The following is a 72089-nucleotide window of genomic DNA, read 5'->3' on the forward strand; positions in this document are numbered from 1 at the left end:
ACCAAGTATGTTCCCTGTCCCCTGACTGACCTCTCATAGGTTTGGAGTTGGACCATAAGAGATTCATTCCTTCATATTAATAGCTGACATTTATAGAGCTCTTTACAATGTACAAATTACTTTAAATCCATTATCTCATTTGATCTTCACAACAACCCTGAGAAGTAGGAGGATAGTGGTGTTAAAAGGTGGGAAGGCTTACAGAGTGATTAACAGGACTGAGGGGCAAAGGTGCTATTATCTAAACTGAAATCTAAACCCCAATCTGAGATTAGCACTAGAACACCAGGACTGGAGATTTGGGCAGAAGAAGATAGGTTATTAGAGTCTTAAAGACAAAAGATTCAAAGCATAGGGGGAAGGAAAAAGAAATATATTCCAACAGCAAGATCAGGGAAATATCAGGAAGGGAGGGAATTGTTAGGCATCTGCTTCTGACTGCTTGTCTCACACATTATTAGCTGGAGACAGCATCCTGTTAGGAGTCTGCCTTCTTAAATATCCTTGGCAATCTCATAATTATTGATTGATACCATATTACCTTCCTAGCTTTTTGCAGTCAAAGACAGGAAAATAACATGTCCCTTTTCTACTTTGTTTCTGCCAGAAAAATAGATGTCTCTAGAGTCTCTAACCCCTTCCAAAAAAAAAAAAAAGTATATCAGTACATCTGATTGATTATGGAAATTATCTTGGTGCCTCCAATTGCCTAAAGTTCAAAATCTTTAATTTAGCATTTAAGGCTACCCATAATCTAAACCTATCATAATTTTCCTACCTCTTTCCCATATACTTCCTCTTTCTCATATAAATTCTCTATCCAGCCAAACTAGGCTCCCAAACAAGACTTATGCTGGACCATCTCTGTATTTTTGCTTAGGCTAACTCCCAACCCAGAATTTTCTTCCAATTCCTTTCTATTTATTTGTCCCACTTACTATTCAAACTCAATTCAAATATCATTTCTTTCATGAAGCTTTCCCTAATCATTGCAGTCTAAGATGCCCACCTTCTTCTGAATTGCTAAAAAATAAAAACAAAAAACAACAAAAAACCTACAGAAGAATGAGTAAATTGGAGAATCAAACATAGAACCATATTATGTTCTCAATATTATTTTCATACTGTGGCTGGATTTTTTTTTTCTGAGCTTGGCCTGGGGACAAATCAGAGGAAGTGCTCTTGCAAAGTAATCACAGAAGAGAGGCTTGATCTTGTGGGTAGGTGCAAAGATTAAGAAAAGGAAGCCCATTAACAAAGGACACTGCAGAAGGCAAAAGGAAATATGAAGATATATGGATAAACCCCAATATCTAAAGAGTTAATTCTAAATATCTTAATATGACATTAAAGACACTCCATAATTTTATTTATCATTGATTTTCTACATAACCTCTCTTCTAGCCAGAATAGCCTATACAATGTATATTCAAAACATGTTTTCATATCTTTGTACTTTTGCTCTTCTGTTCAAATTAAACTAGTCTCTCAAAACCTATCATATTTTTTCTCCCTCAAGGAGCCTTCTCCCATTTCTGGATTCCAGTAATACTTCTCAGCAAATCATAATAGTCATATGGCACTCACAACAGCTATAGAAGGCAACTCTAAAAGAGCAGATTCTAGGTTTGCAGGGAATTGGCAGGTAAGAGTTGTAATGATCCTTCCCTCCTTGTCATTTTGAGTGCTGCAGACTGATTTATTCAGAATGGCCTGGATGGATTCTGATTTGGACCGTAAATATTATTACATTATCTCTGCCTCTTCTCTCTTCAAAACTGCCCTATTTTTAGGCTACCACCATCTTTCTAGGTATCTACACTCTCATAGGCCCAATGTCAACTCTGACCCCTCTCTTTCCCTCAGTCATTCTACATATCTCCTTGACAGGTCTCCTCAATTGTAACTCTTTCTCAAATTTGCTTCCTTTTCTCTCTACTTACACAGTAACAAGCCTAATTTATTTTATTTTCTTACTTTTTTTCTTTCTTTCTTTTTCAGCAGAAGTAAAGAGGTCAGGAGATAGACTGGATTAAGGAAAAGGATGTAGGTGGATGAGGGAATGATGATTGTATTGATGATGAGTCTCATGAAGGGCAATTGCAGAAAAGGGATGTGACTCATCCTCCCACCCAACTGCTCACTTACATATACGCATTGCCATGAGGCTAGGGCTCCTGTTAGGAGATCCCAGGTGACCCACTTGAAGACCACCATTCAAAATTATTTGAAACAGATAAAAGAAGAAAAGTTGGTAAAGAGTTCATAGGAAATAGCTTACATAATATCTCAGGTAATAAAAGGGTTTAACAGTTTCTGTTTGCAATGTCTCTAAAAGCTCAATAAAGAACAAGAATGCAACTTGAAAATAAAACAGGACAAGAGCAGTAGGAAAAAAAGGCTTGAGGTTAAATTCCAAACCCTTCAGACAATTATTTATTTTTTATTTAGATTATTTATTTATTTGTTTGTTTGTTTTGTTTCCATTTATTTATTTATTTATTTTGGCTGATAAAGAGCAATAGGAAATAAAAGGCTGGAGCTAAGTTCCAAATCCTTCAGATAATTATTTATTTTTTATTTAGATTATTTATTTATTTTATTTTTATTTATTGGTATATTTTTTTTTTTTTAGCTGAGGCATTTAGGGTTAAGTGACTTTGCCCAGAGTCACTCAGCTAGGAAGTGTTATCTGACACCCAATTTGAACTAAGGTCCTCCTGACTTCAGGGCTGGTGCTCTACCCACTGTGCCATCTAGCTACCTCCAGATAAGCCGTTAAAAAAGTCTCTTCTCTACACTTTTTCTCCTCTATTTTTGTCAGTTGCAAAGCAATTCAGACTTCAACTAAAAAGTTTCTATCTACTATTGTAGGTTCCCTTGATAGCTATTCAGTAGTTACTTCAGTGAGATTTATGTTAATGAATTTATATCTATTGTGAATATACTAAACAATACAAAGAACAAAAGAGGTATCCTCTGAGAATGTATATTTAAGCTCAACAAAAATAAAGCCTTATTTCACCCAAGGGAAAATTTCCCAATGTCTCTAGTGTGAGAAAATAAATATGATTAAGAAACTGGCTTCTCAAGTCTTCTCAAAGTCTTTACTTCTCCCTGAAATGAACCTAGAATCATGTATCATTTCTCAAATCGGGAAGACAGAAGACCTAAGCTCTCCCTTCTTCCAATCCTTAACAACTCTACCTCTCATATAAATAGGGAGTAAATACTCATCACTCTCTACCAAAGAAGAGATTTTTCTGCAAATGGACTTGAGTACAATTAACATTTAAAATGAGGAAGTTTTACGAGGTGATTTCTAAAGCTCCTTGAAACTATCATAGAATATTATGATTTAATGAATGATGAATATGGTCTCTACTCTTGAGTTCATAATTATCAATGACAAATTCAGTAGACAAATTCTATACATACAAAATCAGACTAATGAATGAATACAATACATAAGTAGTAGCCACCATCCTGATTTTCATATGAGCTTGGACTCTGGAGCAACCATTGCTGAGCAAGATTAATCAAAAAACACTTCACAAGAAGCAAAATTGTTTTTGAAAACAATAAAAGAGTTAGCCACCTATTATTTAATCCTCTGACCATTCACAACCACTTTTTATGAGAATAAATACTCCTGGACACAATTGGCAACTCTATTTTTTTCTTCTGGCAAATGTACTAAAAGTTTATTTATAACCACAACAATATTTCATATCCAAAGAGATTATATTCTTCATTTTAAATTATTTTAATATATTCTCCTAGCTGCTTTCAGAAGCACTATCACTTATTCAAAAATGTTCTTTAAAATGAATAACTGAATAATAATAGAAAAATCCACATATTACTATTTATCATCTTTCTAACATGATTTCTGTGATATTTTCAGGCTTACCATGATTATATCTTTTCCATAAAAAAAAGATAAGTAGAAAGAACTCCTCTATTAACTGATTTATATGCTCTTTATCTCTTCTTTGATCTGTTTCTAATTATTTGAAACTCTAAAAGTTGACATTCTTTCTATTCCCAATATATAGAAATGGTAATCAGAGCAGTAAACTAATTTTGAAAATATAATGCCTGAACAGAAAAATGATATCTTCTCATTACAAAAGTAATATTTACTCAAGATTAAAGAGTGAAAAGTCCTTCCCAGAACTCAAGCATGTTAGAAAGAGAAATGAAGAAATTGAGTAAATATAAAGGGGAGATTCTAGGGAAAAAGGGGAGAAATTTCAGGGCTAATCTCTTCAGAGCAATCAATTCTATATAACTGCCATTACCTTCATAAAAATGTCAACAACAACAACAACAACAAAAAAGTAGGATTCATTACACTAGGTACCAATAGGAAATCACCCCTTGGCATTCTGTTGCTGGTCAGTATGAGAGTAGGTATGGTCATTAGCTTGTCTGGGAGTTACTAATGAACATATGAATATATTATTGCACTATTTTGAATCAATAACATCTAGTCCATCATATTTTTTAATCAAATAGGAGTAATAAGGAAGGTTTTGTTGGCACACATGGTAGTAATTCATTTGTTCAAACAAAATATCTTGACCAGCTTCCATATACCTAGCACTATACTAAGTGCTTTGGATAATTCAAAGAAATATGAGAAATTGGTTCTGATATTTTAGAGGTTACAATTTAGCTGAAGAGATGACAGTAAACACAAAACTTGCCTGTGAATTGAATTTAAAAATATATACAACATTAAAAAAACAATATCACATATTTTAAGAGGCAGTATATGATATGCCAGACATGGGATATAGAGAGAAATGCTACTGAAGTTCAAAAAAGAGAGGGACTGGGGAGGGTGAGAAAGATCGATTTGGACCTATAAATGCCTAAGATTTGATTTGTGATCAAATCCTATAAGACAGAAATAAGAAAGATATGTTCAAGGTTTAATAAACTTTGATTGGAACAAATGATTAGATTAAAGTTAATAATGAGAGAAAAGCCTGCGTAAATAAGTTGGGATGACATTCAAAAAACAATAAAGATAATCCAAAGGAATATGAACACTATCCTTTAAGTATTAGAAAACAAAATCATAAGTAAGAATTCTGGCATCTGTGGCAAAATTAATTAAAAAATAGGTTGAGATCATAGTCTAGGTAAACATTTTTCAGGATATCCATCATCCTGAGGTTTTACTATTTTTTTTAAATGATCAAACTATGGAAAAGTTTAGCTCCTCCACCCTGGAGCAGCGTGGTCTCTGTCTTTCAAGTCATCTCCAATAGTAAATAATGGTCAGGGGACAACTTTGATCCTTACACTCATCTCCAAGTTTCTCAATAGTACTGACCTTCCTAAAAAGAATATGATCTAGAAAAATGTGTTTCTGACCAAAAAAGCAAAAACATTTCTTGGGGCAGATTGGAATATGCTTCTAGTTGCCATTAAAACTCAGACTGCCCAGGAACTGTGCTATATCTGCTCCTGGTTGCATATCGATTCTGTAGAAGTCATATCTCTTCTATTAACTCCTTTTCCTGAGATTAAAATCATCTTTGTATTTTGAAGTCTCTTATGCAGAGTACCAATATAAAAAGATAATTTTTGTAAATCACTTTACAAGCCTTAAAACACTATACAAATGTTTTTATAATTATGAGGCAAATCATGGGAAAACATCATGAAATGAGCGGCCCTTTTAAACATTATTTCCAGAGATTGGCAAAGAATTTAGTAAACTCAAAAGGAGGGGCTCTTCAACTCTTACCACATATATAAAAACCAAAAGAGATTGGAAGGAGAAGATTCAAGAATTAAGAGAGACTAATTATACAGCTATTTAATTGTCCATGTTTAAAGTCAGTTGAATCTAAAGTAAGAGTAGTTAATGATAGTTGGATTATGGAGGAAGAGTTAGATTAAAAAAAAAAACATAATAAGGGAAGAACTGGCAGAATTTGGTGACTATATAGTTATGGGAGGTTAGGGAAAAATTATACAGCTCCAAAATGTCAAGTCTAGAAGGATAAGAAGTGCCATTAGAAGAAATGGGGATGTTGGGAGGAGTCAGTTACATTTCCAAGGGATGTCAATACTAATATGCATGGACACAGAATCCAGTTTAGAGGCCATGTGGCTTCAAAGGTCAGCCTTCTGATGATTTTCCTTTTGCAGGTGACAGCTGTGTTTGATGCATCTGACAGCAACCTTCACCCATGAATTCCTAAACAGGCCAGCAGAGACCTAGTGCCAAATACAATCCATCATCTCTACACCATGACGGGCTTAATCCTGAGAGTCACCACCTCTGTGCAACAAACATCTTTGACCTCGGGAGATAGGAACAATGGACTGGCAGCCTTGATGGCTTTTCTATGCAGGTCCCCACTCCATCACAGTGCCACAACCTGTGAGAGTCAGAGCTCTTTCCCCCTGAGGGACACAGTATATTGGAATATATCTCCTTTGGATAATACAAAGAAAAACAGGAAAATATACAGTACAGGTAGATTCAGGATCTTTGGAGGAAATCACACCTAGAAACTAAGGCAGAACTATGGACCCCCTACTCTCTATCCCCACTTAATTAATCAACTTGATCTTATAATCATAAAAATATTGATTACAAAATCTGATAAGCCTGAATTATTAAATATATTCTTTTGATGAATACAGGCAAACCAAATCAAAGAAAGCATTATGTGACCCTCCAGGGCAGTAGCCTACTAGAGAAAAATTAAACTACAGACAGGCTAGAATAGAAAAAGATTAGATTCTATTGCTCATTTTGTATATAGGGTGTCATAAGAGCAAATAAATATTCCTATGTTTTCCCCTCATTCTATAATGAGTTGTTTGCCTCTATCCAGACTTATGCCTTCTTGGTAGGGAGACTTGCTCAGCAGTTTAAGGTAGATAAGAATAATCAAGTAGGTGAGGAAAGTTTTAATCAAGTCAGAATACTGAATAGTTTCCATGTATGGATGAAATACATATAGGCTAAGCAGCTACCTTTGAGTTATGATTTGAAGGGCTTCTCAAAACACCAACTATCAAAAATATCTTCTATATCCTGAGATTCCCATCAAATGTAATTACTTTTGGCTGAATGACTAAATGTATGAATAATAAGTCATTCATTAAGCACCTAATCTTATCTATGCCAGATCCTATGGTAGATTCTGTAAATTCAGATACAAGGGAGAGACAGCCTTTGCCCTTCTGGAGATTACCTTGTGATGAGAGACAACATATATAGAAAAGTGGTGATCAGGAAAGAGAATTTTGGTCTGAGAAATCATAGAAATGGTGAGTTTGACCATTAGTGGTAGTCATTATATCCTTTCCAGAAGTAGTAATAGAACTGATCTGATTCCTTTTCCTATTAAAATGAAGCTAAAGTCCCTACTAAAATTCCCTATTAATAATAAAATTTATCAACCATTAGTGTTGTAATTTAGACTAGAGCTGTAATTTAATTGGTACAGAGCCCTAAAAGATAAGAGGATCCCCCTATTAAGGCAGATCAACATTATTTCTACAATTTAAAGAGTTGAATATAGGATTCAGATGTTTCATGACTCGCCTAAGGGCACACGCCCAACATGAATCAGAGGTGGATTGGAACCAAGGTTTTCCTAGATTTAAGGCCAGCACTCTAGTGCCTTCATAGGAATGAATTTGTTAAATTAGTCTGTCAGACAGCCAGATACTGAAGGAATGAGATAGGACAGCTACATTCTCCCTAGAACATGTATCCTAGAGGAGAGTAGGAAATGGATAAAAACTAACTGGAATGAAAAGGAAGGAGTAGGAATCAGAAACTATTCCTCCTAGTCTTTATATCTGGTGTTGAGGGCTGTAATTAATGCAAATTAAGGATCTCTCAATGGCCTTCCTAGTCATGATTGCCCCTCCTGACTTCTCTTATACAGATGAAAGAATCCCAATTACTCAGTTCATTGGCCTTTCCTTGAAAGTAATTTTCCAATCCTATATACATATTTGTTGATCTCCCCTGATATGATTCTATTTTTCTTCTGTCTCACAAATTAGGAAGTTTAGGTAAAATTATTTTTTACTTTGTCTCATTTGGGGTGAAATCTCAGAGAATTTTTTTCTTCCTTCTTTTTTTTTAAATTGAAAGTTCCACCATCCCCAAGTTAGTCCTTTAAAAAGCTTGACCTTTAAAAGTATTTTTCTGATGCTTGCTTTCAGATGGAATGAGCAACTCAAAACAAAGTTAACTCAAGATGACTTTGATGCATATCCTTGTTAAGAATCCTTTTTTTCTTCCTCTAACCCCATAGCTAAGTAAATATTTTATTAACTCTTTAATACGTTCTCAGTATTTCATCTCATCTCAATATCCAATTTACACATGTCTTATTGCATTCCAGATCTAGTTTAAACTATCAGGAGACTGACTTGCATCAGGCCCAACCTCTATGGGATAGGAGGTGGCAGAAAGAGAATTTTGAAACTTTCCCCCTAGTTCATATAAACAAATACTTATTCAGTGGCTATTATATGTAAAGAAAGCAAATATAATCATGAAAATCTCTGATCTCAAAGAGGAGACCATAAACTTGAAGGAAAAAAAAAAAACTGGAGAAGTAAATAAAAATAAATAAAAAATAATGGAGAGGGAATTTGGCTATAATGAAATTCAAAAACAGTAACAATTGGGGATGTTTGGTTCACATGGAAGAAGATTTCAGGGACATTTTTTTCTCCCCTTCCTCTATAAGACAAAAGCCTTAGTTCATCAGCCCAGAATACTTTTAAGTCTTAAGAACAAGGCAGGGAATAAGACAATATTTGTCTGTGTCCTATTGTGTGTGAGGTGCTAGCAGGCATTCATAGTGAGGTACTGCCCTTTTGCTGTCAGAAAAAGTTTACTCGAGGCCAGCATAGGTTCTAATGTCCTGTTGTTTGGTCATTCTCTCTCACAGTGACTAATAATAGAAGAGTTCATTCTATTTGTGGGACTGAGGGGCTGACAAGTGGACATGAGGGAATGGAGCTGCTGGAGGCAAGTATGGCCAAAGTCAAAACCATGCTTGATTATGTGCCAAAGCTCTAAGTAATTTATGATGTTCCAAGGAAATGATTCTGGAAGATGGATAGGAAAGGCAGTCCCATTTTGTTGGGACTCTTATTCTTCCTTGACTGGCTGTTATATCAGGTAATAACACAAGGTTGAAAATAATTACTCAAAAACTTATAAAGCCCCAAGTGACTGTCTAGTATCAGAAACACATTGGAATGTCAGCTCCATGACCTATTGTATTCTGACCTTATGGGATGTTACCAACCAATTAGTAAGCATTTTTGAAGTACCTACTATGTATTAAGCACTATTCTAAAAAAAAATTTAAAAACAGACTCTGATTTTAAGAATCACTCATTCTGTTTGAGGAAACAACATATACACAAATAAAGAAATGTAAACTATATACATAGTGAATAAATCATAAATTCCATAGTGGAAGAAAAACTAGTGACTGAAGTTAAAGTAAGAAGACAGAAAAGTGTCATGTAGGATATGGACTTGGGCTGAGCTTTGAAAGGGATTCAAGATTTTAAAAGAAGATTTAGAGAAGGAGTACATTCTGGGCACTGGTTCTGAAGTCAGAGGACCTGCAATTCTCTGAAATTAAAGTCCTCTGAAAGGTAAACCTGTATAATGAGTGCATTTACCTAGGCCTTAGTTCTTTCATTTATATAAGGAGACTATTCGATATCAGAGAAACCTTCAAGGCATAGATCTATTATCCTGAGCCCAGAAAGGTAGCCAGGAGTCAAACTGTGAAGGGCTTTAAATAGCAACCATAAGAATAAGTATTTTTTCCAGGGAAAATAGAGAACCACTGATGTTTTTGAGAGACATTGTTAGACATGCATTTTAGTAATATTACTTTGGAAGCTAAGTTAAAATGAATTGGAGATGGGAGAGACCAGAGTTAGAGACAAATCAATTAGGGAAGAAATGGTGAAGGCTTGAACTAGAGTAATGACACTGGAGGAAGAAAGATAATGGATATAAGAGATGCTGTGAGAGTCAAATCAATATGAGTTGGGAACTGATTAGATATAGATGAAGCAGAAAAAAGAGTTAGGAAGGACTCTAAAGTTGTGGAAATAGCTGACTAGGAGAATGGTGGTCTCCTTGTCAGAAACAAGGGTATGAGAAAAAGGTATGTTTAGGAGAAAAGATAATATTTTCTGTTTATGATGTATTACATTTGGTATGTTTATAGAATATCCAGTAGAAATTTTTCAACAGCCAATTGGTGATGTGAGGTTCAGAGAAAGACTGGATTAGTATACAGTGAACTTGGAATTATCTGTATAAAAATAATTATTGAATTCCTGAAACCTGATTGGGCCAATGAGTGAGACAGTGTAGAGAAAAGTACAGCCCAAGACAGAGTCCTAGAGTACACCGATAGGTAATGGGTAGGATAGTTAAAAATCCCAGATCAAATCCTATGACCTTTTCTCAATTTTCATTCTTTTTGACCTCTGAAATATTTGACACAGTTGGTCACCCTTTCTTTCTTGATATTCTCTTTTTTTCTAGGTCTTCAGGACATCACTGTCTCCTGGGCCTTCTCCTATGTTTCTGACAATTCATCAATCTCCTTTGTTGGAACCTTAGTCACACAGGGTTCTATTTATGGGCCCTTTTTCCCTCTATACTATTTCACTTGGTGAACTCATCAACCCCCTTGGATTTTTTTTCCTTCTCAATGTTGACTATTCATAAATCTGCCCCCAATCTGCCCCAATCTCTCCACTAACTTCCAATCTTGCATCTCCAACTGTTTTTCAGAAATCTTGAGCTGGATGTCCAGTAGATATAATAAACTCATTATCTTCAAGATGGAAAATGGGATCTTTCCCTCCAAACTTTCTCTCCCTACCTTCACTATTACCAAAGAGGACAATCAATATCTTCCTAGCTCCTCAGACTAGCAACCTAGGAATCATCTTTAATTCCTCACCATGTCTGACCAACACCATCACCACCCATATCTGTTGTTAAGGACTGAATTATTTCACTTTTGCAGCATCTCTCAAATATGTCTCTTTTTATTCTCTTATACTAATACCACTCTGGTACAGATCTTATCATACTTGGAATGTATTAGTTGGTTGGTTGGTCTACCTCAAGTCTCTTCCAACTCTAATCTATGGTCATCCATTCAGATCATAAAGTATCATACTTTATATCCTTCCCTGCCAGTAAATAAACTCTAGTGGCTTTCTATAACCTCTAGGATCAAATAAAATATCCTCTACTAGGCCTTCAAAAGCCCTTCATAACCTAGCTTCTTCATATCATTCCAGTCTTATATTTATTCCCTGACACCTACTTTTTGATCCAATGGCACTGGCCTCTTTGCTGTTTCATGAACATAAAACTCCATCTTTTGGCTCTGATCATGTTCTCTGTCTATCCCTCATGCCTGGAATGCTCTTCATCCTCATCTCCACCTGCTGGCATCCCTGATTTCCTTTAAGTTGCAACTAAAATCTTATCTTCTCAAGAAGCCTTTCTCTCTTCTTTATATGGTCTTTGTTAATTTTTCCCTATTTAATTCTATATATAACGTGTTTGTATATATATATATGTAGGTTAGTATATACATATATGCATATGTTGTATATATGTTTATAAGCTCCCTGAGGGTAAGAACTGTCTTCTTGGTTCTTTTTATATCCTTAGTGCTTAGTATAGTACCAATAGATACTTAATAAATATTTATTGATGGGCTCATTAATGGATTGATGGCTAAATGGATAATGAGCCAACAAAAGAAAATGAGAAAAAAATACCTTATTAGAAGCAACATCATGATAAGCAATATGAAACATACATATTTATCATAGGCAATACTGCTATGAAATAATAATATTCAACCAACAAACATATATTGAAAGTTCACTCATGAACCAGGGACTAGGACTAGATGAAAAACAAAATTAAAAAAAGAACAGTCCTTGCTTCAAGTGGCTTTTCTTGTACTAGAAGGAAACATATATATAATACATACATATATATATCATTATGTATGTATATATGTATATACACATATGTGTGTATGTGTGTGTGTATATATATAGAGAGAGGGATCTAAAAGACATATCCAAAATACATATAAAGCAATTTCATGATTTAAAAAGAAAGCTATTAGGGAGAACATGGAAGGGATATGAGTAAATGCTTCTTGTAAAAAGTAGGTAAGCTATGTTTTGAAGAAACCTAGAGATTCTAAAAGGTGTAAGTGAGGAAGGAGACTATCCCAGACCTGAATAATAAATAAGCTGTACAAAAACTTGGAGATGAAAGATTTTTGGAGAATAGCAAATGGATTAATTACTATGATGAATATGGATTGTAGAACAGTAGGTTGGAGCTAGATATTCTGGATAAAATAGTACTATAAAACATAAATTAATAAGCATTTTCATTTTGTCTAAGCAGAAGCAATAAAGACACTCTTCTTTTTGAGGAAGCAATGAGATTCTACTACTCTTCTAAATAGTCTTAAAAACTCTTACTTCATATAAAAATCTTTCCTAGCCCTCCCTCAATCTTAGGATCTTCCCTTGGAGATGATCTCTAATTTATCTTGTATACAGTATATAGTTTTTACACATTGTCTCTCTCAATAGATTGTAAACACCTTGTGTGTGCACAGAACATATAAGTTGCTTTTTTTTTAAGTTATTGATCTCCCAAAAGAGGTGGGAAAGCTTTGCCCTGCCTTCACTTCCTTCCAAACTCCTCTAAAAATAATGCCTGTGCCTGATGTTTAGAATCAAAGAATAAAATGAAATTTTATTGAGGGAATGACATAGTGAATTTAGACTCCAAAGACCTGAGTTTGAATGCAGGCTCTTACTATCTGTATTACTCTAAGCAATAACTTCTCTCTTCTCTGGATCTCAGTTTTTGCAGCTATAAAGAGAGGAAGTTGGACTCTGTGGCTTTTAATCACTGTGATTCCACTTCTGGCAGCTGTGAGAAATGAAACTTTGGCATTTTGCAAAGCTCAGCTCCTACTAAAAATCAAACATTTTGGAGACATTATTCAAACCTGGCAAAGTAACTAAAGTATAATCAAATAGTGTGAGAAACAAAAAAGTGTAGATTAATTAATAACACAAACTGGTTTGGATATTACTGAACTTAGCCCAAGAACCAGAAATCTATCAGGAGAGCTAGGGCATTCTGCCACAGTGCTCAACTGTGAGAGGATTTCTTTTCTTTTTTTCCCAAATTGACTTTTTCTCTGAAAGAATAACAGTTGGGGTGACCCAAAAGTTCTATTCCCAATGTTATATCTATGATTTCCTCTAAGTCCATCCATAATCTTCACTTAGGGGAAATAACAAGGGAAGAAATAAACCCATGTCTAAGTTTAGCAAATTAAAGGGGTCTCTTTCAAAACTCAAAGCTTCATTTTAAATAGAGATTCTCTAAGTCTCTCTCCCTGGCATTATCAAAAAGAAAACTATCTTTAATATTTGTAAATTAAAATATTTTCCTTTTGGCTCCATGAAAAACAAGCTTTCACTTATAAAGGAGTTTTCTCAAAAATTCTTGATAGTGCTTGGCATGGTAGCATATTCTTGTAATCCCAGCTACTCAGGAGGCTGAAGCTGTTTTGAGCTTGGCAGTTCTGAATTGATCAAAGTCAAACATGATCAAGTTTCCCCATTAAGTCTGGCACCAAATGGTGAACTTTTGGGAACAGTAGGCCAACAGGTCCCCTAAAGAAAGGTGAAATGAACCCAAAACAGAAACTGAGCATATTAAACCTTCTATGCCAACAAATACTGAGATCAGCATATAAGTGACTAACCCCTCTACTTCTAGTCTGGGTAAGATGGGGAGATCCAAATCATTATTTTTCTTAAAGAAAGGTTCTATATAGCCCAAGGAAAATAAGTGTTTACAATGAAAACCCACACAAGCAAAGCTATTTAATTCATAATTCATCCATGATAACTCCTTTCAGGTAATGGATAGTAAGCACTGTTCTCCTGGCTCCTGTATAAGTAATATCAAGATACTAATATGTTCTTTTCTATTTGGGCAGAGAGAGATGATATTAGTATCATGAGATCTCACTTAAGACTCCCTCACAACTAGAGGGAGAGATAAATCAAATGTGCAATAAAAGTTTAATAGCCAACAGTGATTGTTCTTTGGAAACCCTGATAGGAATTAGCATAATGGAATAATAAATATTGTTTTGTGGGAAATGTTTATTTGGAGCATTAAGCTTCAACAATTCTTGTAAATCTAATCAGTTTTCTAGCAATTAATAATGTTAAATTGCTTTGTATTTCTGTAGATAAATACCACCACCTTTCTTATCATCATTGAAGGAATATATAATTCACTATAGCCTAATATAAGATTTTTCTCCAATTTTTTCAAGTAATTTTCAATAGTGAGAAAATTAACATAATATTTGGGAATGATATCAATTAATCAGACTATATTTATCTAGTGTATTTATTGTTGTGCTACCCTAAAGAAACTAATCAAATATAAGGATAAGAAATATATCAATTAGTCAATCAACAAACAAGCATTTAATAACCATCCCCTATGTGTCAGGAACTATGTGAGGAATTGTAAAACAAAAGTTTAAAACCAATGCAAAAATTTATGGCATCAACTGGCTATTCACACCTGTAGAAAGTATAGGCAAAAATTAAAATTGATTTAAACTCCTACTGTAATGCAAGAAGCAAATTTGACTTCATAGATATGACTGATATTGAGATTAGATCTATACTAGAATATGGTTCTGGAAGGAATGAGATAAAGACAGGTGCTATGATTTTATTAGCAGGGAATCTATTTATAGTCTTATAGAATTGGAGAGTATGTAAATTGTCCACAGTCACACTGCTGACTATATCAGAGCTAGAATTTGAACTCAGGGATTCTTGATTTTGAGGTCAGTACTCTATTCAATATACTAGCCTGCCTTTCATAGTTCTTGAAAGGTAAAATGTATTCCAAAAGAAATAGGATAATTAAAATAGCATTTGGTGAGAATAGTACTATTATCTTCTAGCTATTTATCATCTATTTATAGCTATCTATAGCTACATACACACATATATACATATACATACATATGTTTTATTATTTGTTATATGTAATATATGTAGAAGCAACATATTTTACATTATGTATGTATATTATATTAAGTAATATATGCATTTATTATATATTAATAATAAATTAAAGATACGTATATGAGGGGAAATGGAGAGTAGGGTAGGAATTATATAGGTGCAGATTAATAAAAGTAGACTGAAAACTGATATTATCATGGGAATATGTTCCCAGTCATTTGTGCAGAAGGAGAATAGATGAGAAGTCTGGGAAATATATCACAAGCCTGGCGCAGAGACATGACATAGTAATGGTGAGGGACTTCAATTATTTGGAACTCTCACTCTCTCTGCCAAAAGAAGAGAGCTAATAAATTCTGAATGGCTTTAATGGTAGCATACTTCTTCCAAAAAGTAGAAGAACCAGAAAGTAGAAATTCAATTTTGGTCTGATCCTCACCAATAGGGAAGAATTTGTTACTATAGTAGAAATGATGGAAAGTTTGTAGGGAAGCAACCACTCCTTCTTTGGTTTCTTGATAGAGAAAGAAAGGAAAGGCAAAAATAATCCAACATTCCCTCAATTTTAAAGAATGCATATTTCAAGGGTTTCTAAGAAAGGACAGGTTTAAAAAAACTATGTAATAAAGTTTTATGGGGGAATTAAGTTTAGGAGGAATATCAGGTACTCGAAACTAAAATCTGAAGATTTAAAGATAAAACCATTCTCATTACAATAATAGTTAGTATTTATATAATACTTTAAGATTTGCAAAGCTATTTTCAATCATAAATCAATTGGTCCTACCAACTATCCTTCAAGATACATGCTTTTATTATCTCCATTTTACAGATGAAAAAACTGAAACAAATAGCAGTTTAGTGATTTGCCCTGTCATACAACTGGCAAGTGTCTGAAATAAATTCAAATTCCAAATCCTGCCAGTTAATTCCAAGTCTAACATTTTCACCATGGCCTGTCACAACAAAGGGAAAATTGTTTGAAGGTGTGGATGAGGTTTCATCAACCAATTTGGATTTTTATATATTACATATAGGAGAGAGAAGAATGAATCAATTCTAGAGGAAAAATGTAAAAAAGGATAGACTTGTATAGTTAAGAATACAAACAGGAATGCTAAAGCTTAAGATGAGCTAAAGATTATAAGGAAACCTAAGAACATTAAAAGATTTTGTTTAGATTTTTTCTAAAGCTATATTGGGGAACAAGAGGAAGATCAAAGAGGGGATTAGACTACAGATCAAAGTGGATGAAATGAGGATGACTGAAAACAGAAAGAATACAAAGCTGTTAAATGCTGTTTTCTCTGCCAAGGAGTCTAATCTTTGGATTCCAAGGACAGAGCAGAAATGGCTGAGGGAATTATTATCCAGTGTAATACATTGTGATTGGAATTCAAATCTAACAACTGATATTTGCCTGTCTGATCTTGGGAAAGTTATTTAACCTACTTGGCCCTCAGGTCTAGTTGGCTAGATCAATCAATTGTTGATAGATTGATGCATAGACCAACCAAGTATTAAGTCAGTAAGAAAACAAAAATTTATAAATACCTGTTATGACCCAAGCACTGTGTTAAGCAACCAGGGAATAAATGCAAGCAAACAAATCATTCAGCTTTCAAATAACTTATATTCTTAGGGTAGACCACAACAAATTAAGAAGAGCTAGAAAGTAAAAAAGGCATTTGAATGGGACAAGGAAATTAGCAAAGAAGTAGAAGTCCAGAGTGTGAGCTGTTAGGAATGAAGTGATCCCTGTTGAAACCTCTTCTAAAGTTGGGATCTGGGCAAGGATGTCACCCATTTCCAGCAGGACCTTAAAGAAGTTTAGAAATTTACTCATGTTGGGAGAAAGTCCAGAAAGTTAATTAGACTGGTATCCTTCTGGAAATGGCAGTCCAAGGGACCAATTAGGAGAGTAGAGATCTATAGATTATTTAGATTTACTAAAGAATTTGACAGAGTCCTTCATATTTTTCTTGTAGAAAAAAAAGAAGAACAAAGAAGCAGCAAAATTATCAGAGGATAGAAGATAGTTTGCTTCAATAACCCTAGAAATTCAACTTTAAAAAATCAAGTAAAATAATCAAAAGCTTTATTAAGAAACAGAATTTAAATAACCCCTAGATATCAGTATTGCATCTGTATATCACTTTGAAAAAACAACAGGAAAAGATTGAAAGAGAGGAAAACTGGCCAAAGTAGGTCAACACTATTTCTGTGATGTAAATTTTAATCAATTGCCTACAACAGCTAGGACCACTAAATCATATTTAACAATCTGCATATTAAATTTAAAAATTATCTGTTTTATTGAATTTTTATTTACTTTGTTAAATATGTCCCATTTTAATCTGGTTTGGACCACACTAAAGAATGTTGTGAGCCATATGAGGACTACAGTGGTGGACACATCTGGTCTAGAGGCCTGGCTTAGAAGTTGACTAACTTGCCCAGGGCGTGAGAAGTGATATTTGAATTCAGATCTTCCTAACTTATAAAAACAGCTTTTTAATCTTTTTTTCCATGATTACTTTCTTCTAGTGAATATATTACAATGAAGTACAATGGGGTTAAATATAAAGTAGTTTTAATAGGATTAAAGACCTAGTCTGTTTTGAGGATACCTCTAGTTAATTATGGAGAGTTTTATCACCAGTGGACTGAGAACCCAATGATGATTTTATTTTATATCTGAGGAGGAAGGCTATTGCATTCAAGAAACAAAGAAATGTAAAAGAAACTGTGCCCCAGACCTGTGTAGCATTCAATTCTGCAATGATTTAGCAGAAAAAGGGATAGATTGTACTAAGAGTCACATAGTTTTTAGACCATCGACAAACTTCTATTTGATTAATGGTATTCTAAAACCTGAGTGAACATATTGCTGGAGGAGCTAAATTACATCAATCTTGTTATAGATGAAAAGAAAAGAAAGTTGCAGCTGAATGGAAGGATAGCTTACAGATACTGTATGGAGAATCAAATAAAAGGGTGATAGAGTGACTTTTGCTGTATAACCAGAGGCTACAGAAAACATATTTCATGGGATTTGGTCATCAGACATTGTAATACTAAAGCTAAGAATTTGCAATAGACCACCATGAAAATAACTATAGATTACATAGAGAAATCTGTTAATAAGGACAAAGCATTAGAGAAATTCTCCGAAGAACATAAGATCCTCCAAATTAAATCAGTATATATTTTCACACTTAATAATTTCAAGGCAAAGGTGTGACAGTAAAGATGGAAAGGTCTATATTGAAAATGTGATTCAAGAGAAAGAAATGAGAGAAGCCAAAGTCTTGTTTTATGTATAAAAACTTAATGGCTTTATTCATAAAAACTATCTAAAAATTCATAAAAAAAATTAAAACTGACTACATCTTAACAAATAAGAAAAGACAGTATTGGTGAAGGAAATATATCTGAGTAGATTATATGTGCACATTGACTAGTCAGAGTTAAGATCAGAATTTATAAAAAAGATTGAAAAAATATGGCATATAATTAAAATGATATAATGCTGAATTAAAATGGACTACTGAAAATTTTTAAAATGGGAAATCAACAGCAGAAATGATGTCCATCTCAATTATAAATAATTAAATCTGGAAAACTAACTAGTAGATGTTAATGGCAATAACAGACCAAAAGAGCCCAGAAAGCATCTTGGTCAGCCAACATCTGATTTAAATTGCCAAATGGAGAAAGATGGCTGCCAGAGGCAACATTGAGTTAGAATAGAAAGCATCTTGTGAAAGATCATGATACACAATTATGATCAATAGTTTATGATAAGCACAGAGAAGCAGTAAAATTGTTTTTGGTATTCTTTATAAAGATGTACTTTCCTTCATTATCTCTTTTAATTAGATCTATTTTTACTTTTGCTTTATCTGAGATCAAAATTGTTATTCCTGCCTTTTTTTTTTTACTTCCGCTGAAGCATAATAAATTCTGTTCCAGCCTTTTACATTTACTCTATATGTGTCTCTCTGTGTCAAATGTGTTTCTTGTAAACAACATATTGTAGAGTTCTATTTTTTAATCCACTTTGCTATTTGCTCCCGTTTTATAGGAGAATTCATTCTATTCACATTAAGTTATGTTTACTAGCTCTCTATTTCCCTCTATCCTATTTTCTCCCCTGTATATCCTTTTGTTCTCTCTTTCCATCCCTGCCCTTAGTGTTTTGTTGGGGGTTTTTGACCCATCCAATCCACCATCTTATTTCCTATCACCTCTCCCCCTTCTCTTAGAAATATTTTTTTAACCGACTCCACTCACTACCTTCTATTCTATCATCCTCTTTCCTTGTCACCTTTTTTTTCCCTAGTGTTTTTGCCCTCCTTTCTATCCAGCCCTTCCCTTTTCTTTCCTCTTTCTCCTCTTACTTCTTTATAGGTTTAGATAAATTTCTATACTCAACTGAATTAATAAGTTATTCCCTCTTAGATTTAAAAGTGGTGAAATCAAGGAAAAGCAGTAAAATCCAAGAAAACTGGGGAAAAGATCCAACTAAGCAAAGTTGTAATGAATATGCTGAATGATGAAAAAAGAAAAGACTACAAAAGAAGAAGGATGGTAAAAAATTTGCCAAAATAACTCCAACCTATTGTATTATCCTTCAAGGATAGTGGAACATAAGCAGGGTTCCAAGAAGTTAGAAATGGAACTAAAAAGAACTAAGAAGTGAGGAGTAACTGGATTAAACTAAGTATTTAGGCTACTCTAAGAGTCTTAGTGCAGTTTTGAGCTACTAGAGCTCAAAACTGCACTAAGATTTTTAGAATATCCTGTGTATAAAGGAGATCCATGCTAAGGGAAATATAGCTGTAAAAATTTCAAGGCATCAACAAACACAGTATTTAAAGAAGTATCTAATACCAAAGGTTTGAACAAATATTTTATAACATAAATAACAAAAGGAAAATACCAATAACTCATACCTAAATTTTACATCTAGTCCTCAATATAATCATTATGAAATTCAACTGTGCATTAATTTAGGAGTTTTCTTTATGAGACAGGGTATAACAGGGTATAAACAGGCTTTCACAAAGTGATATTTAAAGATGTTTCACCTTTTTACAAGCTCATTCAATTGAAAGATAACCCTCTGATAATAAGCATCAGCACTTCCTAGTTATGTGATCCTGGGCAAGTCACTTAATCTCAGCTGCCTCAGGGAAAAAAAAGATAAAAAGCATCAGGTATGGCATAAAACAAGAAGATGTATGCTTTCAAAAGGTATTCTCCTCTATTATGGAAGACATGCAGAGCAGAACCAGGTCAAAGAGGAATTCTTGAGGATGGTGAGGTTCTTCCACATGCTTCCATTTGTACATGAGGTTCTAAGAGCACACGCTTTAAGATACTGCAAGAATCAGAGATTCTTGAAAAAATTATCACAAACAAATTTTCATCCAGATTTCAAACTAGATTTGAAAGAAAGCCCATTCAATATATCTATGTGATATAGATGGTATAGATGAAACTGTAGAAGAAAATTGCAAACTCCTCCACAGGATCCCAGATTCCCAAGAAAGCAAAGAGCTATCTTTTTCATATGAATTTCCATATGGAAGATTACTAAATTCGTAGAAATATTTTCCATTTTGGTCCTTTATATGAATGGGTAATGTGGGTAGTTTTTTTTTTCAAAGTTAAATAATAAATCTTTACTAAACATTTAAATAATTAACATTTATAAATTGCTTTAATAATGTGTATAACCTATCATGATCAAGATGTACTCGTGATCAAGATAACTGAGTAACAAAAGTAACTCAGATGAACTCTTTCAACATTTACTGCTGGACGTTAAAAAAAAAAAAAAAAAAAAAACTCAAACCAGAGCAGCAGAGCTAAAACAAGGTCAGAATGAGAAATTCTTTCAGGTAGGAAAGTGAGGAGGGAAGAAAGATCTGTTACAGCTGTGTTAGAATTGACCCAGAGAGCACATGGTACAGAACCTGCAGTAGGCATTGGAGAAGGCTGCCATAGTGGCAGAAACTTCAAGAATTCTTAGCCCAGAGGGGATAAGAGGGTTGGACAAATGGTCTGAAAGAGATTACAGGAGACTCTTTGTTGGCACTGGATGCAGCTGACACTGATAGACAACTTTTTTGAAATATATACAGTTCTGGGTCACAGTTCAAGGGCTTACAGATTCCCATGTAGTTGGTCACAAGTAAGCTAGGGCTCTGATGACAATTCCAAGGCCAAGAGGAAAACTAACGCTTACAGTTGCATGGGGAATAAGGAACATTCTTGAATGAAGACCAAAGCACAGACTAAGAGAGCAGTGACCATACCTCTCCCAGGATCATACCTTAGAAGTACTCAAAATTTGTAGACCAACAGAACTAGCTGGGAAAAGAAGAGCATGAAAATTCCTAAAGTTTGGGACAATACCTCCCCACCCTTAAATGAACGGATTCCAACTTTAACATAAATTTCAAAGTCAAAAAATAAGCTGGAAAAAATGAGTAAAAACAAACAAATAAACCTGGAAAATACACCCAGAAGAGACAGTGTCAAAATTACTGGACTATCAGAAAGTCATAATCAAAAGAAAGATATGGGCAGCATCTTTCAAGAAATTATCAAGGAAAATTGTCTTGTTATGCTAGAACTAGAGAAAAAAATAGATATTGAAATAATTAAACAATGACACAGAAGAGATGCCAAAATAAAACCTCCAAGGAACATTACAGCCAAACTTCAGATCAAAGGAAAAGTACTATAAAGGGCCAGAAAGAAACAATTCAATATCAGGGAACCAAAATCGGGATTACACAGGATTCATCAACTGCATCATTAAGGATCAGAGGTTATGGAATATTTCAGAAGGCAAAGTAGTTTGGATTACAACCAAGAATCACTGACCTGCTAAAATTAAGCATAATACTTCAAAGGAAAAAAAAGATCATTTAATGAAATAGAAGGATTTCAAGTTTTCATAAGGAGTAGACCAGAATTGAACAAAAATTGGATATCCAATATCAAGACCCAGGAGAAATCTAAAAAGGGAGAAATTGAAAATAAATCATAAGGAATTCAATAGAACTGAACTGTTTATATACCTACATGGGAAGATGACACTTGTAATTCTTAAAAATTTTACCACTAATAATAATACAACTAGAAGAAATATATAGAAAGACAGACGATATGGGTATAAGGTGAATTTGAGGAAATGGCATAAAAAAAAATAATTAGAAAGAATAGACCAGTGGATACAGAAGGAAGGAAGAGATAGAACAAAGTAAATTATTTCACATGAAGAGGTGTAAAAAATCTATTACCACCTCTGTGGAAAGATGGTAAGGGTGATGGGCATTGCTTAAACCTTACTTTCATCAGTATTGGCTCAAAGAGGGAATGATATGCATAATCAGTTGAATACAGAAATATATATACTACTTGACAGGAAACTAAAAAGTGAGAAGATTAAGTAAAAGTGGGGAGATTGACAAAAGAGATGGCAGATGGAGGAAGGCTAACCTTCCAAACTCCTTTTTTTGACACAAATATTGTGCTGATGTCTAAGCCAAGAAGTGGTAAAACAAAGAAAAACAATTATAAAACAGTAGGAGATAGGAAGAAAAATTCCATTTTAAATAATTACATTATTTAAACATTATGAAATACTCGGGAGTCTACCTGCTGAATCAAACCCAAGAACTATGTGAACACAATTATAAAATACTTTTCACATAAATGAAGTCATATATAAAGAATTGGAAACATACCAACTACTCATGGGTAGGTTGAAACAACATAATAAAAATGAAAATTCTACCTAAGTTAGTTTATTTATTCAGAATCGTACCAATCAAATAACCAAAAATTATTTGATAGCATTAGAAAAAATAACAATATTCATTTAGCAAACAAAAGCTTAAGAATATTAAGGGAATTAATGAAAAAATACAAAGGAAGGTGACCTTGAAATACCAGATCTATATTATAAAATACTAATCATCAAAACTATCTGATACTTGCTAAGAAATAAAAGTGATGGATCAATAAAATAGGTTAGGCACACAAGACATAGTAATTAATGACCATATTAACCTAGTGTTTAATAAACACAAAGACACTGGCCTTTAGGATGAGGATTTACTATTTGGGCTATGATGGTGGAGTAAAGACAGGGACTCTCCCAAGCACTCCCCCAAATCCCCTCCAAATTCCTTTAAATAATGACTCTAAACAAATCTTAGAGCATCAAAACTCATAAATGGTCAGAAGGTAATTACAAGAATCTCTTTGCTAACATGTCTGAGTCCTCTGCAGGACTCATCTCTAAGCTCATGGTCAAAGGGTAAGGAGGAGCACTACTACTAGTACACAGTATAGTAGGAATCCTCCTAACAGTCCCAGGGCAAAAAAAAAAAAAAAAAAGTGCTTGTGGTCACTCATAGACCAGAGCACAAGCCAACAGAAATAGTAAATACACTTCTCTTTGGATTACATAACCTTAGAAGAACTGAAAATGTCTAAGTCCCTAGAAGGATCTGAAAACAGCTGCCCAAAACCCCTGAAATCTGAAACATTGCACCTTCCACTCTGGAAGCAAGCCCTACTTTAACAAAGAATTAAAAGCTAAGTAATAGACTGGGGAAATGAACAAATAAAAGAAAAATATTCTGACCATAGAAAGTTACTATGCTTATAAGAAATATCAAAACACAAACTTAGAAGAGGATAACAAAGTCAAATCTCCAAAATCAAAATCCAAAACCTTCAAAAAATAAGAATTGATCTCAAGTCAAGGGATTTTGAAAATCAAGTCAGAGAAGTAGAGCAAAAAGAGGGAAGAGAAATGAGAGTGATACAAAAGGCTATACAAAAAAAATGATGAGGAGGAAAATGCCTTAAAAAGCAAAAATGATCAAATAGGAAAGGAGGTACAAAAGCTCACTGAGGACAATTATTGCTTAAAAATTAAAACTGAGCAAATAGAAACTGATTTTACAAGAATTCAAGATACAATAAAACATAACCAAAAGAATAAAAATAGAAAACAATGTGAAATATTGAGGGAAAAAAAACTGACCTGGAAAACAGACACAGGAGAGATCATTTTAAAATTGTTTGAGTACCTGAAAGTCATCATCAAAAAAAAAAGAAAGAAAAAAGAAAAAAGAAAAGAAAAAAAGAAATTTTCAAGGAAAATTGTCCTGATATTCTAGAACTAGAAAGTAAAATAGAAATTGAAAAAATCCACTGATCACATCCTGAAAGAGATCTCAAGATGAAAATTCCCAAGAATAGTAGAGTCAATTTCCAGAACTCCCAAGGCAAGGATAAAATGCTGCAGTCATCCAGAAAGAAAAAAATCAAGTATAGTGGAATCACAGTCAGGATAACACAAGATTTAGCAGCTTCTACATGAAAGGGTTAGAAGGCTTGGAATTTGATATTCAGAGAGCAAAGTAGCTAAGAATACAACAGATGGATATTCAATGAAATAGAGGATGTTGAAGCATTTGTGATGAAAAAAAAACAGAACTGAATAGAAAATTTAACTTTCAAATACAGGACTCGGGAGAAGTATAAGAGAGTAATCAGGAAAGGGAAAACATAAGGTACTAAATTATGTTTACATGCCTACATTGGAGGATGATGCTTGTAACTTACTGAAACTTTATCATTTTTGGACAATTGGAAAGAGTAGAAATAAACATGGGGCAAAGGTGTAAATTGAATATGAAGGGATAATATCTAAAAATAAAATTAAGTGGTTAGAGGAATGTACTAGGAGAATGGGAAAAAGAGAGGTAGAATGGCATGAATTATCTTCTATAAAACAGACAAGAAAAACCTTTTATAGTGGAGGGGAAGAAAGGGAAAAGAAAGGGGAATAAGTGAGCCTTACTCTCTTCAGAATTGGCTCAAAGAGAAAATAATGTACACACTCAATTTGGTATAAAAATTTATCTTACCCTGCAGGGAAGTAGGAAGGAAAACAGGTATAACAATGGTAGAGGATTATAGAAAAGAGGGCATATTAGGGGAGAAGATAGTCAGAAGTAAAATACTTTTTAGGAGGACCATGATAAAAGGAGAGAGAGAATAAAATAAATAGGGGATACAATTAGCAATAATAATTGTGAAAAGAATTTTGAAGCCAGTTTCTCTGATGAAGGCCTCATTTCTCAAATGTATAGGAAACTGAATCAAATTTATTTCTATGATCAAAATATTTTTAAAAAGTAAGAGCCATTGCCCAATTGATAAGTGATCAAAAGATACTTTCAGATGAAGTAATCAAGCTATTTATAGCCATATGAAAAAAAAATTCTAATTCATTATTGATTAGAGAAATGCAAAATAAAGCAATTCTGAGATACTACATCATACCTATTAGATTGATTGATAGGCCAGAAAAGAAAAAAATGACATATGTTGTAGGGAATGTGGGGAAAATGAGACATTAATGCATCGTTGATGGAATTGTGAATTGATTCAATCATTCTGTGAAACAATTTGGAACTATGCCCAAAGGGCTATAAAATCATGCTCCCTACTCTGATCAATACAAGATCTAAAACAATATCAGGGGACTGATAAGGAAAAGATACTATCTACTTCCAGAGAAGTGATGAATTCTGTGAGCAAAATGACATGTAGTTTTCTAATTGAGTTTATTTTTTATGATATGACTATTATGGAAATATGTTTTGCATAACTTCATATATATATATGAATATATATATATAATATATATATAATGGGTATCATTTTTCTTTCCTTTTCAGTGACTGATAAGAGAGGGAGGTTGTAGGGTATTTTCAGGGAAGACTAGTACCTCTTGAGTGAGGACTGCCAAGCCCTTTATAGGGCTGCTTTCTACCTTTGGTGTCCACCTGATCCACTTAACTCTTACCCGTGGTTCCAAGAAGTTGTAGCATGCACAGTGGCCACATCCTAGTAAACCATTTTGACAGATGGGCTAAGTCACATTCTACCCTATGGTCGAGACACTTAAAAAATATACAAAAACTTCTGAAAAGTTGATTCTGTTCACCATCATCCATGGAATATGCCCCAACTTATAGACAACACAAAATACAATAGAACTAAAAAAAAAAAAAAAAACAGTTCTTGTTGTGAGAGAACTTAACAGATATCACATCCAAATATTAAATCTGACTGAAACAAGGCTAGCAAATGAAGGCCAGCTTACTAAAGTAGGAACTAGATACACAATTTTTTTTTTTCCTGGAGGGGCTGCAGTAAAATGAAGTGCTGTGAAGCTGGTCTAGGTTTTGCATCAAAACTAGTGTGTAGTAAACAAGCTCACATACCTTCCAAAAGGAGTGAATGACAGACTCATGACAATATAATTGTCACTTGCAGGAAGATACCACGCCACCCTCCTCAGTGCCTATGTTCCAACCATGACAAATCCTGATGAGTTCAAAGAAAAATTTATGAATTAATTATTATAATTATGTTATAATTATATTATATTTTATCATATATTTGTGTTATATTAATTATATCATATAACTAAGTGTATTATATAATAATTATAATATATGATATAATATTATACTATATATTAAAAATTACATATAATGTTAATATTATATAATAAAATATATTATAATATATAATGATTATATTATGTATAATGTATGTTATAATTATATAACATATAATATAAATTTATTATAACTATTATAATCAATGTGCCAAAAGAGGACAAACATAATTCTGGATGACTTTAATGCTTAAGCAGGCTCAGACTAGCAGACATGCCAGGGATTCCTTGGGAGGAATGGAATTGGAAACAGCAACTGCAATGACCATTTACTATTGAAAATTTGTGTATCTCATGACCTTCTCATCACCAACATTATATTCCATTTACCTAAACAAAATAAAACTTCATGGATGCAACATTGCAGCAAAATTTGGCATTTAACAGACTATATGTTTGTAAGGAGAAGAGACAGACAGGATGTGAGAGTGACCAAGGCAATGTATAGTGCAGAGTGCTGGACTAATCATAGACTTATCCTCTCCAAGCTGAGTATTCACTTTTAACAAAAGTGATGGCTCAAGGCAAAAAAAAAAAAAAACTACTAGAAGAATTAATGTCTGCAAATTAGAGTGTTTTTCTAAGAGAGAGCAGTTTGTTGCCAACTTAGAGAAAATGTTGACTCAACACACAATTGGCAACAATGGAGCAGAGAAGGAGTGGGCAGCTTTCACATATTTGATGTATAGCACTGCATTTGTTCATCTGGCTCATACCATGAACAAAACCTAGGATTGTTTTGAAGAAAGAAATAGATAAATTCAGAAGCTATAAATGAAAACAAGAACTACATAGTGTGTATCAGCAGAATAATTCACCAGTCTCTAAGATGGTAGTATTCAATTTCATCAAAAATAAAATACAATCAAAACTTAGATGCAGGATTCTTGGGTCAGTAAGAAGGCAAATAAAATTCAGTTTTATGCTGATATTAACAATCCAAAGTGTTTTTATGATAAACCAAAGTCTATTTTGGGACCAAAGATATATGGTACATTTCAACTACTCTCAATGCCACACTTATTAGTGATAAAAAAAAGTAATGCTAGAAAGATGGTCTGAATACTCCCATACTGTTCTCAACAGACCATCATCAATCAGTGCTGAAGGTATTGATTGTTTACCTCAAGGTGAAATCAATCATTCCCTAGCTGACATTCCAACAAAAGAGGTTTTGAAAGACATTAAGCTATTTTCATTTGTTGATTCTATTTCAAATGAGATTTACAAGGCTGGGGGTCTATGGCTCATATAAAAGCCGGCAGAAGTTTTCCAGATTATATAGCAAGAGGATGTTATGCCCCAGGAGTTCAAGGATACTTCCACTGTCCATCTTTATAAAGGTAAAGGGAATAGACTGTCCTGTAACAAACAGAGTGGGGTGGGGTAATCTTTCTTGATCATTACTGGCAAGATCCTTGCCAAAGGCTTCCTTAATAAACTGACCCTATTTTCCAGCAGTGAAGATCTTCCCATGCCAACTTACCTCTCATGAAAGACTTTTTGCACCCCTCTCCTGGGGAAGAAAAGCAGAAACACAAGAAGTTCCTGGTGCAGAGTCCCAGTTCATATCATGAATGTAAAGTACCTGGGTACTATAAATTTTTTACTGTCTTCAGCCACACACAAACAGTGGTTCTCTGCGTTGGATGCTCCATTATACTCTGTCAGCCCCCTGGAGGAAAGTTAAGACTTACAGACAGATACTCCTTCAGACAGAAGCAGCACTAATGACTGATTCAGGAGGAATGAGGAACTGTAAAGAATAAAACAAATTTGATACAAAAAAATAGATGTGACTCTATACCTGGACAAAGATCATCTATCTGAGAACCAGTGTGGCTTCCAAAAGGGCCAAGGAATAGTTAATGTGATGTTTTCTGTCCAACAAGTCCAGGAAAAATGCCAGGAGCAGAACAGAGGTCTGTACCTAACATCTGTAGATCTGACCAAGACCTTTGTTATTGTTAATTGTGAGGGCTTATGGAAAATTATGTCAAAATTTGGTTGCCCAGAGAAGTCTATCAGTGTAGTATAGCAATTTCATGATAGCATGTTTGCCTAAATTGTGCATAATGGACAATGCTTTGGGGCTTCCCCAGTCCCAGTGGAGTGAAACAAGGCTGTGTGTTTGCTCCCATACTTTTTAGCACGATGTTTCCAGCCATGTTGTCAAACACATTCAATGAGAACAAACATGGAATCAGTCAGCTACCATACTGATGGTAAATTTTTCAACCTAAAAAGGCTATAAGCCAAAGCAAAAGTAGAGGGAGTTTTTTTGTTTGCAGATGATTGTGTACTCAATAAAGTCCCTGAAGCTGAGCTGCAACAAAGTATGAATGGATTTTCTGTTGCTTGTGCTAATTTTGGCCTAATAATTAACACCAAGAAAAAATAAGTCCTGCATTAGTCAGCCCCATACCATCCATATGTGGAACCATCAATTAGAGCATGTGGTGAAGTTTAGAATGCAATAGACAAATTCTCTTATCTTGGCAATATACTTTCCAGGGATGTCCATATTGAAAATGAGATTAACACATTCCCAAAGCTAGCTCAGTGTTTGGGAGGCTCTGAAGGAAAATATGGGAGAGGAGAGGTATTAGACAGACTACCAAACTGAAGGTCTACAGAGCTGTTGTGTTGACCTCATTGTTTTATGCTGTAAAACCTGAACTGTACCAGCACTATGTCAGGAAACTAAATCACTTCCTTTTGAATTGTCTTAGGAAGATTTTGAAAATTGCCTAGCAGAATAAGATATCAGATACCTTTTCCAAACTAAATTGCCAAGCATTGCAACTCAACAGCAGAGAACACAAACTCTGTTGGGCTGGCCACATTGCCAAACGTACACTTGCCAAAAAAAAATAAATAAATGTTTTGGAGCACTCACACAGGGCAAGTGCTCACAAGGTGGTCAGAAAAAGTGATACAAGGACACTCTCAAGATCTCTCTTAAGAACTTTATAACTGATTGTATGACATGGAGAGGACCACCTAGCATGGCATGCCCTTATTAGAAAAGATACTGTGCTCTATGAACAAAGCAGAATTGAAATAGCTCAGAAGTTGTGCAAAGTTAGAGGATCCCCCCAAAATGTTCATAGAGACTTTTTAGGTCTGACCTGCGGCAGAGCATTCCAAGCTTGTATTGGTCTGATCAGTCATAGTCAGACACACTATAACTAGAATCTAACATAGTGATGTCATTTTGGTCCTCTTCTAGAATAAAGGATAACAAAATAAATAAATGATATATTTTTTTAAAAAAACAAAGTTCAAAAGAGAAAAACTTTTTTCAAGGATGTGTCTTGGAAGGAGTCATTACTTGAGAACCCATCCTACAAAGAATATCAATGTGATCTTAACATTCTAGTAACATAGGAACCTTACAACATGCTAGCTTATTCCTATTCAAACATGATGCAACTATTTCAGTGTTCTAAGACTATTTTCATCAGAGGGCAAATGAATTTTTCTTAAATGCAACTCTGATGATTTTGCATGAGGGGAAAAGGAGTAATCTTGCCAGCCATGAAGAACAACATGCACAAGGTACAGATTTGTAGTAGGAAAGCTAATTCATATGAACTCACTGTCTTCCTCATATAAAAAAATAATTAAAAATCCAGAAATTGGAAATTGAAAATGTGATATGCATTTCTATGTCAATCAAGAACTCATCATGGTCTCAGCATCATATTCTACATCAAAAAGATGTAGAAAATATAGTCTCTAATCTCTTTTTTGTTTTTTAATAGCTTTTTTTATTTTACTAAATACATGCAAATATTGTTTTCAACGTATAGTCTCTATTCTTAAGCAACCTAACAATCTCTACTATATTACATATTTTTGAAGGAATTTAAGGATTTCTTTACTGTCTAATGAGATGATGGATTGATATTAAGACTTTTGAAAAGCAGGATTAGCAGATCAGAGATCCTATTAAACCAAATAAGTGACAAAACTCTCTAGATCCTTTGCTTAGAAGTACAGAAACTCAAATTTGACATAGACTATAATCCCATCTCATTTTTCCTATCCCCTGTAAGCTCAACCCCAAAAGCAGGAAGCTCTGAAATCCCTGATGCTTTCCCATGTCATGATGCCTTTGTTGAAATTGTGTCAGTAAGTAGACAGTGGGTACAGCTTTGCAGAAATTTCAATGTTTATTTTTATGTCCAATTGAAATTGTGGCAGAAATGTGAATCTGCTGTGATTTCCTTCATCAAAACCGTCTCTCATTTCACAAGCATATTTTCCTCCTGAATGAGGGTCATTGTATTCATACTAAATATATATGTGATTGAATAATGATAGTAAATGAAAGAGTCAGCTCAATTTTTTCATTATTCACATCCCTTACAAATTCCACCAGCCAAATATTGCTACAATAATGGATCCCAGTCAAACCAAGTAAGGGGAGGGAGGAAAAGGGGAGGACAAATGGAAAGTTAATGCATTTTCAACTAAATTTAGATCTAGACAATCTATACTTAAGCCCCAAATTCAAGATCTGGCATTGTTCCTTCTGTGGCATAAACATGTATCATAGAGAAGTCTGCCTCAAAAATTTCCATCCATCTTTCTGTTAATTTGGGTCTTAGTTAGAAATAAGAGAGCTTTCTATACATTTTCAGATATTTTTGTAAGTTGCAGATTAACTAGTCTGATTCTGAGTTTCTGATCTCATTGATATAAATGTTCCCTGTAGTGATACAAATTAAAACCAATCAACATATGCCTATCCTGTACAACTCTCTCGTTCTCACAAGAGTTTGCTAAAGGGGTCTATCCCATGTTCTAGTAGCCATCCTTAGTTTGTCCTTACATTTCAAAAGTATCAATGAAGTACAAAGGCTCTTCTTTAATTATTCTGCCTCTTTTAATGTAACTGGTCTGTCTTTTCAATCATATGTTCTTTTAGTGACATTGGCTTTTAAATTGGCTCTTATTTACCATTCCTTATTACAACCTATTACTACCCTCCACCACCTCCAAGAGATGTTTATTGTAAGTTCTTTGGTTTCTGGAAGAAATGTGGAGTATTTTTTTTTTAATTTCACTGCTTCTTCATTTTAATACAATACCCTTTCCTCCATCTCTTTAACTCTGGGTCTAATTAATTTGCCCTGTCTAAGACACAAATATAACTATAAATATGTATATACTTGTATTTTATGTGCACAATTATAAATATATGGATATAGCTGTCTCGATTAATATAAATAATGAATTACATTAAGTGATTGCATATTCAAATTTGCATTGCATATTTTCAATGGACTGGAACCAATGAACTTATTTCACATAATTAGAACACTAAATTGTATGAATTTTAATACATGCAGCCACTTCATGGGAATCAATATTTGTACTAATTGGAACCTAGCTCTATGTGTATATTGTTGTTTAGTGGTTCGGTCATGTCTGACTCTTCATGACCCCATGGATCATAGCATATCAGGCCTGATTATATTCTACTATCTTTTGAAATCTGTCCCGATAAATATTCATGGTATCCATCAAACAATCTATCCATGTCAATCTCTTTTCCTTTTACCTTCAATTTTTCTCAACATTAGGTCTTTTGCAATGAATCTCCATCTTCTCATTATGTGGCCAAAGTATTTAAGTTTTAGCTTCAGTATTTACATTTCAGTGAATTAATTTCTTTAAGTATTAACTGATTTGATTTCCTTGATATCCAAGGGACTCTTGAAAGACTTCTCTAATGCTATGATTTGAAAGAGTCAATTCCATTTCCTTACAATCCAGCTCCAAAAGACATATGTTACTACTAGAAAAAACAAACCTTTGTAGGCAAGAGGATATCTTTGCTTTTTAGTATGATGTCCATATTTTCTACAGCTTCCCTTCCAAAGAGCAAGCATCTTTTAATTTCATAGTGCATTTGCCATCTGCAGTAATCTTGGATGCCAAGAATATAAAATCTGACACTGTTTCCATTTCTTCTCCCTCTATTTGCCAGTGAATGATGGAACCAGTTGCTATGATCCTAGTTTGCTTTTTTGTTCATTTTTATGTTGTTTCAAGTGAATTTTCATACTCCATTCTTTCACCCTAATCAACAGGCTTCTTAATTCCTCTTTACTTTTTTGCCATCAGAGCAGGATCATTAATATCTCTAAGACTGTTGATATTTCTCCCAGAAAATTTAATTCCAGTTTCTGATACATCCAGCCTGGCATTTTTCATGATATATACTCCACAGATAAATTAAATAAATAAGATGACAATATTGATCTTTTTCATTCTCCTTTTCCAATCTTAATCAACTGTTCCATGTTTGGTTCTAGGTTGCTTCTTGTCCACAAACAAGTTCTTCAAAAGACAATAAGATGATTTGGTATTCCCATCTCTGAGAACTTGTCACATTTTGTTATGATCCATGAACTTTACAGCTTTAATGTTGTCATTGAAGCAGAAATAGATTTTTTTCTGGAACTCTCTTGATTTCTCCATAATCCAGCAAATGCTGGCAATTTAATTTCTCATTCCTCTCGCTCTTCAAAAACCAGCTCATTCTTGTAATTTTTGGTTCACATATTGCTGAAGCTTGGCTTGCAAAATCTCATGCCTAATCTTGCTGGGGTACCAAATGAACACAATTGCTCAGTAATTTGAATAATTCTTAGCATTGTCCTTCTTGAAGATTGGAACATAAACTGACCTTTTTCCAATGTAGTGGCCAATGCTGTCTTCCAAATTTGCTGTCACTTTTTGGCACTTTTTGGCATTTTTAACATCATGATCTTTTAGGATCTTAAATAGCTCAGCCCAGTGTTTCTATATATGAATAATGGATTTCTATAGACAATCTAATTAAAGTCTTAGTCCGGTTGATAAGCATTTTTCATCCACCTGTTTGTTTTAATATGGATGATCAAGTCATACTCTCAAGTTGTTATAAATGTCTCCCAATATTCTCAGAAGTTTCTCAATATTCTGACTCTTGATATAGCCAGTGCAACATTACGTTCAAACAAAAGAATGTGAAGGAACTCACTACCTAGAGGGAATTCTTCCTAAATTTGGAGTTTGGACTGATTCCCCTTCATGACTGGTAAAAACTTTTTTATGTATCACTTGATGTTAACAAACAATGGATCACTGAACAAAATTATCTCATATATAAAGGAATTTTTTTTTCATGTTCTATCTTGTGTGAGGAGAAAACTAAATGATGCACTGCTTTATCAAATCAACAAATAGTAAGCACAGTGGCATTTTATATTCTCTGAATCTTTGGTCAATTGTTTGATGCCAAAGGTGAAGTTTACTATTAAATATTATTTCCAAAAGCTTTTCTGTTTCATATTAATACCCTCACTGAGCATGGCCTAAGTGCATATGTAGATAATTCTTATAAAAATTTTATATAAATGGGATATTTGGCATGCAGACTGGTAGCAGCTGATGTTTTCTCAGTTGCCTTTTTTATATTGATAAGGGTCAAGATAGTTCCCAATACGTTTACTATCTTTCTACCCTTCAAGTACTTTGTAATAGATCCCCACTAATGCATGAATAATCATGTCACTTCTACCATGTACCTTTGATGTACATTTGCTCCAATCCAGCTGCTTTTATCATCTTTGTTTTTATGAAGCTATTTATACTTTCTCTATTAGCACATCTCAGATGATGAAATTATAGAAACCAAGGGGGATGACTCTGCTTTCCTTGAAGATGGAAAAAATATTTTTGGAAGAAAATCTCTACAGATCTTTTCATTTTCCTTCTTTTTGTTATTCTTCAATCTTTATTTGTAAATGTCCTTCAGGATGATTTTACCTGCCTTAACTCTGCTCTGCTTATCAGCTTTATATTTTTATAGGGGGGTTGGGAGAGTGGATGACACTGCTTATAATTTTCCATCATTTTTATCTGATGCATTTTATAAACCAGCTTGTATTTTGAACTAGTATTGCCTTTGGTGGACTTATCTTTCCACTAGGCAATTCAATTATTTGCTGACTAAGATGACTTTCAGAGTTTTTTAGTCACTTTGTTATGGCATTTGGATTCTATCAGTTAAACTTATGTGGAAAAGGATTATATCCTTCTATATCCTTTTTTTCCTATCTGTATCTCCATTTTTCTAATCAATAAATTTTTTAAAATATATCCAAATTTGTTTATCTTAATTCATGGTATATATTTTTCCTCAATTTTTTTCTTCTAATTTTTCATCAGTTTTAATAACCAGTCAGTGCTTTACCTGTGCACAAACAACTGATTCAAGAATGACTCTCACATATGAAACAAGTTTTTACTATTCTTTGATATAAAAGCAATTTTTATTTTTTATATTGCTTAGTGTATATTATATAAATTATTCTCTGATTCTTTCAATCATAATATAGAGAAATAAGGCTTCTGTTTAAACTACAAATCTTTAGGCTAATCTATTCCAAATTTCCAAGACATGTTTTACCATCTACCTTTGTATTGAATTTCCCCATATCACAATACATGTTCTTTAAATTTGAAAGACATTGTCAAGTTCCTCATAGAATTTCTCTACTTTCTTTAATTTCAACATCAAATTGCATAAATTGCAATTATTTTCACGGTGGTCTTTTTGAAAATGAAATGTTTTTAGCTCTTTTGGTCTCCTTGTTATGTTAAATTATTTACACTTAAATGACCTCATCAAGGCAAAATGAATACAGTTCTCAAAGGACATTTATCATGACCTTTGGATTCATGGTAAAATCAACTCTCCTGACTCCTTCCTTTGATTTCTCTAAAAAACAGTATTCAGGTTTTGTTTATGATAAGATAATCAAGATTATTTTAATTTAGGTCCTTCAGTAGTATGTTCATGGCCAGTCACTGGACAAAGATCTCATTCATAGAGTACCAGCAACCAAGATGGTCTAAAAACTGTAATTCTTAGCATCCTCTTTCCTTCCCCCTGTATATGTTTTACATTTACACATACACACATGCATATGTATACATAATATAATATGTATGTTTATGTGCATATATATGCATATGTATGCAGGGTATAACTGCGCACATACAAACATATTCACAAATATATATGTTTGTTTGTATGTGTGTGTGTGTGTGTATATATATATATATATACACACACACACACACATACATTTACCCTTATATACATGATTTTATATTGTTAGTTTGGGAATTTGTTTAGTAGCACTATCTTTATATACACATATATACACATATAGTTATTTAGTAGCAATATATGTATATGTGTTACCTATACATACATATTGATATATACATATAGATAATATGTTCAGTAATGTCCCTATATGCATCCTGGAGCAAAACCTCAGACATCCTTTCTACTTCTGACTTGGAGGGATAAAATTACAAATCATCAAATAAATAGAATGAAGGGCCTTCTACTTCAAGTGCCCTTGATAATTTCATGGTATTTGAAAGTCTGGTTTCTTTTAAGTTCCAAAGATTTCCAATGAATTCTAGCCATCTCTGATAATGAGGATCCTTATTCAAATTATTTGCCATGGTGTAATAATTTGAATAATAATTCTGCCATTCATTAATTTTGTTGTGGTCTTAGGAAGCTTCTCAAGACTGTTTTATCATTTAAAAAATAAATAGGTTAAACTAGATTATCTTTTCACTGAACTATAAGATTCCATGATTGTAGTATTTTAATATCATTAATAGAGGCAGCTAAAAGATTTAGCAGAAAGAGCACTTGACTATAAATTACACAGACACCTAGATTCTAGGCCTGGCTCATTATCAACTTATTTCACTGGACTTTGATTTCCTTATATGGAAAATGAAGAGATTGTGCCACTGTTTCTAACATCCTTTCTAGCACAAAAATGTATGGATTCATAGGAACAAAATAGTGATGCACTTTTGTGTCACTGAATTTTAAAAGATCAGATGAATTTGAGCAATTCAATTAATCTAAATCAATGTCTAGCTATGCTCCAAAGACAAGATTTCACATTGGATAAATAATTTTAAGTTTATGTCATTTAATTTGAGTGAAAAGGGAGATATAATAATATGTAATAATAAATTATTTTAGAAAACAGGGATACTATTCACAGATACTATGCTGATTAAAAGATTATAGATCTAGAGCTGAAAAGGACCCCAGAACCTATCTAACCCACCCCTTTCCATCTACAAATTAGAAAATGGAGGTCCAAAGATACTAATTTGCCAAAGTCAAATATAAAGTATCAGATTTTGAGGAAGGAACCCAGAATCTCTGATTTGAGAATTAATGAGCTTTCCAACATTCTGCGCTATCTTGTGGATCCTGACAAGGATGTCAACTTACTTGAAGAAGAACTGTAGGCCTAAGAAATTTGAAAGCAAAAGAGATTTTGAAAGTAGGAAGGATAAATACTGAAGAGATTTAACTTATAAATGAAATGTTCCTCTAAAAATATTCATCTCAGTTTATACAGCAAGTAAAAAGTTCCACTCAAAGATTTTTTAAAATAGGCAGAATATGAGACTCCTAATATAAAATGCCTTGAAGGAAGCCATATGAAGAATTTTGTTTCATTTTGACATTTTTGATGTTTTCGTAACTTCCTTAAAGAGGAGTACTTGCTGCTACCAGTAAATGGCATTTCATGTGCCTTTGATAGGATGTTCCCATGGAATGCTCTCTCTCCTCACTCTTGAAATCCCTAAATCCCTTTGAGATTAAGTTTAGGGGTCATCTTCTATTTTAGTTTTCATAATACTTGTGCTGATTATTCCTCTTCCATGAAAATACTTTTAATTTACTTTGTAAATTATTTATCTAGACACATATTATAGTTTTTCCTCTCCTCCTTCCCATAATAACACTTAAATTTCTTGCAAGTTGGATATTTTCTTTTATTATTTTATATTCTCAATGCCCTATGCAGTGCCTGGAATAGATTAGGTACTGAAGAAATATTTGTTGAATTTAATTGAATAGGCTTTAACTGGTCAGCTAGGTGGGGTCTAAGTTCATCCCTAACTTCAGACATTTGATAGCTGTGTAATCCTGTGAAAACCACTTACCCCTGTTTGGCTCAGTTTCCTATCTGTAAAATGAGCTAGAGAAAGAGCTAGCAAACCAGGGTAAACCACTCCAGTATCTTTGCCAAAAAAAAAAAAAAAAAAAAAAAAAAAAAAAAAAAAAAAAAAAGCTCAATTAGGTTTTCAAAGAGTAGAATACAACTGAACACCAACAATAAAGGTTTTACTGACATAACTCTAACTATCCAGATCAAATGTTATAGACCAAGTCTCTGTGTCTTGATAATATAAGCTTTTTCCCATCCCAAATTTCATTTCTTTAGAGTCATCACTATTAATAGGAGCCTGCCATGTATGGTATAAAGATAATTAGTGCTCATAACTTGTTATATTAATAGTATATTAATAGTCAAATTATGCATCAGTCTAATTTAGTTTGCCATTTTTATATTCATATTTAATTGAATAGCCAAAAGAAAGAATGAATCTTTTGTAATAGTCCACACATCCGTATATTTTTAAAAGGACACTTATTTTCTATAATTTTGTAGAGAAAATTCAACAGAGGTTATTGCAAGCTTTCTCAGTGGTAGGATATCAGAGGAGTTTGGCATAAAATGCTTCATCCTGATGAACATTTGTGCATTCAATCATCATTTGTTGAGCACCTTCTAATTTCCATGCAAAGTAGAAGATAGAAAAATTGACAAAAAACAGGATTGCTGTCTTCAACTACTTAGTTGCAACCAAGTTAACACAATATTTATAGCTCTCTAATCATAGATAAATGCTTGATTAAAACAGTTGTTAAAGCTCTAACCTAGGGCTTTAAGATTTAAAAACTATTTTCTTCTCAGCAAGTCAAGGAAGATAAGAAGTGAGGGTGAGATGGGAAAGTGTTTGAATCTCCGAAGAAAGTGAATTCAAAGACACTGGGTTAGAATATGAAGTATTATGTATGAGGAGCAGCAAAGAGACTAGGTAAGGCAACATGCATTGATTCAATACTTGCTATCTGCCAGGCACTCTACATGCAAATCCCAGCAAAAAGAAAGTTCCCAAACTCAAGGAGCTTCATTCAAATGGGGGAAGACAACACATTAAAAGGAGTTAAAAGATGGATTTGGGGAAAGAATTTGGTTATGAAGTCCTTAGAACGAAGGATGACTGATCAGGGGGCTTGCAAAAATGGACATTCCAAGAACTCAGCAGTGGCAGAAGAGGGTCCCAGTGGTAAAGAGAAAAGACATTTGAAGGAAGATGACAAAGTCTAGAGATCAAACATTGCTTGTCTGACCCCTTCCTCAAAATAGTTTCCAGGAGAAATTCACCAACAAGTAAAAGAGGGACCCTAAGATGGACTTTATATTTGATCCTGGAGGTAATATAGAGTCAATGAATTTTACTGAATGAGAGGATGGGGGAGAAGGGGGAATAGTGAAAACAACATAAAACCTGTGCTTTAGACAAATCACTCTGGCAAATAAATAGAGGATGGATTGGATTAGCAAAAGACTAGAGGCAAGGAAACAATTTGGAAGGTGTTGTAATAATTCAAGAGAGATGACAAGGATCTGTAAGGTGGTAGATAAGTGAGTGGTTAAAAAGGAGATTTTTATACATCTGTTCTGTGACAAGTATTATGCTAGGTGCTTGAGAGGCAAATCCAATAAATGAAATATTCTTTACTCTCAAATTCACATGGAACAATAACTGTTGTAGTGGCTGAGGACTCAGAAGAAAATTATAGGTCACTCAAAGCAAAAGGATCAACTTTCTCCATATAATAAGAAAGCAGGAGCCAGAATCAGAAAGGATCAAGATGTAGAAGTATAAATCGACAAACAGTCAGGGAGTATCAGCATTCAAAAGGGGAAAATAATTAAACAAAGTGATAAATTGAAGCAAGAAGTTCAAGAAACTTGATGTTCAGAAATACATTTTATAGATAGATAGATAGATAGATAGATAGATAGATAGATATAGATATAGATAGATATGTTGATGAAAGATATATCTAATTTGAATCCCTTAAAATAATACCTATATCAATATTTGGATCCTAGCACTTGAGTCAATTAGTTAGTGAATAAGCAATTATTAAGTACTTGTATTTGCCCAGTACTGTGCTAAGCATTTGAGATAAAAAGAAGGGCAAAAGATATTTCTCAAGAAACTCATAATCTAGTAGGGAAGCAACAAGTAAACTCTATACAAACAAACAATATTCAGATTAAATAAGAAATTATCAACAGAGGGAAGGTACTATCTCAGAAAAGGGATGGAGTTAGAATGCCTAAAAGCAACTGGCACTTAAAGTAGGAAAATATGGATCCATAAGTAACAAGATGGAGGAAAGATAATTTTTATGATTACCATGACCTCTCAAATCTCTCCTAAACAGAAATTATGTACTAAGATTAAAGTAATTTCAGTTGTTTCCATGTCTAAGAAACCCAAAATCCCAAGAAAAAAAAAGATTAAAAAAGCAAATATAAATTGATGCTCACTGACACTGAGCTTCACTCAACATCCCTTCCCCACTATCCCTGTTGCCAGAAATAAAGCTGCACTAGCAAATCTAAGTACCTGACACGTGGATCAAGACATGCAACAAAATCAAATCCCAAATGTCAATCTCCCCTTCATTTTCCAGAACCATAAAGACTGTAACTTCAGGTGTAGAAGTTGGCTCAGGCAGTGATGGACTGCTCTATAGGCAGCAGCCCATCGTGACCAAAAGCATGCTCGGGGCCAAAATCCTGTAACAGGGATACAACAAAGTGATGGTGACACAAGACAATACTATAACTGCAGCATGACAGTTCTCGGAAAAACTAATGCCTAGAAATGAGATACAGAGGAAGCAGGACAGCATGCTTTATTTCAAGGAGAGCTTATATAGGAGTCCACTAAGTCCAAGCGAAAGAATACAGCATCTAGTTAGGGCCAGTCCTGATGACCCAAAAGTAAATGGCAGAGATCTAGACTGGTGAACCACAAATTGTCTAAGGTAGAAGTAAATGTCTCTTTGAGATCCACCTTCCAAGGAAACCATCATCAGAATAGATAGCCAAAAAAAGACTGAAATTACCAAAGATCCCAGGGAGAAGAAAGCTCAAAATAATTTATGTAGATAAATCAATAAGAAAATCATTAAAAACAAAAGGAAACATGCTATCTAGATCTTTTATATAAGTTCTGGCATTTATAAATAAAAACTGCAAAACAAAATAAAATGGCCTAATGCCTGATAACTCAGAAGGCTCTATGGAATGTGAGGAGAACATAGAACATTTTCTGAGTGGTTTGAGAATTATGAGAATAGAATTTATGGCTTGCACAACAAAAATAATAGGCAAAAAAAAAAGGAATCTGCAATGATATTTCACCAAAGAAAAAAATAGACAACAATAAATTGTGCGTGTAATTACACAGACATGAGGAGCCAATTTGAAGAAAAACAAAAAATAATATTAAAGGGAAATATATTCACTATGAAAGTAAAATACACCAATATTGAACCTAAATTTTTTTCCTAGTTTTCTCAGACAAAAAACATAATGAATATTATCATGATGAAATATATAATAGAAATTCCTAGAACTTCTGAACATTAAAAATGAGATACCAATTGGAAAAAAAAATACATTATCTCCAGGATGGAAGGAAGGAGAACAAACAAGACTACAAACTCCAAGATACATTGTTGTTAAATTTAAAAATTCGATTAAGATAAATTCTGCAAGTGATCAGAAGAAAAACATTCATATATAAAGGAAAGGAAATTCAAATAATGCAAGACGATTCTGTTACAAAAGAGGGAATGAAGTAACAACCTGAGAGCAATGGAGCTCAAGATACATCCCAGGGTGATGCACCTTATAAATTTAAGCTTAACCACACATGAAAAATAATGGATGCTAAATTGTAAAGTGTCAGTATTGAATAAGGCCATGTACAGAAAGAGTCTGGTCCAGATATAATTTGGGCCCTAACAATGAATGAAGTACTGGAGACAAATTTAGGATAATCTTGATGTAGAATGCATGTGACAATACAATGTGATTGTAAAAAATATATATATATATTATATTCTGCAAAAAGAGAAGAGCCTAGAGGACAGTGGCTAGGGAAGAGAGGAGAAAGAAAAGGCTGGGAGGAAAAGAGACCTTGTTTGGGTGATAGGAATGTTCATATGTTCCTATGAATGAAAATGTTCCTATGAATGAAGAGAGAGAATCTGTTAAAAATTTGGGGACTTTGCAATCAATGTGTGTGGACTAGGGCATTAATTTCTGAAAGTCTATTCATTTTACCATAGAAGGGGAAAAGGGGGAGCTAGAATTTCTAAAATCAACTGGCATTTAAAGTGGGACCAGAATTCAAGGATTCAATTTTGAGGCAAATGGGAGGAAAATACCTAAAGAGAATACAGATTAATAATGGGCTGAGTAATCAGAGACATGGTTGAGTAGGAGCATGCAGAGTCCATTGTGGTACCTGAGATAATTGGCATTGGTCTGGGAAGGAGGCAAAAAGAAACAAGGTCAAATTCTGTAAGGCAGGAGCAGAAAGTGCAAGAAAGCCTAAAAAGGATGCCTTGGATAATTTTATTGCACTAAAAATACAGAGAAAAGAAAAAGAGAAAAATAAAGGAGTAATGAATCAGAGAATGGATGTTTGGAGTAGACTGGAAGAGAGGTGAGACAATGAAGAGAATGACAGAAATCCTTTATATAAAGTTGTACAAAAATGAAATTTTTAAAACTAAGGACCAGGACTGGTTGAAGAGAAAGAGAGGAAAGGGGAAATTATCTACTTAACCAAGATGACAAAAGTAGGAGGGAGGAAGAAATTATATAACCAGATAAAACCCTAAAAACAAAACTCCATAGGGAAAGAAGTAACAAATAAGAAGAGAAGGCTAAGAGTAAAAGGAAGAAAACCAATAAGAACAAACTACCTTGCAAAAGTCTAATATAATTTATCTGAAGGAACAGAGCGCTGATGGAGTATATCTTCTAGGGGAAAGAGCAGTAAAGTAGTCCCTCCAACCTTAGACTGCTTCTGTTCTAACAATCGGTCAATTATTCTAAAGTTCTCTTGTTTTAGAATCAGTGATCCCAAGGGCTCCCCGACCTTAGAGTGTTATTGTTCTAACAATCTGTCCATCAATGATTGTAAAGATCCTCTGGCCTAGGAATATAATAATATTTCTTCCCTTAAACTTTGGGGAAGATATATTAGCGATCCTGAGACCCTTTTACCTTAGAATGCTATTGTTCTGACAATCTGTCTGTCAATGATTCTAAAGTCTTCTGGCCTTAGAATAATAGCCCTACAAACATTACTAACTGTCAGGGAGAAAAACTGTTGGTCAGTGATAACCAAGTTCCAGAAGCAATAGTGAATAGATCACTGCTCAAACTTACTTGTAAGCCATAAAATTAACATGTCAGTGACATGAACTGGATAAATTTGTCTTCTTTCTCTTGGTTCTTTGGTAAATTATTTTGGAACTTAGCCTGCTTTAATTGGCATTACAATTACAATAAACTTTGCCCCCTGACTTGGAGATGGGTTCAAGCCTGAAAATTCTTTTGAGACAGTTCGTGACACCAGTCAGCAACCCCCAACCTTTTGGAATCCCTTCTGAACCTCAACAGTACTGTGTTTACAACAGAAACAAAAAAATTATATCCTTAAAAAATATTGGCAATATTCTCCAATTGATAAATGGTTAAAGGATATGAACAGATAATTCTCAGATGAAAAAATTGAAACTATTTCTAACCATATGAAAAGATGCTCCAAGTCATTATTAATCAGAGAAATACAAATTAAGACAACTCTGAGATACCACTACACACCTGTCAGATTGGCTAGAGTGACAGGGAAAGATAATGCAGAATGCTGGAGGGGATGTGGGAAAACCGGGACACTGATACATTGTTGGTGGAATTGTGAACACATCCAGCCATTTTAGAGAGCATTTTGGAACTATGCTCAAAAAGTTATCAAACTGTGCATACCTTTTGACCTATCAGTATTTCTACTGGGCTTACATCCCAAAGAGATCTTAAAGAGCGAAAGAGACCTGTATGTGCAAGAATGTTTGTGGCAGCCCTGTTTGTGGTGGCTAGAAGCTGGAAAATGAATGGATGCCCATCAATTGGAGAATGGCTGAATAAATTGTGGTATATAAATATCATGGAATATTATTGTTCTGTAAGAAATGAACAGCAGGAGGATTTCAGAAAGGTCTGGAGAGACTTACATGAACTAATACTGAGTGAAATGAGCAGGACCAGGAGATCATTATATATTTCAACAACAATACCATATGATGATCAATTCTGATGGACGTGGCCCTCTTCAACAATGAGATAAACAAAATCAGTTCCAATAGAGCATTAATGAACTGAATCAGCTACACCAAGGGAAAGAACTCTGGGAGATGACTATGAACCACTAAATAGAATTCCCAATCCCTCTATTTTTGTCCACCTGCATTTTTTATTTCCTTCACAGGTTAATAGTACATGATTTCAAAGTCCGATTCTTTTTATACAGCAAAATAACTGTTTGGACATGTATACATATATTGTATTTAACTTATACTTTAGCATGTATTGGCCAACTTGCCATCTAGGGGAAGGGGTAGGGGGAAGGAGGAACAAAAGGATTTGCAACTGTCAATGCTGAAAAATTACCTATGTATATATCTTGTAAATAAAAAGCTATAATTTAAAAAAAGAAAACAAAAAAAATATTGGCAACACATGAAAAAAACATAAAACTAAATTTCATAATTTTAAATGTAAAATAATGATTAAACAATACAACAACAACAACAACAATAAAAGATAGTGATAGATTGGAAAAGAAAACAAAATCCCACAATCTGTTGCTTGCAAGAAACATATAAAGTAGGCAAAAAATACAAAAAAAAAAAAAAACAAAAGAAATGATAGAAAAAATATTTATTATTCATCAAATGAATAAAAAATAGCAGAAGTTGCAACCATGCTAGCTGACAAAGCAGTCAAATATTCAAAAAGTAAAAAGTAACAAAGAAAGAAATTATACTGAAAGGAACTATAGGCAAAAAAAAAACCATTATAAATAAAAAAGCCAATTTAGGGGCTCTAAATACACTAGTGATGAGGTTTTCAATGTTGAGTGTAGTTAGCAAAGGAATTGATAAAACTTAATCACTAAAGTAGGCAGGGAGAAGGCACTGACAGAAGTCAGTGTGGCTCTGTAATTCCACCCTCTGAAAGAGTTTCTGACCTTGCAGTAATAAGAGAAGAGAAAGAAATTAAAGGCATAAAGATAGGAATTAAACTATCCCAATTGGCTCATGATATGGTTGTTTACTTGCAAAATCCTATGGAATTAGCAGAGATGATAAAAAAATTTTAAAAATTAATAGCTTAATGTATAAAATTAAAAATTAATAATGAAATTAATATATGTATAATATATATTTATTTATTTATTTATTGGCTGAGACAATTGGCATTAAGTGACTTGCCCAGGGTCACATAGCCTAGGAATATTAAGTATCTGAGATCACATTTGAACTCAGGTCCTCTTGACTTCAGGGCTGGTGCTCTATCTACTGAGCCACCTAGCTGCCCCTACAAAGTAAATTTTCAAAAAACAACCATTTCTATATCAAAATATCAAAATTCAAAAAGCAATAATAGAAAGATAAATGCTATTCCAAATAAGTAAAAAATTCATAAATATTTAGAGTTAAAACTACCAAAGTATATATAAGAACTTATAGATTCAGTTATATACTGCTCCTTATAAAAAATAAACAATTCAAATAGCTGGAGGAATATTTATTGCTCATGACTAGGATATGCTAAGGTAATGAAAATGACAATTTTACCAAAATTATTTACACTTATAATGCCATGTTGACCAAATTATCAATAGATACTTTATAGAACTTGATAAAATATAGCAAAATTCACTTGGAAAAATAAAAGATCTAGAACATTGAAGTAAATGATTAAAAGAAGTAAGGAAGAACACTATCACATCTCAAACAATATTATAAAGCAACAGTCATCAAAACTCTCTGGCATTGGTGGGGAAAAAAGAGAGAAAGAGACAGAGACAGAAAGAGACAGAAAGGCAGACAAATTGCTAGAGCAGACTAGACAAGGGAGAATCAGAGGCATAACACAATAACCCAGTCTTGGGTAAAATAGAAATTATGATTTATCTAGAGGAAAAAAATCTTCTCTGATAAATCCTTCTGGGAAAACAGAAAAGCAATTTCTGGTTGAAGTAAGATGTAGATCAACATGTCATAATATATTCTATAAAACATTCTAAATGGGTATGTGACCTTAATCACATAAAAAATTTAGAAGAAAAACGGATCATATGCTTGTCACAACTATAGGCAGGAGGGGAATTCTTGACAAAACAAGAGACAGAGGTAATTCTGAAAGATAAAAGAGATTATTTTGATTACTTGAAGCTCAAATACTTATATACAGATAAAATTAATGCACCTAAGAAGGAAAGTAGTCAAATGGAAAAAAAAAAAACCTTTGTATCAAATTTCTCTCATTAGGGTTTCATGTCTGAGATATATAATTGATGGCTATTCCCTAATAGAAAATGGTCAAAAGATATGAATAGTGGGAACAAACTGTTTTCCAAAGAATTACATAATATTCACAACTACATGAAAGAATGCTTCAAATCACTAATAATAAGAAAAATGCAAATCAAAATAACCCTGAGATTTAATTTTATGCCCTCAAAACTCACAAAAATGAAAAAAAAAATAATCCTGTAACTGTCAATGTTGGAAGTATTGTAGCATGATAAGCATATTGATATACTCTTAGAGGAACTATGAACTAATACAACTATTTCGGAAGGCAATGTGGAATTATGTAATAAAATGACAGAAATGTTAATATCCTTTGAATCAGACTATCCATTACTGAGCTTATACCCCAAGGAAGCCATCAACAAATAAAGTTCCCATATACAATAAAATATCTTTAGTATCACTTTTTGTGATAACAAATAAATAGGAACAAAGTAATTACCCATCAACTGGAAAATAGGTAGAACATTTTGATACATGAAGGTCATGGAGTATTACTATGCTATAAGAAATGATTCTGATTAATATAGAAAAGAATAGAATGATCTATATGAACTCATGCAGAATTAAGTTAGCAAATACAAAAAAAAAAAACAATATATACAGTAATTACAATAATGTTAATGGAAAGAACTATACATAAAAAGTTCAAAAGCAAATATACAAGTTTATAAAGCTTAAGTAGAATTTGATTGAAGATCTATATGTATACCTTAAAGCCACTCATTCCTTGAGATAAGAGGTCCATGTGGAAGGATTACACATTGCATTGGTTTTCAGACTTTTCAATGTATTGATTAGTCCTGATGACTTTTTCCCTCTTCTCTCTCTCTCTCCCCCCTCCCCCATATAAAATCCCATTATTTGTTATTTGAGATGGCTCTCTGAGAGGGGAGAGTGAGATACTTGGAATAACCCCGATGATAAAGGAAACCAAAGATATAAATAATTTTTTTAAATGAGAAAAACTTCCTTTAGAAGGTAAGTTTTTAACTGGGACTTTAAGGTTGCCAGTAGAAGATAAGGAGAAAAAGCATTCTGGTCAGGTGGGACAGTGAAAATGTCCAGAGTCTAGAAATGAAATGTTTTGTTTGAGGAGCATTGAGGAAGCCAGCTTCACTGGATTGAAGAATATATGCAGGGGGCAGTAGGATGTTATAGATAGACTGAAAAGAGGGCTATATTTATTTAGGTGGGCTTTGATTTCAATACACTATCTCTCTCACTTTCTGAACAATGGAAAATTTCCCAGTGCTGCTAGCATTACCTGAGTGGGAAAAAGCTAAGTCTTTCTAGCACTGGGCATAGTTCAGTTCAAGCTTTATTACTTCCTCTCAAAACTCCATTATTTGGACTTTCCCAATCAAAGCATTTTTTCTGTTCTTTTCTTTCCTATTTTTTTTAAATAGAAAACACCTCTGACAGTGAGGATAAATTCAAAAAGTTTGAAAAAGATATCAGTTACTGAAGCTGAATTCAGCTCTCTATATCAACAGCTAGCCTGTAAGTTAATAATGGACTCTATCATCAAAATAATAACTGTTACCTTCTTGCTAATGTCCCTGAAGCTTTATTAACTGTGGCACTTATAGCACCTTATATGCAATTTGCTTCTTGTTAAAGGTCAGCTACAAGTACAGTACTTAAAACCAAGCGACAAGGAGCTTGGAAGATTATGTGCTGAGCCATTCCTATTCTGAAGAAATCATTTTCAACTTCTTTTCCCTTTCCTTCCCTCTTAACAATCAGCAACTAATTTCTCCAGGGTGGAATTTCCCCAGGTGCTCAGTACTCCGTGACTGTTGCAGCTGTAAATGTTGTGATCAGGGCCAGCTCTTAACAGTAAATTCACCTGTTTTCAGTATGTTCCATTTCCTCTTTCAGTTTTCCTGCAAGGGTCCCCAAGGGCTCTCATGCTGTCTCCTCAGTGCCTAGAGACTCCTATCACAGCACTCCACTGAGGTCTTCTTTCTCAACATGCTTTAGTTTATAACCAAATTCTGCTTGCCATCAAAACTTGTGTCCTATTTCCCTCCTGACAGGATAGAACAGTCTCTGTTCTCTGCTAATTTAGAGATGATGCTAAGGATGCAACCATGTGGAATGGAGATGAGGTAAAGGGGAGAGAGGAATTTAATTAGCTTCTCTGAATTGTCACCAATGAAATCCATAGAAGTTAGTGGAGAACTCTGGTAAGTCACCTCTATTTCTCTCCTATTCAGAAAGATTAAGTTATAAATGTGTCCAATTGTTACCTTGGATTTTACAAAGAGCCTAGCTCTAAAGAGCTGGGATAGAAGACAGGGAAATTCTTTGAAGTAGAAGTAGAGGTGGAAAACAAAGAGTGGAATATGACAGGGGCTAGCCTTGAACACCTGGTGGGGAAGCATAGTGTATCAAAGGAGAAGGGCAGCATTGGGAATGCCATTATAGATATACTAAACATAACTATTTACTGACCACAATTTTTTCCCTGTGAGAAACAAAAGATCTTCTAGATCTCCTTCGAAGACTCCAATATCACCAAATTATTTTACCCAGGCTAGGATATGATTTATCCATAAAAGAAACTTGGAAACTTCTACATTTTTCAGTGATGTCTATGGGCTACTGACTAACTGCTCTTGATGAATTCAAGTCACCTACACTAGATAAACTACATGTTTGGACACTGAAAAAATTTAAAAATATGTGATTGCTGAAGTCCTGAGATTGAAACCTGAACTATGTTGGAGGATTAAAAGAATTTGCCAAAGGGGATATATAAAGAGAATAGCAGATGTTATCCTGATTTTCAAAAGACCGAGTGGCCAGGAAAATAGAAACTGCAAGCTATAGGTCAGAAAATTGAATTTTAATTCCCATCAAGGTTTTAGAATTATTTTTAAAGAGCTGGTTAGAAAACCTATTTTTAAAAAGTTGTGATGACAAAGATCTAAACAAGTCATATCACACTAATTATATTTCCCTTGAAAGGATTACTAAACTGATAAGTCAGAAAGATCCAATGAATGTTGTTTTCCTAGACTTTTTTAAGCTTTTGAGATATTGTCTCAAGATATTCCTATAAAAAAAAGATTTATAAATGAAAGCATATTTATATAGATTTAAAAATAGCTGAGGAACCAGAATCAAAGAGGAGTAATTAGTGGTTCAAGGTAAATTTGGAAGAGGGTTTCCAATGATGATTTTATGTATGAATTAGATAAAATAAGAAGGCATCCTTTCGAAATCTACAGATGACATAAAACTGGGAATGATAACTAGCAAGCCCAGCTATCAGAATCCAAAAAGATCTTGACAGGTTGAAGCATTTTTCAAAGTGAATGAGATAAAATTTAATAAGGATAAACACCGAAATCTTACATTTGAGTTGAATAAAATAAACTTACAAGTATAAGGTGGTGAAGACATGATTTGACTGCAATTTTTCTGAAAAAAGATACTTGGATTTGAATGGATTATAAGCTCTGTATAAATCAACTATTTAAAATAGTAGCTATATGATGTTGGACTGCACTGAGAGGCATAGTTTCCAGGAATAAGAATGTGATAGCTCCATTATACTCTGCACATTACCTATGAAGCACTGGCATCAGTTCTGGACAGATCAATTTAGGCCACTGGGAAGCTGAAGAACATTCAAAAGGGGACAGCCAAAATGGTGAAATGGTTCAATTCCATGCCATATGAGGAACTGTTTATGAAACAATATTTAACCTAGGGATGATAAAGATCATATAGGAGATGAGAGCTATCTTCCAGTACCGAAAAGCTATCACTTATGAAAGGCTGATTAGTTCTATTCTTTTTGGTTCTGGAGGGCAGAATCAGAAGTAATAGGTAGAAGCAGAAAAGAGATGAATTTAGGATTTGACAGGAAAAAAAATTTTTTCTAACAAAGTAAAATTCTCCAAGCTGACTGCCTTGAGAAATAATGGACTCCCATTGTTGTAACTCTTCAACTAAAGAGTATATAATCACTTAAATGATATGGGAATTCATAAGATAGTATTGATTTGACTACATGACCATATAAGTCTGTTTTATTCTAAAATTTTGTGATTCAATACTTTTTGAGACTTTGCCCCACTCTTTTATGGAGCCTACACTCAACATTCAGGATTCTCCCCTAAAAATCCTTTGTGAGACAATTAGTAGACCCAAGTACTATTTCTTAAATCATTATGTACATTCACACGTCCATCAACTCATATCACTTCTACTGTCTTGATAGTGCTTGTTTTTGCCATTTATTTAGATTTTACTATTGTACCATGTCTAAACTTAATTCCACCTCATCATATTAGCATTGTTCTATGCAAAGAGGATTTTTGCCACCTTCCATTTTCTGATCTCTTAAAGCATGTTGTTTACACTTACTTGGGAATTATTATAGGCTCTCTCATGTTGTTATTATATATGTGCATGTGTTTTGACTCCTTAATTAAGTATAAACTCCCTGAAATGAGGGAAGAGATCTTGAACTCTTTGGTATACATAGTTGATACAATTGTCTTTTATGTAGCAGGTACTCAATAAATCATATGTGCATAGAACTACAGATTGGGAAAGAATTTCAAGTCACTTAAGTCTACCCCATAGCAGAATAGGAATTACCTCTGCATCATTTCTGACAAACTGTTATGCAGTCTTCCATGAAAAACTCTACCAAAGGGGAACTAACTACCTCCCAAGGCAGACCATTTCACTTTGAGATAGTTATTTTTTTGAAGTTTTACCTTGTGTTGACCTACTTGTAACCACTGTTTATAAGTTCTTCCTTCTGAGACAAAGAAAAGTCACATTCATTCATCTTTCTTTTCTTTTTTTATATTTTTTCCAGTTATACATAAAACTTTCTTTACATTTAGTTTTACAACTTTGGATTTCAAATTCTCTCTCATCCTCTCTCCCCAACACCTCTTCTCCCATTAAGAAGACACATGTGAAGTTATATAAAAGATTTCTATAAAAGTTATGTTGTGAAAAACAACACAAATTCCCTGCCCTCCAAAAAATCCCCTGAAGAAAAAATAAATCAAGTTAAAATAGTGTGCTCCAATCTGCATTCAGATGCAATCAGTTCTTTCTCTGGATAGAGAGAGCATTTTTTCCATTAGTCCTTCAGAGTCATCTTATATCATTGTTTTGTTGAAAATAACAGTTATTGACAGCTAATCATGCTACAATATTTCTATTACTTTTTACAAAGTACATTTCACTTTTCATGAGCTCATGGAGGATTTTCCAGGTTTTGCTGAGAGCATCTTGCTCATCATTTCCTATAAAACAGTAGTATTCCATCATAATCACATGCCACAATTTATTCAGCCATTCTCCAATTGATGCCCATCCCTTCAATTTCTAATTCTCTGCCCTGAGAAAAGAGCAGCTATAAATATTTTTGTACATATAGGTCCTTTTCCTTTTTATTAAAAAAAAAAGCTCTTTTGGGCTACATGTCTGATAGTGATATGATTAGATCAAAGGATATGCATGATTTTATAGCCCTTTTGGCATAGATCGTATCTTTTGATCATTTAACTTTGGAGACTTATTTTTTCATAAATTTTACTCCATTTCCTATTTATTTGAGACCTCCATCAGAGAAATTTGCTTCAAAATTCTTTTTACATTTACTATTGCTAACTATATTTCCCACCCTTTTATTCTGTTCTTTCTCCTATCACTCTGTCCTTCCTCAAAAGGGTTTTGCTTCTGACCATCCCTCCCCCATATGCCCTCCCTTCTAACACCCTACCCCCACCATGTTTTTTTCTTTTTTTCTTTCTTTTTTTTTTTTCAGATAATTGGGGTTAAGTGACTTGCCATGAATCACACAGCTAAAAAATGTTGTGTCTAAGGCGAGAATTCTGACTCCAGGTACCGTACTCTATACACTGTGCCATCTTCTTCCCCTATTCTTGTGTCTCTTTCTCTTCCTACTTTCTGGTAGCAGCAAAATCGATTTTTATGATTATATTGAGAATGAATATTATTTCCTTTTTGAGCCAATTCTGATGAGAATAAGGTTCATTCATTCTCATTGCCTCCTCTTTTTCCCCTCCACTGTATAAACTTTTTCTTGTCTCTTTTGTGGCATGCCATTCTACCTCTCCCATTTCTCTCACAGTGCATTTGTCTTTCATCATTTAATTTTATTTTTAGATAATATATCTTCATATTCAGCTCACAATTTCATACTCAACTCACTATAAATATATATATATGTATATATATATATATATATATATATATATATATATATATATATATATAATGTATGTATGTATATATAGATTCCTTCTATCTTGTCCTAATAAAGAGAAAGTTCTTATGTTACAAGTGTCATCCTCCCATGTAGAAATATAAACAGATGATTTCACTTTTCTGATTACCCTCTTATGCTTCCCCTGAGACCTGAATTTGGAAGTCAGTTTTTCTATTCAGCTCCGATCTTTTCATCACAAATGCTTGAAAGCCCACTGTTTCATTGAATATCCACCTTTCCTCTGAAGGATTACATTCAGTTTTGCTGAGTAGGTGATTCTTGGTTGTAATCCTTTCCATGTTCCAAGTCCTTTAATATAAAAGCTGTTAAATTTTGTATTATTTCTCTCTGGATGCTTGTAATATTTTCTCCTTGACTGGGAGTTCCAAAATGTGGCTATAATATTCCTGGAAGTTTCATCTTAGGATCTCTTTTAGTAGGTGATTGATAGATTTTTTCCATTTCTAATTTTCACTCTGATACTAGACTATCAAGACCATTTGCCTTGATTATTTCTTGAATAATGCTAACTATACTATTTTTGATCATAGCATTCATATGTTACAATAATTTTAGAATTATCTCTCCTGGATCTATGTCAGTTGTTTTTCAATTAGATAATTCACATTGTTTTAATTTTTTTATTCTTTTGGTTTTGTTTTATTGTACCTCAATTTCTCATAAAATTATTAGCTTCCATTTGTGCAATTCTATTTTTAAAGGAATTGTTTTCCTCTGTAAGTTTTTCTACCTCCTTTCCTATTTGGCTAATTTTGCTTTTTAAGGCATTGTCCTCATTGACTTTTTGTATTTCCTTTTGCATCATTCATATTTTGTCTTCCAAATTTTTCCTCTACATCTCTTACTTGATTTTCAAAATCCCTTTTTATCTCTTCTGTGGCAAGAGAACAATTTTTCTTTTTCTTTTTCTGGGTTTTTATGCTCAAAAAATTTGTTTAGCATCATTATTTAAAAATATTTGGAGGGTCTTGAGGGAGAATTCAGGCTAATCCCTGCTTTTACTTTGCTATCTCAGCTCCATCTCCTCCCATTAATTCATCTTTCATACAATATTTCTTATTTAATGATACGCCCCAACCTGATATGCTCCAACATTAATTATCCATTTCCCTTCCTCTATAATTAACACCTCTCAGTGCCCTCTCTTGGAATATACTTCATGCCTTCTCTGTCTCAACACATTCCAAGTCACCAAAAAAATGAATTTATAAAGGAAAATACAATATACAAATTCAGAAGGAATAGGATGAGATAAAGAAACACAAAGACATATTTGTAGTCCCAATTAAATTTCTCCAAGCTTATTTAACTATTTGATCCTATAGCCCTCCAGCTAGGTGACCCAATGCCAGAATTGAAATAAGTAAACTCAACTTCCTGAGTTCAAATTTGACCTCTGATACTTCTTAGCTATGTGACTCTGGGCAAGTCACTTATCTTCTATGCCTCCATTTTCTCAACTGTAAAATGAGCTGGAGAAAGAAATGTTAAACCATTTCAGTATTTTTGCCAAGAAAACCCCCAAATGGGTCACAAATAATCAGGCATGATTGAATATGATTAAACTACAACAATTCTCCAGGCCAAAGTTGGTCATGCTGATTCTCCCTTAGCTGATATTGACCCCTACTCTTGTGAATCTAGACTAAAATGTTGTATTTTTCATTTGGCATTATTTATGCAGGACTCTGTTTAAAAATATTCTTGCTCCTTGGTTTCAATCTCTTGTTTAACTCATAGCCAATTGGGAAGTCTCTTGAACATATTAAAACCTTTCAGTATTCCAATCATTATGCTATGAAACCCTTACCTAAGTAGATTTTCATCTCCACTTTCCCTAACTAAGGATGAAGGAAATCCAATCAACTAAATAGTATAGTATCTATCACCTCTAAATTAGAATAATTTAAGCTGACACACAGATTATCCATAAACTTTACAAAAGAGAAACCTGTTTTTTCTGTGCTAGATATAATGACTGTTTATCTTTGTCAAACACAAAACATTCTCCCTAACTAAACAGACCTCAGTGCTAATAAATAAATAAACAAAAAGAACCAAAAAACTTCAAAATCTCCAGAGGGAAGAAGGTATTATCATTTGTTTTCATTTGAGTTTTAATTAACATATCCCTGGCTATAGATTCATAAATATACATTAATAGCTCCAAAGGAAAGGACAGCCAGAGCATAGGAAAATATATCAGGGTATAGCTCAAGCATTGCTTTCAGCAAGTCACAATATAAAGCTGTCAGACAGCTAACCCAACCCGATTAATAATATCAAAAGAGAAAACAGTATTGCTCCTATCTGCCTACCACACTGATTTCTGCTCACACTGTTTGGTGGAGATAGTGTTCAGGCTTTTTCTTCATTAAACCCTAGAAAAGTTTCCTCAACCAGGTGACTCAGTAGATGAATGAGGAGATAGTCAGCATGGATCTTCAGGGCTGTGTGGAATTGAAAAAGTCCATGTGTACACTGAAACAGGTGCCAAACTGCATTTCTACAGTCAATGACAAGTGCCTTTTGCCAAGGGCAAAGCCAAATATCCCTTCTTCACAGAACTAATATTTCTGAATAGAAGGTCCAATGTTTACTGTTTTGTTTTAGGTATTTTTTTTTCAGCCAAGTCAACAAGGATTTCTTAAGTGCTTAGTATAAGGCCAAGAACTGTTAAGCACCTTTATAATTTTGTAATGTTTTGTTGATGTTTTTTGTTTTGTAAACAACACTCATCTACCTATAATTCTGCAGTCCCTGATCCCTTCCCCTTTCTCCCAATCCTCTCTTATAACAAATAAAAACTGTTAAACCAAACTATACAAAGGAAGGATGTTGTCTGTTAGTGAATGTAATACTTTGCACTCAATACCCTTCTCTCTATCTCAAGAGGTTCTTTATGATTTGTTTCTCAACATAGAATTGTCAATGAATTTATTCTAAGTTCAACTGTCTTTTAATGATATTTTACATGATTTTCAATATAGAAAATATTCACATGGCTCTTTTTTTGTGTATGTGTTCTCTATTACTCATACAAGCTTTACAGATTTCTTGGAATTCTTCATGCTGTAAAGACATTCCATTCCATTAATATAGCGTAATTTTCTCATAGTCAATGTACACCTACTTTGTTTTCAGTTTTATGCTACCTTAAAAGGTGCTATTATTTATATATACAAAATATAGAGAGGTTTTCTTTGATCTCCTTGGAAGCAAAGTACTTGGATTACTGGGTAAGAAGGTCTTAACTATTTCATCACTTTTCTCACACAGTTAAAAACTGTTTTCCAGAACCATCAAGTTGTCATATTATTTTATACGTGGCTCTGGCCTTACAATCTATGGACAAGGGAGTTAACAATGACTTGATTGAAGTTACCTTAGAAATTATCTAGTCTAAAACCCTCACTCTCCATGTGAGAAAACTAAAAAGTAAATAGAGGCTGTCACAGACTAAGCCTCACACTAACACTAAATAGAATGAGCACCTCAGTCTCTAAGTGTCAAAATCCATGATTTTCTGGCTCCAAATCTAAGTGTTTCCCACTAAATAAGGTTGATGCATGGGAGACAGTGACCTGTTTGAAAATATCTCTGGCACCTGGCTTCACTGCAAAGAATTATCTCATTAAAAAATCATTCTTTTGTATTGAGAAATTAAATCTCCAGGAGTCTGTTAAAATGCCTGAGAAGTAACCCACTCTCAGTCATTAAAACTTTATTTTCTTTCCAGAAATAACATTTTTAATTAAATTGGCTAAAAGATTAGCAGAAAAAATGTTGAAGGTGAGGTAAGCTGCATTTATTTCAACTAACAGCAGAGTTTAACACTAATGGTTTTGAAATAAATGGCTTCAATTGTAAACATCTTGGAATGGGGAATTATAAAAAGAGCTTGCTTAGGAATAACACTTTCAAGTGAAAAATAAACTAGGACTGCTAAATTGTTAATCTTATTGACACACAAAATTTGTTTGATTTTGTTAGTCTTTTCTGGAAATCTGGAGAGTAGATAGGCTGCAGAACAGATAGAATATTGGGTCTGTAGTCAGGAAGACCTGAGTTCAAATTCAGCATCAGACACTTATTAAAGCAGTATAAGTTTACCAAGTCACTTAATCTTTATTTGCCTCAAGTTCCTTAATTGTAAAGACTTTACCAGAGTTGCTATAAGGATTAAATAATATTTACAAAGCATTCATCCAGTGTATGATGCATTGCAGGTGCTTAATAATTAGTTCAAAAAAAAGAATAATTAGTTCTTTCCTTCTCTTGAAGAAATGGACTATGGCACAGATGAGTTTAGTGGAGAAGAGAGAGAAGTCTAAGCACAGAGTGCACCATTTTTATTTAAATAAAATGTGAATTCCCTTTATTTCATCTTGAGGTCAAAAAGTAGAGCACTATTTTGAGCTAGCTCAGCTGCCTGGAGGGTACCAGAAAGGAATCCAAAATAAAAGGAAGATGTAGAAGGAGGAATTGAGAGGACCTTCAAAACAAGCCTGTTTTTCTTCATGAATTCACCTAGAGTGGGCTCTTCTTGACCTGGGCCAGAGATATGCTAGAACCAGCTATCATTAGATTTTTACTGTGAGCATTTGCACCTTGGAAAATGGTAAACTCTAAAAATCAGACCTTGATCAGATTTCTTGATTGTCTACACTTTAAAAAGTGATGGAGAAATAATAATAATATGCAAATTAAACATGAAAGGATATCTAGTGTAAACTCCCCAATTAACCACCAAGTTAAACATCCTTGCCTTGTACCACTGGGAACGAGCAGCATTTGCTTATGAGAGGTGGAGTTTTCGGGCAGACTTTTAGGTGCAAACAAGGAAAGAGAACAGGGGAGAACAGGGGGAAAGATAACAAGCTTCACTTCACAGGTTTTATCATGCTCTCCTGCTTCTCTATGGGTGTTTTGATGCCAACACTACCATCTTCTCCTCCCACCTTCCCTTCTTTTTTTTCCCCCTCTCTTCAGCTAGACCTCTGTTGGTTTGGGATGGGTTGGCATGAGGTGGAAGGAAAGAAGGGCAAGCCACAACTTTTATCCTTCACTTAAAGTACAATAGGAATATATGTGCATAAAGTCGAACCACAAAGAAATAACAGTTTGGAGAAGTTTTATATTACCTAACAAGTCTTATAGGAGAAAAATTGTGATTGTTTTAACTACTATATCACTTAGAGAAGGGAAATATTAATGACAATGACTCGTCAGAAAAAATATAGATTGCTTTTCTTAGAATTAGATAAAATTAATTCCTTTCTCTGCAATCATATTCATAGATCTTTCTTGAATTTTATTATTATACTCCCTTCAGTATTTAGTATCTTCTGGACACTTCCTCTGCTTTCATGAATATCAATTTGCATTAATAGTTCCAATCCCATGAATATCTCAGCTACACTCAGCTGATGAAAGCCTGGGACTATTTATGGGACAAATATCAGAACACATGATCACATATTTTTTGCTACTCATATTTCCATTTCAAATATAGAGGCCTATAAAATAATAAAGGCATACTTCATTTTGTTGCACTTTACCTTATTATGCTTTGCAGATACTGCATTTTTCATAAGTTGAAGGTTTTGTTGCAACCCTGTGTGGAAAAAGTCTACTGGTGCCATTTTCCCAGTCGTATAAGTTCATATCATGTTTCTGTGTCACATTTCAATAATTTCCACAATATTTCAAACCTTTTCATTATTATATTTTAGTAATCTATGATCAATGAACTTTGATATTATTAATGTGATTATTTCGGGTACCAAAATCCATGTCCATAAAAGTCATCAATAAATGTTATGTATTCTGATTGTCCCACCAAGTGTCCATTCCCTAACTCTCTCCCTGCCCCCTTGAATCTCCCTATTTCCTGAGACCCAAGAATATTGAAATTAGACTCATTAACAACCCTACAATGGTCTCAATCTGGTCAAGTGAAAGAATTAACTGATGTGACAAACTTCTCTGTTGTCTTATTTTAAGAAATTGCCACAGCTCCCCAACATTTAGCAACCACCATCATTATCAGTCATTTTTTTAGCAACAAAGTATTTTTTTAATATATACCTTGTTTTTTAGACAATACTATCGTATACTTAATAGATTACAGTCTAGTGTAAACAAAACTTTTACATGCACTGAAAAAAAAATTCATGTGACTTTCTTTATGCTTTATTGTTGTGGTCTAGAACCAAATTTGAAATATCTCTGAAATATGCTTATATTAAAAAAACAAAATGTCCATATATTTACATAATGATTTTCAAGTGAGCAAAATGCTTTCACTTATATTATTGCATTTGACTCTCATGATACTTTTATGAAGTAAGGTAGATAAGATTATCCCAATCCTCTGAGTTCTTTAATCTGTTAAATTCCTTGAGAAAATAGATAAAAATATAGAAAAAGCATTTTTAAATTTAAGGCTTGAGGCAGGAAGCTAAAACAGCCCAATATTAATGTACTCATTTTTTTCATTAATTAAAAAAAATTTTCCATCTACATTTTTTTTCCTCTTCTCTAAAATCTAAACCTTCCTCCTAGACAAGTTTTTTGATGTGGAGTTATAATGCTGATGGTGTAATAATAATTCAAGTAACTTTTTCTTCCTAACCTAAACCTTGACTTCCAAGGTGGAATTTTTTAAAATTCATGGGCTGTTAATTTTTTATCTAAAGTCCTTTTGCAAAACTATGGCAAAACCCATTTCCTAAAATAAAAGGGGAGCTTTGTCAAAATAATAGCTTATTCCATGTGACCCCAAGGTTAGCCCTGGAGACAGGGAGAATAAACACTATCAAATCAACTGTTTGCATGCAAAACAACTTGTCATTCTATTGAATTTTTTTTCAGATTTCAACCATTTGTTCAATGTAGCAGATATAATCTGACTTTACCTTTGGCTAAAACCAAAGCACATAATATAACACTTAAAAGACAATTCATTGGTGTCCCCTTCTGGGAAACAGGATGAAGAGACCATAAGCTATACTAAGGATAGCCATAGTGAAAAACATTGTAAAAGACTCATGGAAATTAATTGGATAAGAAGTTGTAACTACTACCTCCTTTAATACCTTGAAACAGCAAAAAGAATGTCAAATATAGTAAAATAACAGCAGTAAATTGGCTGGTTGATGTCTTTCATTCTTGATGAGGACCAAAATGATATTATTATGTTGGAGTTCAAAAAGTAAGTGTATCCAGCTATGGCTGATCAGACTAATATGAGCTCAAAAAGCTCTACCACAGGTCAGGCATAAATAGTCCATATGAACATTTGAAGTGGAGATTTCTCTAAATTTACAAACACATTTCTTTTGAGCTTCATTCATAGAGCATAAGGCCTTCCTTGATGAGGAAAGGCCATGCTGGGCAGTACTTTACCAGTATTTCCCATGTCTCACAATCAGTTCCAAAGTTCTTCAAAAAGACCTTGAGAATGTTCTTGTGCTGTTTCTTCTGAATCCCGTATAACTGTTTGCCTTGTGTGAGTTTTCTAGAAAATAGTGTTTTTAGATAAGCCCTCTATTTTAACCCAACCTGAAAGGAATATATAGTAAATGAGTGTTGAGCTCTTCCATGGTTAAGTTCTATAAGGAGAGGAGGAAGGGGACTCCCATTTATAGTTCATCCTATTTTTGGATAACTAATTATTAAGAATTTTTTTCTCATATCAAACTGTCTCTCCTCAACTTTAACCTAGTACTTCCAGTTTCGCTTTCCTGGGCCAATCAGGATAATCCTAATTCCTCTTTCAAATGCCACAACATAAATTGAAGGAAAAGTCAAAAAAATCTTACTAAGGAAATCCATACAGAAACACTAAAAATGAGAGAGCAAAAGAATTCAGGAAAAAATATATATATAATCAAGAAAGTCATTTGGTAGTAGAATAGGATAAGAAATATCCAGATGATGAAAAAAATCTAGAATAATTACAAGTTATAACTACAAGAAATACTAACTACCAACATCCCAAAAAGGAGAATGGAATGATCACATGGAATCCAAAAATGGTTGAAAACCCAAATAACAATACTGAAAAAAGAGATTAAGGAGAACAACTTAAATTCTTAATGAAAAACTTTAAGAGGGCAAAAGATGATTTAGAACATTAGTTAATTTTGTGAGAGTGTGGGGGATGACAAAGGAGAAACAATTTTTTTAAAGGAAGATGAATTCATAATAAATAAGATGAAATAAAGAAATTATCAGATGCAACCACTTAATTTTGTACCAAATTTAGTAATAAATGTAATGAATATTTTTTAAATATTAAACATTCTTTTTTAAAAAATCTGTTGATGCTCTAAATTATCCCATTTCAGAAAGAAAACTTGAACAGACAATAAATGAGCTTCCTAAGAAATAAAATCTTCTTCCACATGGATTTACAAGTGAATTCTATACATTTAAATGACAAATAATTATTGTCTTATATAAATTGTTTTTAGAAATAGAAAAAGAAGACATCTTACCAAACTTATGTATGGGATAAATATGATCTTTCTACCCAACAGAGAATTATGACTAATTGATACTTATTCAAAATGTAATGGGTAAAATAATATCAAAGAGAATCTTTTTAAAATAAAATTTTTAGCATGACCAGATTAAATTCATATCAGGATTCACCCTTAGGAAATATAAACAGTCATAACAATAAAAGTGGCATGTTTATAGCAATAGATACAGAAAAACTGATAGACAATACTAATTGATAATAAAATGCTTAAAAGTATGAAAATTAAAATATTGTCCCTAACAAATAAAAATACTTTTTTTTTCATGAATAAAACAATGTGGCAGGAATTAGAAGAAATGGTTACACTTTTATAAAATATTTGCTTTTATTATCTTGAGCAAAAATCTTTCATCCAAAACTTAGAACAATTCACAAGATTTATGAGATTGTCTTCCCTAAGAAACAAAGGATAGTAACATTTTGCAAAAGAAGAAACTCAAAGTTATCTACTATCATCTAAAAACCTTAAATTATTAATAATCTAAATAATTAATAATATTTAAATTAATAATAAATTAATAAAAATACAAACCAAAAGAATTATAAAGTACCATTTTATACCTATAAAATTAGCAAAGAGGAAAAAAATGGGAAAACATTATCAGAGATAGTTTCTGCTAATTCAAAGCTGATGGAGGTGTAAATTGTTTCAATTTTTATAAGAAAGAATTTGGAATTATCATTTTTTAATTAGTAAATTGTTCATATCCTTTGACCAAAATATGTATTCATTTGTTGGGGTTCTACCCTCAAGAATTTTATTGACAATTTTTTTAAAAGACCCATTTTTCAAAAAAGCAAGTCATTAAGTGGCATTAATTATGATAATAAAGACCAAAAGCAAAATGTACACTCAACAAATAAGGATATCCAAAAAAATTATGATATATTAGCATAATGGAGTGTTAACAAAAGAATGATTAATGTGAAAAATTCATAGAAACAATACCAGAGTAGTGATCTTAGAATCACTTGACTTGAGGTCAAATTCCTATTCATATTTTAATCCCTATGTAGATTTATTTAAGTTCCCTGAGCTTCCATTCTATCTTTAAAACAGAAGAGCTGAAGATGACAGGAAAAAATAATGATGAATGTTGGAGGGGATGCAGGAAAACTGGGACACTGATGCATTGTTGATGGAGTTGTGAACGACTCCAACCATTCTGGAGAGCAATCTATAATTATGCCCAAAAAGTTATCAAACTGTGCATACCCTTTGATCCAGCAGTGTTACTTCTGGGCTTATATCCCAAAGAGATACTAAAGAAGGGAAAGGGACCTGTATGTGCCAAAATGTTTGGGGCAGCCCTGTTTGTAGTGGCCAGAAACTGGAAATTGAGTGGATGCCCATCAATTGGAGAATGGCTCGGTAAATTGTGGTATATGAATGTTATGGAATATTATTGTTCTGTAAGAAATGACCAGCAGGATGAATACAGAGAGGCTAGGAGAGACTTACATGAACTGATGCTAAGTGAAATGAGCCAGGAGATCATTATACACTTCAACAACTGTATGAGGATGTATTCTGATGGAAGTGGATTTCTTTGACAAAGAGACCTAACTCCGTTTCAATTGATAAATGATGGACAGAAGCAGCTACACCCAAAGAAAGAACACTGGGAAATGAATGTAAACTATTTGCATTTTTGTTTTTCTTCCCGGGTTATTTTTAACCTTCTGAATCCAATTCTCCCTGTGCAACAAGAGAACTATTTGCTTCTGCAAACATATATTGTATCTAGGATATACTGCAACATATTTAACATATATAGGACTACTTGCCATCTAGGGGAGAGGGTGGAGGGAGGGAAGGGAAACTCGGAACAGAAGCGAGTGCAAGGGATAATGTTGTAAAAAAAAATTACCCTGGCATGGGTTCTGTCAATAAAAAGTTATTATAAAATAAAATAAAAAATAATAATAATAAAATAAAACAGAAGAGCTGGATTAGATAACCTCTAAAACTCATTTGAGCTCTATGTCTATATATCTACTATCAATGATATGTATTTGTATCTGGTATTTATCTAGTATCTACATTATCTATTTGTCTAGTATCTAGTGTGTAGCTAGTATCTATGATATTGATGTATATGTGTAAAGGACTGAAACTCTGAGCAGATGCACTTGGACAACTGAGCACTAAAGACTAATTACTTATTGGACAATACTCTATTAGCATATGCTTGGAAAATGGCCTGTCCCACTATTCTGTGCTGGCTCCATCTGTTAGTGTATACAGAGAATTAGAGGAGGGATTAAGGGGTAGAGTAAGACAAGCCAGAGTGACTTCTGGGCAGGAGATGAAGAGGAGAAGTCGTGGAGATTCCTGTGTCCTTTCCTCTCACTTCGACCAAGAATAAAGACCAAGGACTTTTGCATATTCTGACTCCAATTGATTCTAAAGTATCCAGGGTATTAACAGATCTTCACATATATGGTATTGTGACACATAAATTTACATGAAGTGATATAAGGACTAAAAATAGTTAAAAAAATACAATGAATACAAAAATATAGATCAAGTCATCATGGAAAAACAATAAACATCGTAAATTTCAAGGGGTAAATATTAGAAAACTATAATTTTACACACTTTCTGTTAGTGACTGGGAAATTAATTCCAGGAAATGAATTTTGTAGGGGTGGGAGAAAAGTGAGAGATTTTTTGAGTATTTCAAAAGAAGTGCTATTATGCCAGAATAAATTGTAATGCCAATGCCAACAGATAATTAGAATTCATGAAGAATATTTTCAAATTTCTGAAATAATTTGCATTCATTATAACACCCCATTATGACCCTCAGTTTACACACCATTTCACCAATGATGGATGTTAAAGGCTAAATAAAAATTACTATTTTAATATCTATTTTGCCTAGAAATTTGAATATCAGAATTTTCTTGGCAGCTATTAAAAGCACTATGCTCTTATTTACTTAATAAATTTTGACTCTCTGTCATAGATTTCATATCTTAGTTACTATATCTTAAGTTATGTCAGCTTAAATACACAATTTTGTCAATAGAATCATACATAATTCATTTTATAATTTTATAGAGCATTCTCCATAAAAAACTAGTGAAAAGGCACAGTTTAACTCAACTAGTGGGAATCTCATTACTTCTAGAGAGAAATCGTCTAGTTTTTCAGGATTTATATTCAACATCCCCATGTGACCTTCTTTATCATAAAGCAGGTTGAATGTTGATGTGCAGGTCAAAGAAGTCACTACAATGTAGTCAAAGAGACAAGCATTAGACTAAATTTAAAGATTGAGACTTTTGTCTTAATTCTGCCCCTGACTAGATATAGAACTTTGGATAATTTATTCTGTCTCTCTCTCAGTTTCCTCAGTTATCAAAAAAAAAAAAAAAATGACAGTGATCTCTAAAGAGTCTTCCATTTCTAACATTCTATAAATCATACAATTCATGGTCACATTTCCAAACCACTGATTGGCAAATGCATATAGGGATATATATAATTTCACTTTTAGCAGTTCTTAACACAAAAAAAGAGGTAAGAAAGTGTAATAATTCAAATGTCACTATTGAGTTAAATAAGAAGGGAGAATGATTTAAATATTATAACTCTCAGATGACAAAAATAACAATAGTAAATAATTACATCGATTTTTAAAACACTATACATATTTAATTGCAAAATAGCAAATTTTACTTCTTTAAAATTTTTATTTTTATATCACCTTCATTTCCAAATATCATCTCCATATTCATATCTTATGTATGTATGTTTGTGTGTGTGTGTGTGTGTGTGTGTGTGTGTGAGAGAGAGAGAGAGAGAGAGAGAGAGAAGAGAGAAATATAATGTAGCAAAATTTACCAAAACATCAACCAAATCTAATAATATATACAGTGTTCTACACATATAACCCTCTACTTCTTCAAAGAAGAGATGAGGAGAAATAATTTTTTTATTCTTTCTATAAGAATGACAGTTTAAAATTTTCTAAATAGCCTCATATCAATCATCTCCTTTTATCTTCCCCCCCCCCCAAGGCAATTGGGGTTAAGTGACTTACCCAGGGTCACACAGATAGGAAATTTTAAGTGTCTAAGGCCAGATTTGAACTCAGGTCCTCCTAACTTCAAGGCTAGTGCTCTATCCCCTGTGCCATTTAGCTGCCCCTTCTCCTTTTATTTTTATGTAACATGGAGGTATTGCTTATCTGAGACTCTCTGACCTGAATTATTCCTCTTTTATCCAGCCATTTTGCTTTGTCTCATATTCATTCAAGGAGAAATCTGACCTCTAATCAAACCACATTAACTCCATGTCAACCCACTATCACTGGTTGATACCTTCAAGGCTGTGCCAGAAGAATGAGAATATTCATGATTTTAGTGTCTACCCTGCCCCATGGAGGTAGGTAGGAGAAAGCTATAGCTAAACAACATTCCTGAGATCATCTTACCTGTTGTCAAAAGTTCTGCTTCCCAGGGAAGTATCCCTATATGTGGTAGTTGATAGAAGTAGAATTCGAGTTGCTTGAAAACAGGGAATGGTTTTTTAGTTTGTTTTCATTTTTATTTTTGCATCTCCAGAGCTCGAGAGGTAGAATGGCATAGGGAAAAAGCAGCTGGCCTTGATATCAGAAAGACAATCTAAGATTAAAAGGTACAGACATCTGTATTAATACAGTTCCTCATAATATAGACCTAGCTTTAAAAAATCCCCAGTGCATAGTTGGAACTTAATAAATGTTTGTTGGATTGAGCAAGATTAAATAAAGGTGAAATTTGTCTATTCTGTCAAAGATGACCAACTTGACTTAAGGAGAGGTTCTGGAATATGGCAACCAGGCCAATTGCTAAATATACTTGAGACTGAAGGAGCACTTAGCAGAATCTCACAAAATATAAATCGTTAATAAATCAGGAAACTGGAGGGCTGGACCAGGCCTAAGAGGGTATCTAATCCAAGCCTTTCTTGAAACTGGAATTCTTCTAAAATGTTCTTTACAGATGATTACTCAGCCTTTTTCTGTATATTTCCTTTGGCAGTGAATCCTCTAGTTCCCAGGATAACCCATCCCCATTTCTGGTACATAATTTATTCTTAGATTCTTTGTTGTTGTCATTGTTAGGTCAATTCAGTCATTCTTGATTCTTTGTGACCCCATTTAGGGTTTTTTTTTTTTTTTGGTTTTGTTTTGTTTTTTTAGCAAATATACTGGAATGATTTGCCATTTCCTTCTCCAGCTCATTTAGCAGATGAGGAGACTGAGGTAAATAGAGATAAGTGACTTGACCAAGGTCACACAGCTAGTAATCATCTGAGGTTAGTTTTAAACTCAGAAAGATGAAACTTCCTGATTTCAGTCCTGGTACTTTATCCACTGTAATACTTAGTTGTCCTTATGCTGAGCAAAAGTCTGACATCCATATTTTCACATTTTACTCTATGAAGGTACGCAAGTTTAATCAAATAAAGTTGGTAAGGCACTGAATTTAGAGTCAGGAAACCCTGGATTCAAATCCTACCTCAAATATTTTCTAGCTATTTCCCTGAAGCAAAATGGCTTAATTATTCTCAGCCTCATTTTTCTCACCTGAAAAATTAGGGAGTTGGGCTCCAAACTCTAAAGTTCCTTCAAGCTTTAAATCTATAATCTTTTACCAGAAATATTTATTGGTCCAAAGGAAATATGCTCTAGTGAAAAGAACAATGACTGACAGGAGATTTGAGTTTTAAGTTCAGTCCCTTATATTTACTAACTCTGTGACCATCAGCAAATCATTTAACCTCTCTGAACTTCAGTTTCCTTAGCAATAAAACAAAGATTAAAATAGCTGTGCTAAATACCTCATAGAACTGTTGTGCAGAAAAGATTTATAAAGCTGAAAGCTACCAGGTCAGCATAAATATCAGAGACAACCCATGGATGGTCTGAAAAGAATGTCATTCTCTCTTTGTCCAACATCATAGTGGAAAAAAGCAAAAATGCAAACCTCAGCATGAATCCCTGTATGGGGTCATGGCCAGTGTTCAGTATGGCGAAGTTTGTCAATAAATGTATCTCCCTGTAGGATTCAAAGTACCCTGCAGCTGCTGCCACTGTGTTCTTGACTTGTTCCACATGCCCTAATGAGAACACATACCTCATTAAGTGTGTGTGTGAGATATGTGTCTCTCCTAGAAGATCTAAGTAGCTTGTCCAAAGTCACACAAGTTCTATCAGAAGTGGAATTTGAACCCAGATCTTCTTATTCTGATAAAAAAACAAAGAATGTAAGAAGAGCCCATAATCTTTCTTATTCCTCACTCTGTCCCATTTCCAAATGAATTTTTTTATTTTGTCAATCAGCCTTCTTTAGAAGATCTTTGTCTCTTCTTTTAAGTTCTCTTATATCTCACATTTTCATACATTGCAATTTTCCAAATTATGCAGAAAATAAATCCCATACTCCTCCTGAACTTCTTTTATTCCCAGATCCAGAATTTTCATTGTTTCTCTGATGCTCTGGAGGTCAAGATGCTGAAAGGACTATTTTCTTTTCTTCAGCTGAATGCTTTAGAGAGAAAAACAAAAAAGATTGCTGGAATATTATTGGTTTCCCAATCAAAGGCAGAAAAGTAGATCCAGTAATCCTATCAAAGACTTAGATACCAATGGTATGTTTAATAATAAATGAAACCATAAGATTTTAGTTTAACAAAATCATTCCTCAGGCAATTAGTTCACTGATAACATGTCTGTTCCAATATAGGCAGTCCCCAACTTATACATATCCTTTTCATACTTTAGAAGGCAAACAATCCCAGGACCCCCCTTCTGTTCTTACTACTGGTAAAACCCCCTTCTGTTCTTACTATTGGTAACTGAGATATGTCTCCTTTCTCCCTTTCTCTTCTCTCAGTTGCCACCCAGAATGACCCTCCTCCAATTCCATCACTATTTGTTAAAGTGCTTTGTAAACTTTAAAATATTATATAAATATCAGTTTTTATTTTTATTATAATATATTAATAATAAGGTCTGTACTGGCAGGATTCTCTGTCAGTGAGGAAGAAAAAAGACAAGATATAAGATGTACCTCCTCCTCTCCTTTACAAAGGTGAGGGTTTAAATAAGAAATTCTACCTATATTCTCAGATCGGTTTATGTGTTGCTCAATTTTGCTTACCTACTTATATTTTTATTATAATTATAACAAATATGTATATAGTACTTTAAGATTTGCAAAATGTTTCATACATAATTTCTTGTTTGATCTTTATACAATCCTCTGAGAAAGATGCTATCCTCATTTTATAGCTAAGAAAACTGAGATTGCGATGTGAAATGGCTTCCTCAGAATCATCCAGTAAGTAAGAATCTGAGGCCAGGAATCTATCCACTGTAGCACTTAGCAGTCTTTTTTTTAATTCTTAGCCAAGAATAGCCAAGGGGTGGCTCTCTGAAGATGGAAAACAGAAGAAATGGATTTGGAAATTAAGATATACAAATACAAAATTTCAATAATTACTTTTTAAAAAATTTTAAATCCATATTCTTGGCTTGTCACTACCATTATTATTAACTGCTGAGGGATAGTTTATTTTATTAATATTTTTATTAATAAACATTTATTCTTTATCCTCTTCACTCCCCCCTACTGAAAAAGAAAAAAAAAAATGCCTGAAACAAATATGCATAGTCAAGATGAACAAATTCCTTCCACTTTTTACTCTGCATTGAGTTATTCAGAAGATGCTGACAAGATTCAGTTCTTAAGGGTCTTATGAATAACTCAGTGTGTTGACTCTCTCTGGCACTAAAAAACACATATTTTGTTGTAAAGTACCCATCATTGACTTAGAACTTCAAGAGGTAAAGGGCAGTCATATATTATGATCAAGAAATCTCCTTCAATAAATTTTTCATCTTTAAAAAAACAATTCTCAACCTCTCATTAATAAATGTTAGCTGCTACTTAGTGATGGTTAAATAAAATTCCCACAGCTCTAATTCTTTCAATGGCATTTGCGATTATTGTAAACAAAATATCAGCAAAAGGTCGAATCTGTACCTGCTTTCCCCTGTGCCAATTTACCAAAATAAACATTTACTGATCTGGTTATTAGACTCTAAACCATTGAACTGAAAACTGATTTTGTTTGAATGGAGATTGACAGGAGAATGCTGAATAGAAATTTTCACATGCCAAGCATCCAAAGCAGGACTGATTATACCCCTGCTTACATAGAATTGTGAAAGATGTCCTTTCTCCTGCAAGGGAAAAAAAAAAAAGTAAACTTAAAAAAAAACAACACTATAATGTTAACATTGTATGGCAATCAGTAAACTTGGGAATTTTATTTCTTCACATATTATGTAAAGATTTTTAAAAGAAAAGAATTTTATAACCACCTTCAGTAAACCTCAAAACCAGAAATCCCCAAAACCTTAGGACACTAAAAAGATCCTAAGACTTTGGGGGGACACACTGTACTAATATTGCGATTGAAGCAGAAAGCCTAGACTTACGTTTAATGTTTCATTTTTTAACATTTGGCAAACATCACTTGGAAAACAATGTTTCTTTCCAAACTGCCCATCAGAGTCAACATAAAAGACACCCTACCTAAAAGAGGCAATACTAAAATCAAAATTATTTTTTTCAATTTGTGTTGGAATCTTTACTAACTGCTAACTAATTAGAGTTGATCTAATCTTACAAGATTTTGGCCAGAACCTGAAACAAGGTACTAAGTAGAACTAATTAATACAAGGCTTGTGTTCACACCTTTCCTCATTGGAGTTCACAAGTATGCCAGCTTCACAAAGTAAACTTTCTAACTTCAAGTGAGTTCACACCTCCCTTAAAGCTCTTTGGGCCAGAGAGCACTATGGGAGAAAACCCATAATCCCATTCTCTCAGAAGATTCGCATATAAAGAGAGAGAGCTATTCGAGAATACATTTTTTCCTCTTGGCTGGCTGGTGGCAGGCGAATAGTTTTCAGAGGATAAAGCTACGAGTGGAGAGTTCAGTGGACAACCAGATTCATCTTCATCTCACACCACTGTAGCTGGTGGCTGGGCTCCTGCACGCCCCCCACTGAGACCAAGCTGGTCTGAAAGACTCACCAGAAAGCTAGCCGAGCTCCAACAGAAGGAGACAAGAGAGACATTCCATCTCTGTGTTGGTTGGAGGCTGAAGAAAGCAGAGGCAGAGGCTGAAGGACAGAACCTTTGGATTTGGAGATATTCGGAGGGCTCTAAGCCTCTAAACCGACTGTGCTTTGAGAAGAACAAGAACTCCAACATTTGAACTCATAACAAATTTGCACTAAGGAAGAGATGAAATTTGAAAGAAAGAAATGTAAGTTTTCAGTTAGGATCAACCTATGAAAGGGTAAAGCATTTAGTATAGTATAGGAGAGGCAGAATATTAAAATAGGTAAGGAAGGAAAAAAAGGTTAGGAAATTTGTCTTAGTTAGAACTGAAATCTGACTCTCTTTCCCTACTTCACATTATTTATAGTTTTGTTCATGAAATCTAAGAAAAGCAAGTTTTAACTCTTCTATAGTGCATAGTTTCAAATATTTTGTCAACTAACACACTTGCCCTGAGGTTTTTCTTCTCCATTCTAAACACCGGGGGTTCTTTCCCCAATACTTGAATCAGATACTTTCCCTTATTCTTGCCCTTCTGGTTACCTATCTCTAGACATGCAGTAGTTTGTCAATGTCCTTCCTCAAATATGATTCGCCAAACCTAACATAGTACTCCAAATTTAACTTGAATGAGAATCAAGTATTCCCTGGCTTTATGTGTAACTTTCCTTATTCTGGACATCATGAATGAGTTAATGGAATCTAAAATCACACAAGCTTCCTCAGAGTCCTGTTCTGATGCCTCATCATGGCACAGAGTTAATTTTGGGTTTTCTAAGGCAAAGAAAACAAAGCAAGCTGTGTCTAGTTCTTCCATGCTAGAAATGCTTATTGGGGGGAGAATTCTGGGAAGATGGCAGAAAAGGTTGATAAATTTCAAGCTCTCCAGATTTCCCCCACAAAAAGAACAAATTTATGTCTCAGGGTGAACATAGAATGGTAAACAATCAAAATTTGAGACAGAACTATGGTCCTACTGGAACAACCCAACAAGATCTGAAGAAAGACCACAGGCCAGGATTAACCCATGTGGAGTGCAAACACCTCTGAGATACCCTTAGGCTAGCTCTCAGTGACTAAAGCCTCAACTGAAATTACAGAGACTTTTACCTCCTGGACTATTTGCCTAGTAGGGGTCTGAATCCAGGAAGACTGAGGAACCTGGCTGAATGTCAGGCCCAGCTGTGATGTTGAGACATGTCCCTGGGTGAGAAGGACCCAGCACCTGGTGAGGCCGAGGCAGGGGAGCAGAAACTCTGCTGGCTATGGGCACTTGAAGGAGCTGGGAGCTCTTGGTTTAGAATTTCTGGTCAGAGTGGAGGAGCTGAAGGGAACCTTAAGGCATCATCCCCCCATCCCAAAATTAGAGATGCTTACAATAATACCTCTCATTAAAATAACAAAAACAAAAAACAAACTGGCAAAGAAGAAAGAACCCCACCATTGAAACATACTATGGGAATGGGGAAGAATGGGTTGATTTTCAGAGGAAGACACTGAAATAAAAAAAATTTTCTAACCCAAAGAGTAAGGTAAAATGGCTTTCTGCCCAAAAGAATTTATAGAACTCAAAAAAAAAAAATTAAAAATCAAATGAGATACATCGAGGAAAAGGAAAAATAAATAAATAAACCATCCAAGAAAAACGAGATTATGAGGGAAAAGTTAATCAACTAGAAAAGGAGGTAAAGGTAAAAAGAGAAAA

At 33.8% G+C, this 72089-nt stretch overlaps 1 protein-coding gene across 1 annotated transcript; it reads left to right on the forward strand.

The window, feature by feature from the left end:
- The first annotated feature begins 23462 nt into the window (after nt 1-23462).
- On the forward strand, nt 23463-28468 carry LOC127557237 (40S ribosomal protein S27-like). The gene is made up of 2 exons (XM_051990631.1): nt 23463-23509; nt 28204-28468. Exons 1-2 carry the CDS (start codon nt 23463-23465, stop codon nt 28466-28468), a joined length of 312 nt encoding a protein of 103 aa, XP_051846591.1.
- Nucleotides 28469-72089: the final 43621 nt, after the last annotated feature.

Source organism: Antechinus flavipes, chromosome 3 (genome assembly GCF_016432865.1).
Source record: "Antechinus flavipes isolate AdamAnt ecotype Samford, QLD, Australia chromosome 3, AdamAnt_v2, whole genome shotgun sequence".
NCBI classification, from domain to species: domain Eukaryota; kingdom Metazoa; phylum Chordata; class Mammalia; order Dasyuromorphia; family Dasyuridae; genus Antechinus; species Antechinus flavipes.

Excerpts from the sequence above, each read along its gene's own strand:
- LOC127557237 (XM_051990631.1), top strand. The coding sequence starts at position 23,463 with ATGTCTGAGTCCTCTGCAGGACTCATCTCTAAGCTCATGGTCAAAGG. Across the intron at positions 23,510-28,203 it reads TCTAAGCTCATGGTCAAAGG|ATCTTCCCATGCCAACTTAC; the intron begins GTAAGGAGGAGC and ends CCAGCAGTGAAG.